General features: G+C 36.6%; 1 long non-coding RNA gene and 1 other non-coding gene across 2 annotated transcripts; one reads left to right on the forward strand and one right to left on the reverse strand.

Annotated features, from left to right (window-relative positions):
- Positions 1–3,660: 3,660 nt before the first annotated feature.
- On the reverse strand, positions 3,661–18,821 carry LOC120095568 (uncharacterized). Its single transcript, XR_005491113.2, has 2 exons — positions 18,676–18,821; positions 3,661–4,162 (listed from the first exon to the last, which is right to left on the reverse strand). It is a non-coding gene; the product is annotated as an uncharacterized LOC120095568 (long non-coding RNA).
- A 16,726-nt stretch (positions 18,822–35,547) lies between these two features.
- On the forward strand, positions 35,548–35,650 carry LOC120095820 (U6 spliceosomal RNA). Its single transcript, XR_005491584.1, has one exon. It is a non-coding gene; the product is annotated as a U6 spliceosomal RNA (small nuclear RNA).
- Positions 35,651–72,089: the final 36,439 nt, after the last annotated feature.

Below are 72,089 nucleotides of genomic sequence, written 5' to 3' on the forward strand. Positions count from 1 at the left end.
TTGGTTTATTTTTTTATATGCTGGTGGGACCAGAGTGAGTTCATATGAGCAGCTGCCCTGCTGTCTCCACAAGATGTTTCTTTGTAGTCCCCATTGCCTCAGGCTCTTAGACTTTCTTCTTTTGAAATCATCTCTGAGCCACAGGGGTGGATGGATGGGTAAAATGTATATATGTTCCCTTTAGGACTAAGTATCCTGCATTATGATATTTGTTGGGCCTTGACCAGTTGGGCTTACTGTGTTAATCACCATCTGGGGCAAATAAAAGCTTCTCAATGAAGGTCAAGAGATGCACTGATCTATTGGTATAGCTGTAAACACTAGGAGTTGGTTTATGACACTGCCCACAGCATATTTACTCATTCCAGATATTCTGAAAAAAGTTGAAATAGATCATGTATATAAACAGCCTACGTACAATTAATAAACTGCATACAGTTTATTATAACCATTAATGAGTACTATATTAGTTGCAACTATATTTTGAATAATAATCAGTTATCATCCAAGAGGTTGAAATAATAAGCTGGGGTTGCCACTCACACCTGCAACACATGTGGTCAAGCCATGCTACAAACTCTACTAAATGTAGGTCTATTAGTTTGAAATTATGTTTTATATTAAGAAACACATTTAAAGCAAACAAGTTTGCACATATTACCCAGAAGATATAAAATAAAATAATTAGTAAATATTGATGATGGTATATCTTTCTTGCAAAAGAGTTTTAAAATTACTGTCTTTGATAAGAATGAAGCATTTTCTCACACATTTTAGAATAGGAACTGAATAAATGCTCATCTCTCCCTTTGTTTTTCCAATCTTTATATGGCCTCTCTGTTGAACCTCAAAACCTTCCAGTGTATGCAATTTACTTCAGAAATTTCTTTCCTTCATTTTTCCTCCTTCCCTTCCCCTTCCCCTCTGTCTTTTCTCTCTTTCTTTCTCTCTTTCTTTCTCTTTCTTTCTTCCTCTCTTTCTCTCTCTTTCTTTCTTTCTTTCCTTCTTTCTTTCTTTCTTTTTCATTTTGAGAGAGTATCTCTACATAATACTGTCTATCCTAGAACTCACTATGTAGACCAGGGTGGTCTCAAATTCACAGAGATCCACCTGCCTTGGGCTCCTGAGATGAAAGTGTGCTACTTCACAAATTTCTGTCATCTTTCTTCCCAGTGATTTCAACCTTCTCTAATGTTTACAAGGAACTGATATAATACTTAAAGATGGAAAACCCAATGAAATCTGCATGCTCCTCAGTCTACTTGGTACTGCTCTCATTTTTATGTGTAGCTTTGTGGTTATACTTTACAACTCTTACACTGGAGCCATCTTTTCATATCTACATGTGTAAAAAATGGGGAAGTCATAATTTTACTCTCTTTCATACTGTAGCTCATCTTGTATACTTGGCAAATCGACCTTTGAGTATCAAATAGAAGAATTATTTGTCTCTAATCTTTTCTCCCTGTTACTCCCCCTTCCTTTAGGATAAGTATAAGGAGAATGTGAAAGGAATTAGACATATGTAGTGGTCTTAAATAAGGTATGAACCCCAATAGCCTCATGTGTTTGAATGCTTGTCCATAGGGAGTGGGACTTTGTAGGAGGTGTGGCCTTCCTGGAGTAGGTGTGGCCTTGTTGGAGGAAGTATATCACTGTGGAGCTATGCTTCCAAGTCTTAAATGCTCAAACTGAGCTCCGTGTGGTACACAGTCTCCTTCTATGGTTTTGGATCAAGATGAATTCTTAGCATCTTTATAGCATTGTGTCTGCCTGCATGTTACCATGTTTCCCACCATGATCATAATGAACTAAACCTCTGAAATTGTAAGCCACCTCCAATTAAAAGTTTTCCTTTATAAAGTTCCCATAGTCATGATTTCTCTTCACAGCAATGAAACCCTAAGAATATGCATATATAAGAGTTTCATCAAGTGAAGTAATGTCCGTATATCTCTGATATAGACAGAGGAACTTTTTTGGAGGTGGGGGAAAGTTTCAATAATCCTAAACATAATAGTTCTAAAGCACAAATGATTTAAGTTGATTTCCCCTCTTAATTTTCTTTTTGAATCATTCACTATAAATGTGTAGAAATACAAGTAATTTTGTATATTTATCTTATATTAATTCATCAAGTTTGCATGATATAAGATGAGTTGTATGATCAAGTATAAGAGCATTATGCACATTGACTCATAACCCAGGTATTTAAAAAATGTATTTTAGTGAAAAAAGGGATTGTGATCACTGTTAAATCATTACTCAGAAATAAAACCTCATTTAGAAAGTATTTCAATCAAATGTCATTTTTATTTGTTAAATAAAACCATAACACTCAAGCAGTTTTCAAGTCAAAACGAGTAAATAGATTTCATAGTTGAAAGTAATGCTTTATTTTGATAGTGTAGCTTTTTAAAATTTTTTCTTAAAAATGAAGTTGGAAATGTTGTATTTAAAAATGGGGCAAAGTGCTTATCTAGCATTCACAAGATCATGAGTTAAATATTCAGTAATGAAAAAATCCAGTAATGAAAAATAAAAACAAACAAACACCAATATTAAGCCAATAAAAGTAAGGAGATTATTAGTAAAATCAAATACTTGGAAAATATAGATTATTTTCTTAAACACTATTTGATACTACTGAATAATGATCAAGCAAGTTTATGTTTCTATTATTGTGAAGCTAACTTTTAATGCTATACTATCTTAAATTTTCAAACATTCCATGCCTAAGTTTTAAATATAGACTTTGAAAATCTTAGTCATTATTATTAAAATCAAGTTATGAAAAACCAAGTCGTTAAGACTGTCCATAGAACAATCTATATCGACAAATAAGAACAAAGTATTAATAAAAAACAGTAAAATTCATCAGATTTTATGATAATTTAAACAATATACCAGGATTGTGAATTGGAATTCTGAATATTTGCTTATTTATTGGTTTCTTACACTTACCCACATAATCTATTTGTTTGAGTTTAAAATTCCAGAGGGATATGCCAGGGACCTGGCTAAGGGAACACCCCCAGGAAGGAAGGTTCAGCTTAATATGACAGTGTAAGATTCTTTCTCAGAATTCTTTTGGCTTGGTGCCATCCTATACGCTATGAACAATGTAAGATTTGTTTAACCTACATTTTGGGGTCCTGACTCAGAATGACATGCACATTCTATTCCTTTTCCTTCTCTTGTTTTGTTGAGATGCTGAATAACGGCTAGGTATGCTTTGAAACATCACAATTAATGTTGGACTTCCTTGCTTTTATCTACAGCACCCCTCTCCCACACTATGGCTTCCTGCTACCATGTAGATGACTTCTGAGTGTGCTTTCTGTCTCCATTCTCTTCCTCTGGGCATCTGTGAGATTTACACTGTGCCTGCTTTGGGGTTTCCTCCTTTAAACTCTGATAAATTAACCTCATATTTTAGTGTAACTCGTTCTTTTTCTTAAGGAGACTGAGAAAGGGAAGACCCTGGTTTCATCAGCAGCCTATGATGGCTCTCCCATGTCTTTCCCAGATCTGAAAGTACCTCCTCTTGCCTTTTAATTCTTTAACAAAGAAAACAAACCCATTCCTGCACCTACCCTTAGACAGAATCAATATTTTTCCTACTTGAGTACTCATGAGAAGGGATAATAAGACAATAAATTAAAATTTAATATGATGTTTAATTAGTATTAATTGCATGTCAGAGTCTGGGAAACAGTTTCAGTAGAGCAAAGATTTTTGTACTCTCAGGCATAAAGGATTAAGCAGTGAGCTAACTGCTTAAAAAATCAATACAAACACTATACACCTGCTGTTAAGCACCTGTGGCAACCAGGCTCCTCAAACATCCTAGTGAATGAGTGGGAAGTTGAGATGACGAACATTCTCGTATTGAACAGGATTGCTGTATGTCAAAGAAGCACACACAGTAACAGAGCTTGGCCACACTGGGCAGTGGTCTGTGATTTTCTTTTCTTTTCTTTCCTTTCTTTTCTTTCTCTTTTAATTTTTCTTTTTGTCACCGATAATGCTGAACTATTCGCAGTGATGTGAGTCTTGCAGATATCTGGGAAGGCCCCATCCTGCTCAATATGTTTGCTCTGAAAGAATCCTCTTTATTCTTCAACTACTTCATTTCTTCCCTCAGGTTCTTCTCAGTTCTCTGCTTAGGATAAATAAAACACAGGGTATTAGTAAAGTTGCAAAGAACACTCAATGGCTAGGGGCTCCCATAGAATCCTGACCACTATGAAACTATAGTATAAAAGGACCACCAACAATAGGTAGCACCTCTTCAGAGCTGAGAATGCTGCCAGGGTCTTACTGGTTTGGAATCTGCTTTTTAATAGATTCTTGATACATCCTGATGTAATCGTTTCTGTGCCTTTTGAAAGCATGCTGCTTCTAGTCATTCCCTAGGTTAAAAAAATCTAATCAAACCAAAAGTACAGATACGTTTCTAATTTATAATATTAAAATGAGAGCAGACTCTCAACCCTGTTGTGTTATGACCTCTCATTTTGAACAGTGACTATGGAAACTCCAACACAAGGTACTCTAACAAATAGAAAGATATAGATACAAATCTTGATTTTAAAATTAACTCAGAGACGAAGGTCTCAAACTATTTTGATTAGTTTATATGAATTTGACTTATTGATGCTCACAATGGCATGAACAATGGCTTAAGAAGATATATCACATAGTACTCAGAGGTCCTAAGGCAGGAATTTGGGAAACTTCCCATGTCTCAAGAAACAGACTGGTTCTGAGATAAGGATGAAGCTAGTGGTCACAGACTTTCATCACAATGCTGCTGGGGAGGTGCATTTTTCCAGCACAGACAGACATTTCCCTCGGGCTGCTAAACATTGCATATCAACTAGGCTTCTGCAAATGATACCAACAAGACAAGGAAAGTGTCATCTTTCATACCTCCATAAGAATGCATGACTGCAAATAAATTTTCAGAATACATGCCATTTCTAGCCTTTGATATAGAAGAATTTAGTGACATAATGTGCTTGCCACAAAGCTGATATGAGATATATGAAGAATCTGTAGACTCTGTAGAAGTATGTATTTTACATGCTTAAAATAGTATAATTATTATACAATATGTTATAATTATTATACAATACAATATAATTATTGTATTATTTCTTATGATGTATGTCTACCCCTACTATTCATTAGACAAGCCAAAAGAATGATTTGCTAAAAGAGCATAAGTCTTAAAGTAGCCATCATATTTTCTAGTTATAAAACTTAGAAGAAATAGTTTGATCTGTCCACACTTCATTTTCCATTACAACAAAGAAATTAATATTATCTGCAATTTAAGTCATATTTTCTTTAATTTCTGAATGAATAAAAGTTGATTCCAGTGTAAGTAGTTAGTTTTGTAATGATATTTAAAGAGCAGCGGAAGAGAAATACAACCAGGTAAGGAAAGAGAGACTGGTAAAAAAAAATGACGTTATAAAACCACTTATTTACAGGTAACTAGAACTTAAATCTTGATGGCAAATTCTTGAAAATATGATTGGTGGAACCAGAGAGAAGACTGATGTAGTCAAAAGAGAAAATGCAGCCACCCTCTAGAACGGACCTATAACGGACAAGAAAAGAGGTTTCGTCTAGATTTTCCAGGAAGAATATAGCCCTAATTTTGTATTTTGTATATATATATGGTCCTAATTATATATAAGTATATTTTTATAAATATATATATATAATAATGATATATATATATACACACATATGTATATACATATAATATTAGCCTGTAAAATTGACTATGAGCTACTGAATTCAAAAACTATTAAACCAGTTCATGACAAACAGATGCTAAAAGCCTAGTCAAGGAATGAGGAAATGGGTGTTCTAACTGGCATTGTCCATCCAGTACCAGGATAAATGAGATTCCTAAACTGTTGTGTTATATGTCAATTATAATACTGTATTGTTAATGTTACCTCTCCTTCTTTTTTGTTATCTATCAAACTCATACTGTTCACTCAGATCCAGATGAATTAGCATCTTTGTTGAAGTGTTTTTCTCTAAAACAAGCAGAACTGACTTTGTGGACTCCACATACATTTCATTGAAATACTGCTTTTTCATTAAGCTTTTGAATGTTTAGTATTATGACTAGTCTTTTGAATCTTTGGGTTGTCTTTAATACATTCTACATTTTCATGTGTTTTGTCTACCATGGTCTCATGTGCAGCATGTCTGAGATTTAAGCCATAGAAAAATTTAATAAGTAAATGAGCTCTCATATTTAACATGGTGTCCACTCAATTGGAGACTATTTTATAATTATTTGAAACATATTACAGCATTATATAGGTTCTTATTACCATATTTCACAGAATTCTAGATCTTTGTCTTATTTTCACATCAGCAACTTTTCTAAAAATCTGAACAGAGGCTTTCATTATTCAATGCCATCCAAATTAAGAATCTAATTACTGGCCAGGCTGGTCTACATAGGAGTTCTATGCCAGGCAGGACTACTTAGTGATTCTTGTCTCAAAAATAAGCAAACAATATCAACAAGAAATTCTGTTCTCATTAGTCTCAAGATACACTCTACCCCTTCAAGGAAACACAGATGCAGAAACCCAACAAGTACCTGTAAAAAGTAAGAAACTCCTCATGGATTACATATTTATTTGTCTATTAAAAGAAATACTATGCTGCTACCAGCAGACAGGCTAGCACAAGGCAACAAGGTATATACTTTAGTCTTTTTTTTCCACAACATTTATAAACTCTACAAAGCAGAGAACAGCTGTTACACTGGCAGTCTGCAGTTTATTTTGGGCAAGTAGGGCAGAAGGGTGACTAATGTGCACTGTAATGGCATTATAAGTGACTCACTGGAGTGCAATTATCAGTGGAGTTGCCACATGCCTGGTTTATGATTAGGTTAATCTGTTCTTTAGTTGATTTCATTCTGTGTCTTCTTCTGGCAAACTTGAACATTTTGTTAGCTTGCCTGGGGACTCCAGTTATTGACTTTATTTCCAGATGTCCCTTGGCTAAATTTCATGTCACTTTTATTTCAAGTTGCTAATTTCTTTGGTTTGTGTTTGACCGCATAGAACAATTTGCCAATCGAATCACTGTGCAAAGTTCAAGCCATATAAAATTCCCAAGCCATCACATGATGTAGCAGGAAGGACCTATCTAGACAGTCTCTTCTCTCAGTGCTTTTCTTACTTAACTCAGTTTTCTGTTGTCCTTGGGATACTGTGGCATTAGATAACACTACATTGTGTATATCAGAGAGCACATTCCAAAGACAGCTCATAGATGCCTCTCAACTCAAAAATGACTACTTGGTGCATCCAATTGATAGGAACTATCTTAAAAAGGCAACCAATACACTCAAATCTGTTTGTTTGTTTTTGAATATCCCTATTTCTTTTTGAAACAAAATAACAGCAGCAAACACACACTCACACAAACACAAAGAAAAAAATCCTAAATTTTCTCCATCTTGCAATATAATCATATGCAGAATGATTTTAGATTTTAATTAATTACTAATCATCTAGATAGAATTTTGGTTTATCTTTGTTTTGGTTTACATGATGATTATCACTTGGTCTCTTTCACTAGTTCATGTTTTGCATGACTTCCTTCTTTGAAACATGGGCAGAGTCAATAAGCTGGTCCTAAAAACAGAATAGAGTGGTTGAATAGCAGTTACCATCTCTTCTGAATGCCTCAATAAAGTTAAGTGATCCTAATGAGGAAGATTCCATATAGCAGTGACTGTGAGGGTTTGTTCCATCCAGAAAGCAATTCCACCAGCAATGAGCAAAGTCAAGTTGTACCCAGGCTTATCATTGACTGAATACTACCAATGCGTTTGTGAACAGGGAAGTGTGTTTCCCCAACTGAGACCCCAGATGAGACTGTAGCTGGTCAATCTTTACTTTGTTGGTGAGAATATAATTATAAAATTCAGTTAACCTAGGCCAAGGATCATGAACAAAAGCACTTAGGATTAAAAGGTTCCTTTATAAGAAGTTCTGGCTTTATGGCAATTCTTGAGGATCAATATAGCAATAATCAAAGGTTTCTATAACTCAGATACATTAGCTTTTCATTACAATGATTCATATGTAAGATATATACACATAAGTACATATTTTAAATTATTGTTTCACAGCCCATTCTTTAAATTAATAATAATCATGCTTCTTATGTGCAAATTTGAATATTGAGTAACTCTCTTCTGTACCGTTATCTTCATTATAATAGAGAATAATTATATCTTGAAAATGTTATGATTATGAAATCATATAATACATGGGAAACAGAGGCTTATAGTAAATATTAATTTACCTTTTTATATTTCTTTCTTTTCTAAACCATCATTTTGTTTTTCTCCTAGTATCTGATTGTGCTTCCTTTCTTTCTTCCCATTCTGTTCTCCCCAGGTGTGCCCAGCACTTTTTGTCCCCTCCTGCCCTCCTTCCTTTCCTTTATTCCTCCCTGTTTCCATACACATTTCTCTTTCTATAGTGTACTTTATACTCATCTCCATATATCCTTTCCCCTTATTTTATTCCAGCTTGTGAATCACTCCCCTTAGAAAGATTTCTTCCCACCAATCATGCTTTCAGTCTTTTTCCTATATACTTATAACAAAATGCTTAAATATAAATAGAAACTAATTTAGAATTTTCTTATCATCTTCAAGGAAAGAACACATTTATATAAATATGTATATATCTACACAATTATATTTATACTTCCTTGTGAAATGTGGCTTTATGCTTTGATGTTCCCTGTTTTCTAGTGTCACTGTCACTGTACATTTTAGGTAAGATGCGGGATAAAAGCTTTGAATAGGTGACATTTCTTGTACGTGCTATTTCTGGACTTCAGATGCAGCACTGCTGCCATTGTTGATCCCTGAACTCTGTAAGTAACTCACTTTTCCTCACAATTTTAGCACCATGTAGATGAAGTCTGAACTATTAGTATTGGAAATTTTTAAAGCAATGTGAATATAGTACAAAATACCAGGTAGATTTGTTCCCTGTCAATGGAAAATATGAAAAATGTTTTCCTTGTAACCATTATCCACTTACAATGTTCTTATTTACACATTGAAAGAAACCTATGTTAGTACAGAAAACTCTATGGTTTATTTCTTGTGACGTAAATGTATTTCTCAAGTATAATATAGGTTAAATCAAGCTTGTTTATTATATTGCATCTAGGTGAAAAGAGGTCAAAGATATAAATTGTACATTCCACTGAACAAATATAAAATGCCAGTGTCGTGACTATTCACAATTCAATTATGTACTTGGTAGTTGTGACCATTAAGACTTAATGCAGCATTGACACCTATGATAATCATATTAGAAATTTTCTTCTCTCTCTCTCTCAAATGCATCCTATTAGATTTTCGTGAGATTCTTCCAATGCAGCATGTAAAATCATAATTACATGGAGAGATTAACTTTGGAGGGAAAACAGATGTATCTTTAAACATTTTTTTGGACTCACTGAATTTTTTAGAAACGTATTTTATATTCTTGAGTACCTTCCCTCTTGTGACAATCTGTTGCACCCTGCCTGAGTGCAGTTTGTTTCATAGATTCTGAACCTGTGCATATGCTAAATTGAAAGGCTATAGAGAAGAGACCAGGGAAAAGAAGCTCTACTTTATGTTCAGTTGTTCCTAAGAGGCTTTTCAGGACTGTGAATCTATGGCCTGGAATCTGGTTATTTATCTCTTCTTCTTTTGTAAATGGACACATAACTCAGTCACATTTTAAAATAAATATTACCTTTACCTTTGACTGCTGCAGCTATTGTCTATTTGATTCAAAGAATATGAATGCACTTGACATCCTAAACAAGAATCAAAAATAAGGTTCATTCTTGACCAAACAGAATAATGTAAGAAAAAGGCTAGTTTTATCCAAATACAAATAATATATATTTTCTACCATTAATAGAACCTTTCTTCAAAATTGGCCACATACTTGGGCATCAAGCAAGTCTGAACAGATTAAGAAAACAAAAACAACAAAACAAAACCAACCAACCAACAAACCAACCTGAAAACAATTGAGTCACTAGAGACTAAAGATGGATATCAACAACAAACTCATGGACATTGAACAGCTATCTCCCTACTGAACAAAAATGGGCCAAGGAAGAAATTAATAAAGAAAAACCTTTTTTGAAAATTAATTTTATTTATTTACATTTCAGTCATTGCTCCCCCTCCTGGTCCTCCCCACACCATTCCTCACACGATTACCCCTACCCCTTGCCTCTGAGAGGGTGCTCCTCTTCTATCTCATTAACCTGGGTATTTCTCTTCCCTGGGCCTTCAAGAAACAGATAAACCATCTAAACAACCCCATAATTCCTAAAGAAATAGAAGCAGTCATTAAAAGTCTCCCAACCAAAAAGAGCCCAGGTCCAGATGGGTTCAGTGCAGAATTCTATCAGACATTCATAGAAGACCTCATACCAATATTATCCAAACTATTCCACAAAATTGAAACAGATGGAGCACTACCGAATTCCTTCTACGAAGCCACAATTATTCTTATACCTAAACCACACAAAGACCCAACAAAGAAAGAGAACTTCAGACCAATTTCCCTTATGAATATTAATGCAAAAATATTAATAAAATTATTGCAAACTGAATCCAAGAACACATCAAAATGATCATCCATCATCATCAAGTAGGCTTCATCCCAGGAATGCAGGGATTGTTTAATATACGAAAATCCATCAATGTAATCCACTATATAAACAAACTAAAAAATAAGAACCCCATGGTTATTTCATTAGATGCTGAGAAAGCATTTGACAAAATTCAACACACGTGCATGATAAAAGTCCTGGAAAGAACAGGAATTCAAGGCCCATATCTAAACATAGTAAAAGCAATATACAACAAACCAGTAGCTAACATCAAACTAAATGGGGAGAAACTCGAAGCAATCCCACTAAAATCAGGGACTAGAGAAGGCTGCCCACTCTCTCCCTACTTATTCAATATAATACTCGAAGTCCTAGCCAGAGCAATCAGTCAGTGAAAGGAGGTCAAAGGGACACAAGTTGGAAGGAAAGAAATCAAAATATCACTATTTGCAGATGATATGATAGAATACTTAAGCGACCCCAAGACTTCCACCAGAGAACTACTTAACCTGATAAACGACATCAGCATAGTGTCGGGGTACAAAATTAACTCAAACAAATCAGTAGCCTTTCTCTACTCAAAGGATAAACAGGCTGAGAAAGAAATTAAGGAAATGGCACCCTTCACAATAGTCCCAAATAACATAAAATATCTTGGTGTGACTTTTAACCAAGCAAGTGAAAGATCTGTGTGACAAGAACTTCAAGTCTCTGAAGAAAAAAAATTGAGGAAGATCTCAGAAGATGGAAAGATCTTCTATGCTCATGGATTGGCAGGATTAATATAGTAAAGATGGCCATTTTGCCAAAAGCAATCTACAGATTCAATGCAATCCCCATCAAAATTCCTACTCAATTCTTTATAGAGATAGAAAGAGCAATTTGCAAATTCATTTGGAATAACAAAAAACCCAGGATAGCAAAAACTATATTCAACAAGAAAAGATCTTCTGGGGGAATCACCATCCCTGATTTCAAGCAGTATTACAGAGCAATAATCATAAAAACTGTATTGTATTGGTACAGAGACAGGCAGGTAGATCACTGGAACAGAATTGAAGACCCAGAAATGAACCCACACACCTATAGCTACTTGATCTTTAACAAAGGAGATAAAACCATTCAATGGAAGGACAGCATTTTCAACAAGTGGTGCTGGTTCAACTGGAGGTCAGCATGTAGAAAAATGCAAAATGATCCATTCTTATCACCATGTACAAAGCTTAATTCCAAATAGATCTAGGACCTCCACAAAAAACCAGATGCACTCAAACTAATAGAAGAAAAATGGGGAAGAGTCTTGAACACATGGGCACTAGGGAAATTTTCCTGAACTAAACACCAATGGCTTATACTCTAAGATCAAGAATCGACAAATGGGACCTCATAAAACTGGAAAGCTTTTGTAAAGCAAAAGACACTGTCATCAGGACAAAACAGCAACCAACAGATTGGGAAAAGATCTTTAGCAATCCTGCTTCTGATAGAGGGCTAATACCCAAAATATACAAAGAACTCAAGAAGTTAGATTCCAGAGAGCCAAATCACCCTATTAGAAATGGGGTTCAGAGCTAAACAAAACATTCTGAGGATTATCGAATGGCCAAAAAGCACCTAAAGAAATGTTCAGCATCCTTAGTCATCAGGGAAATGCATATCAAAACAACCCTTACACCAGTCAGAATGGCTAAGATAAAAAAACTCAGGTGACAGCAGATGCTGGTGAGGATGTGGAGAAAGAAGGATACTCCTCCATTCTTGGTGAGATTGCAAACTGGTACAACCACTCTGGAAGTCAGTCTGGAGATTCCTCTGAAAATTGGACATTACACTACCTAAGGACCCAGCTATACCTCTCTTGGGCATATACCCAAAAGATGCTCCAACATTCAACAGAGACACATGTCATGTTCATAGCAGCCTTATTTATAATAGCCAGAAGCTGGAAAGAACCAAATGCTCTTCAACAGAGGAATCAATTCAAAAAATATGGTACATCTATACAATGGAGTACTACACAGCTATCAAAAACAATGACCTCATGAAATTCATTGGCAAATGGAATGAACTGGAAAATATCATCCTGAGTGTGGTTACTCAATCACAGAAAAACACACTTGATATGCACTCATTGATAAGTGGATATTAGCCAAAAAGGTCAAATTACCCAAGATGCAATCTACAGACCACAAGAAGAAAGATGACCAAAATGCAGATGCTCACACTCCTTCTTAAAAGGAGGAAAATATTCATAGGAGGGGCTATGGAAGGAAAGCTTAGAGCAGTGACTCAAGGAATGGCCATTCAGAGCCTGACACACATGTGGCCCATATATATACAGCCACCCAAACTAGATAAGATTGATGAAGTTAAAAAATGCATGCGGAAAGGTACTGGATATAGATCTCTCCTCAGAGCTTGTCCAATACAGAGGTCAATGCTAGCAGCAAACCACTGTACTGAGAATAGGATCTTCTTTGGGGGAATTAGAGGAAGTATTGAAAGAGTTGAAGGAGCTTGAGACCCCATAAAACAACAATGCAACTAAACCAGAGCTTCCAGGGACTAAACCACTACTATACATGGACTGACCCAGGGCATCAACTGCATATGTAGCAGAGAATAGCCTTGTTAGGAAGCCAGTGGAAGGGAAAGCCCTTGGTCTTACCAATATTGGACCCCCAGTCCAGGGAAATATGGGGGAGGGCAATAAAGGAAATGTATAGGGGAGGGGGAGATGACGGAATGGGGGCTTATGGACAGGAAACCAGGAAAAGGAATAACGTTTGATATGTACGTAAAGAAATATATAATAAAAAATTTACAAAAACAAACTAGACATGAAGAAAACAAATTACCCAATTAAAAAATCCACTGAAACATAATTCTTAGAATCAGATCTAAGAATGATTTGAGAAACACTTAAAGATATATTCAATGAGGGTATTGTAAATAAAACCTACTTTGAGATTTCACCAATCAAAATGGTCAATATTAACTAAAACAAATGATAGCCCATGCTAATTAGTATTTAAAGGAAACACTTTGGCATTGCTGGTGAAACTGCAACACTATGAAAATCAGTATGGCAGTTTCTCAGGAATTTGGAAATAGATCTACCTCAAGATCCACAGGATCTTGGTATCCAGAGGTGTATCACCCAAAGGCTCGTTCATCCTACAACAGAGCCATTTGTTCAACAATGTTCATTGTTGCTCTATTCTTAGTAGTCTGAAATTGTAAACTGCCTAGATGTCCATCCACAGCCAAATGGATAGTGATACTTTTACAAAATAGAATTGTCCTCCACTGTGAAAAAATTAAATGTTGAAATTCAGACATAAATAGGTGGAATTAGAAAAGACACCCAGTAATTAGGTAAACAAATGCAGAAAGACAAATACAATGTATAGTCTCTTATGTGTGGACACTAAATGTGTACTGTTCAAGAAAAAGCAACAATCAATCTGATCCCAGAGTTTTGTATAGATTAAGAGATCAGGGCTTGGGAATAGATTTCCCTAGGAAGGGAAAATAGAATAGACAGTTGTGGATGGTTGACGGGATGGTTAGAATTGGGAAAAGGATGGCAGATGAAGTGTGAAAAAGTGAATACAAGAAGCTAAAACTAAGGGCCATTTTAGGGGGCATATGGAAACAATATCATAGAATCTTCTTAAATATGTAGATATAGAAATGCTGTGTAAATTAACTTACCAGTAACTGAGGAGACAGGACTTCATCTCAACATTTCTCCTTACCAAAGTATACTTCCAGTACTGGGAATGGGTTACATATCATTGAATTGTTGACCACAGGGATCCCACAGGATCCCCTAATCAATGCAGGATAAGACCAAAGCTATTTGTTAGTCTCTGCAAACTGACGGTAAGATATTATTCCTGAAGAAAAACCCTACACAACTCATTGACCAAGGACAATTCAAGTTGGTGCCTACCTACAGCTTTTATTCTCATGTTTCCCGGTGCTGGAAGGTACTTTGCATGTTATCATAGGAGAAAGATAAATACCAATGGAACTACAAAACCTGCAACCTAAAATACTGATCTCCAGTAGGATGTGCTTGTGCCATAGTGACACAAAGCTTATGGGAATAACCAATTTGTATCTGACTAGATTTAAGGCCCACTCTATTGCATGGAAACCAACCATAACACTGTTAGATGGCCAAGGCCGTGAGACTGGTTAGACCATGGACTAGAAGAAAACCATATACTACTGTACTGCTATTGTATCCATAAATGACCGTTAATGACACTCTGCTGTACTTTTAGATCAGTGCCTTGCTTAGCCAATATCAGAGAAGCATCCTCCTTCAATATATGGAAACAACGCAGAGACCACAACAAGATAATAGGTAGGGAGTGAGAGAGCCTTCATTCAGCAGCAGACGAGGGCAGATGTGGAAACTCACAGCCAAACATAAGCTGGTGCCAAGGAACCCTGTTGAGGAGTTGGGGAGAGCACAAGTGGGTAAGTCTGAGGGATCAAGGATACCACAAGACACAGAGAAACAACCTGAGCCTGGGCCACAATCCTGGGAGCATGGAGGAAGCTGAACCCTAGATCCCATACACAATTGCAGCAAATGTGCAGCTTAGTCTTCATGTGGGTCTTCTAACAGTCGGAGCAGGTTATGAGACTGGGATGTCTGGGTCTCTGTTCACTGCCATTGAATCCTCTCCCTCCTCCTTGATGGTTTGTTTGGCCCTTAGCTGTAGAATATGTTCCTAGTTCTGCTGGGACTAGATGCCTCCGGATGGGATGGTCCCCAAAGGAGCTCCTGTTCTCTGAGAAGAATGGGAGTAGGCAATGGAGGGAGGAAATTTTAAGGATAGGACTTGGAAGAGAGGACAGAAGGGGCCTATGATCAGGATGTAAAGTGAAAAAAAATAGAACTAGGTGTCTCTAGTACGTCCTAATTAATGTTTGCTTTAAATAACTATTGGCACCATTGTATACATTCTTCTATCATTTACTAGTCGATCTATTCAAAAGTGATTATTTCCATACTCGACGAAAAATTTTGTAGCAGCCATCACTCTGCTCTGGAACATTTTTGTTTCTGTCATTTTTGTAACATAAAAATATTTTTTCGCAAATGTGGGCAACTTACTCATTTAATGCTAACTTACATTTGGAATGTGTTTGTCAAGCACTTTTGCATAAATGGGAGTCAGCTTTGCCCTCCTCTGCATAAGCATAATGCATGCAAAAACCATTTACTTTCAATCTGCTGCAGTTTAGATTCATCTGGGAAGTTTAAAAAATAATATAGATCTCTAGATTCCACCTAGAGGCTCTCATTTGTTTTCCGCGTTGGGTTATAGGTGTCATTAATATTAATTTCTAGTTGATTCTAATGTGCAAATCAGAATGTGAACTGCAGCCTGTATGCTTACCAATTATAAAAAGTTCACAGGCTCTGTTCATAAGGCAAGAAATAATTGAATACATATTCTGCAATCATGCTATACAAACAGTACTTTATACATTTTTACTGCTATTTTCTTAATACTCTATTTTACTAATGCTAATGTATTTCTTTTAGTGTTTAATACATTCTCCACTATACAATGAAAACTAAGTTTTACCTTTATACTTATGTTTATATTTATGGATTAAAATGTCACTGTACCGGATTTGTTAGGCTTGAAACATTTACAAATCAAGAAACAGGTTGAACTATTAGGAGGATTTAAATGCCTCTAAAATTAAATCAAGACGCAAGTAACTATCATAGCTTGTCATGAAACCTAGTTACATCAAAATAGACTACAGGCTCCAGGCAAATGGTTTGGATTTCATATGATCATTGTCAGTGGGAGCACAGTAGTCCCAATTTATTAATTGTTTTTATTTTCTATCTGTCTTTCCTTCATTTCTTACCACAGTTCCATCTATCTTCCCATTCCCCCATGGTCCTTCCATCCTCATTGCTCCCTCCTTTGTTATATTCCACTCATAAAAACCTTTCTGAGATATATGTGTTTCTTCTACTCCCTACCTCTATATGTATCTTCTATGCGTCTGCAGATTGTAGCTTTGTTATCATTCATTTAATGGCTAATATCTGGATATAAATAAATATGTACCATATTTGTTTTTCTGTATCTGGGTAACTTCATTTTAATAACTGAGCAATACTCAATTGTACAAACAAATGACATTTTCTTTATCCAGTCTCCAGTTGAAGGACATATAGTTTGTTTCAAATTACTAGATGTTATGGATAAAGCACAATGAACATGATTAAGAAAGTGTCCTTGTGGTGGGATGAAGCATCTTCTTAGTGTATTCCACAAAGTTGTATAGCTGGGTCTTGAGGTAGATCAATTTCCATCTTTCTGTGGAACCACCACACTGATTTCTGTAGTGGGTGTACATATTTGCAATCCCACAAGTAAAGGCAGTGTTCCCCTTGCTCCATATTCTCACCAGCATAAGCTGTCAAGTGTATTATTAACCTTAGCCATTTCGACATAGGATAAAATCCCAAATTAGTTGAGATTTGTATTTCCCTGAGAGCTAAGAATGCTGAACATTCCTTTAACTGTTTTGCAACCAGGTGAGTTTCATCTATTAAGATATGTACCCACTTTTTTCATTGGGTTATTCAGTTTTGTGATATCTGGTTTCTGAAATTTTTATATAATTTGCATATTAGTATTATATTAGATATAGAGTTGGTAAAAATCTTTTCCCCATTCTGTAGGCTGTTGCTTTCCCTAAATGACAGCCTTTTGACCTGTAAAGGCTGATTAGAAAGTTATCTCCCATGCCTATGAATTCAAGAATATTCTCCACTTTACATTCTATCAGATTCAATGTATCTGATTTCTACATAGGTTTTTGATCCATCTGAACCAGAGATTTATGTAGGGTGATAGGCATGGATCTATTTGCATTCTTCTACATATAGATATAGATAGGTGTATGTATATCTATTTACCTATATATACCCTGTTTGAACAGCACAATTTGGCCATTCTTCTATTGTGTATTTCTTGATTGTTTATCAGAAGATCACATGTCTATAGGTGTTTGGATTTATATCTACCAAAATTGCATTTCAATTCTTAACACCTATGCTCCAAATACTAGAGCACCTGCATTTGTAAAAACAAACAAAACAATAACAAAATAAAACAAGTGAAAACTACTACTACAGGTTAAATTACATATTGACCGGTACATATTTATAGTAGGAGATGTCAATACTGCACTCTCACCAACAGACAGATGATCTAGATAAAATCTAAACAGAGAAAGGCTAGAACTAATAGGCATTATAAACTATATGGACTTAACAGATATTTACAAAACATTTCACCCAAATGCAAAAGAATATACCTTTACCACAAAGTTGGCCATAAACTTGTACATAGAGCAAATTTCAACAAATTCAAGAAAATTGAAATAACTTCTTGCATCATATCAGACCACCACAGATTAAAGCTGGACAACAATAACAACAGAAACAACAGAAAGCTTACAAACTCATGGAATTAAACAAATCTCTACTGAATGAGGAAAATGGGTCAGGATAGAAAAAAGGAAGGAGATTAAAACTTTCAACAATTGAATAAAAATGATATACAATATACCAAAGCATGTGGGACACAATAAAAATGATCCTAAGAGGCAATTTCATAGTACTGAGTACCTACAAAATTGGAGAGATCTCATATCAGCCACTTAATACCACTCCAACCTCTAGAACAAAAAGAAGGAATCATGCTCAAAAGAAGTATATGTTAAGAAATAAACTATGGATTGAAATTAGATACAAAGAAAACAATACAAAGAGTTAATGAAAAAACAGTGGGTTCACTGAGAAAATCAATAATAATGCCAAACCTTATCCACCGTCTTAGAGTATTATTGCTGTGAACAGAGACCATGACTAATGTAAGTTTTATAAAGGACAACAATTAATTGGGGCTGACTTACAGATTCAGAGTTTCAGTCCATTATCATCAAGGTGCGAGCAGGGCACCCTCCAGGCAGGCATGGTGCAGGAGGAGCTGAGTTCTACATCTTCACCCTAAGGAAGCGAGGAACAGACTGAGCATCCTCAGGCAGCTAGAAGGCGGGTCTCCAAGTCCACCCCACAGTGACACACTTCCTCCAACAAGGCCACACCTTCTAATAGTGCCAATCCCAGGGCCAAGTATACGCAAACCATCACATCCACATTAACTAAAAAGGCAGAGAGAATATTCAAAATTTACAAAACCACAAATAAAAAGTGGGACATAACAACATACATCAAGAGAATCCAGAGAATCATAAGCACATACTTTAAGAAACTATATATCTGATTTTTAAATCTAAAAGTAATAGTTTGCTTGATAGGTACCACCTAACCTTAAATTAAGGTTAGATAAGCGATTTAAACAGACCTCTAACCCCTAGTGAAAAATAGTCATTAAAGTCTCTGCTTCATCTCCCCTCCCCCAGCCCCCTATTCCCACACACATACACACAAAGCCCAGGACAAGATAGTTTTAACAGAGAATTTTAGCACTTTCAAAAAAAGAGTTAACACAAACACCCTTCAAATTATTCCACAAAAAAGAAACAGAAGGGACATTGTAAATTCATTTTATGAGGTAACAGGTCTTTCTTTCTAATTAAGAACATTTCACATGACTCCTCAATTTTTCTGTAAGAAGGATGGACAGGGTGGGCAGGAGCAGAGTGTGCAGGCTGATGGTCTGAGTTTAATACCTGAAGGTTCACATGGTACAAGACAAGACCTGATACCCAAAGTAGGTTGTCCTTTGACCTAAACCTGTGGGCCACTTCAGATGCCCACCTGTACTCACTCATACACACACATTACAGGCACAAGTACACACACACACACACACACACACACACACACACACACATACATATATACAACAATAAACAGATCCATAACTTTAAACTGTATCAACTTATCTGATCCATAATTTTAAAAAGATACATTAGTACAGTAAATATATAAAGAAAAACAGAACTGTAGAACAAACACTTATGAGTTTAGTCTTATTGCTTTATATCTTTTTCAAAATCCATCCAAAAAAAGAACCATGGACCAGGTCATCTCTTATGTCAGTGGTACTAGCTAAATCCAACAGTATGCTTAGTTGTGTCTACTAGATAATATGAAAACTTCCTGAAAATAATAAAACAATTTATCCAATATTTATAAAATGTCTATTATTTCAAAGAAAATACTGTCTAAGGTGTTTTTAAATAAGTTTTTTAAGAGTGGTCAACACCAGTAAGAAAAGCCTTTGCATTCCTCCAGGTTAGCAAGAGGTTTAACATGTGGTTATGATAAGTTGTTGGTATGTTCACACCTTAGTATGAGGTCAGGAGTGAGTAACTGTGTTGCCATCAAGAGGTAACATCAGTCCAGGAATAATAAATTCCATACTGTCTAGCAGCAGAGTATTTCTGGATTTATCAGTTCTATAGGTTCTTGCAGCTTTTTGTTATATAACAGGACTGGTGTGTTCCTGTTCCCAGTGGACAAACCCAGGTTAAAGTAGATCAAGCTGATATAGCCAACCAAATAATTTTTTTCTGGCTATTGAGGGCTTTCATAATGATTCCTTTCCTAGTCACTGACATAAGGCACAGAGGATAATATTGCCAATTTCCCTAGATTCATTTACATGCTTCTAGATATTCTTGCCTCAAGTTTACTATTAATCTCAATCTAACTCCTCAAATCTACAGATTCAGATACAGATGGATGAGTGAGTGAATAAGTAGATGGAAAGGGTTTTACTTCAAGTCTACTTCTTGGCTTCTATAAAAGTGATGAACACATGTACTGCTCCACTGCTCGCAAGGAGTTTTCATCATTGCTGTTATTAACGTATCAATTTCAAAAGTGAAGCTGAGAGAAACTGCGATATATTTTTACTTACACCAACAAACAAGGATGATACATTCTGGAAGGAGGACAGGATTTGCTTTTTCTGTCCTTTGATTAAAGATGCTGCTCTTCCCAGCCCTTTAAATCTTAAGTATGGGCATTGAGAGAGGTTCAGATACTACAGAGACAGATGATTGGTGTCTGCACTGACTATTTATACGTTTTGCTTTTGGTTTCCAAAGCTGCACAGGCCTGGAGACAAATGAATCATTTGTTGTATGTGATAGATTGATTCTACTTCAGCCCTCCAGATTGATTTCAAAGAGGTGATGATCTCAGCTTGTGTTGGACATCACTTGATGTCTCAGTCTAGGGCTCTGGTCCTCTCCTGGGCCTAAGGAGCACTAAGTGAATGGCAAGTTCATGGTTTGCTTTTAAATCATTAATCCAAGAATGTAAGTGACAACAAACATGGAATCTATATTACACGTCTGTTGTAATTTGCAGACACTCCAGTAGGCATCTCTAACCATAATCACCTCCATATCAACAGGGACTACTGGGTTCTTTTTGGCAGAACACTAAGGCAGTCCATACTGAAAACTGGATTCCACCTCAACCCTTAAATTTCTATATCATATAGTAAAGGGGTGACACCTAGTCATAACTGGGTATCTGTCTTTTAAAATTCACTGATGGAGTGGAGACATAGCTCAGTTGGCAAAGTGCTCGCCATGCAGTCCTGAGACTACTCCAGTCAATAGGATGCATTGATAAAAGGCAGCGTGGTGGGTCATATTTATAATCTTGGTGCTGGTGAGATGGAGACAAAAGGTGGATTCCTGGACTCACTGGATTATCAATTCATCCAGTTTGGTTATTTCTAGACCAGAGTGGGACCTTGTTAAAAATCATAAAGAAAATCGAAACAAGTTAAATGGTACCTGAGGAATGACAATCAAGACTGGTCCTTGCTATTAGTATACACACACACACACACACACACACACACACACACACACCATTTAAACAGGTAAATCAAGCAATGTGCTATTAGCTATTGTAATGATAAGGTGTAATAAGACCCTCTTCATGGAGAATATGTCCTTCAGATAATTAGATCTTTAAAATTTTATTGATAATTCTAGACAATGAATATGTTTATGGCTTATTTTCAACCGCCTGACAGGCAATTCCTTTCTAGGACATTCAAAGTCCTTGCCACTCATTCCTGCTCAAGTAAAATTGATGTGCCATCAGTGTAATGGACCAATGTCATGTTCAACAGAATGTCAGACAACTAAGGTCTTTGCAGATTATGTTACAGAAAGTAAAAACTTGAGTCATGTAAGGGAATTTTAAATTACTCCTTTTCTTATGGACATGAAGTATTCTTCTTTCATTACTAATAAGGAAAGGTACACTTGCTTTAAGTGGAGCTATGTAAAGAATTCCTGACCTACAATGACATGCTTCAGTAAATAAAACAGTTTTCGTAGTGACTATAATTGGTGTTATCTTATTGTAAGTTTTTAACATACCTTTATGTGGTCTGATAAAATACCTTTATTTTATTTTGTTCTGGATTTCAAAGAAACAAACAAACAAATAACAAACAAGCAATCAAACAAAAACCAAAAATTTATGGTGGATGTTTGGAACTGGGAAACCTAATCCTATTTTCTTTAAAGGTTATTAGTCTGTATTCAAGATACAATATTTATTGTTATTTAATATTTCCTGTGGGGCTATAATTTCAAAAAGAACTTCCTATAATAATCATTTTTACTTCTAAAGTCAGTGAAGACTAAGAAAATTGTGTCAGTATGCTCAAAACCTATTGTCTTAAATACATTTCTGTTGCTGTGAAAATATACCATGACCAAAGCAACTTAATAAGAAGAACATTTAATTTTGGCTTATTTACTATTCCAGAGGGTGAGTCCAGGAACAACATGGTAGGGAACAAAGTAGCAAGTAGGCAGATGCTGCTAGAACAGTAGATTATTGCTTACATATTATTCAAAAGCAAGAGTCAGCTAAAGAGAGACTGAGCCTAGCATGGTCTTTGAAACCTCAAATCCTACTCTAATGCCACACCTCCTTCAAAAAAGCCACATTCTTCCCTCTACTTGACCAACTAGGAACAAAGCATCTAAATAGAGAAAAATAGATCTGTGGGGTCTATTTTTATTAGAACCAACGCACCCATGAAAAGGACTTGAACCTCCTTCATAATGCATTTCATAAGCCCAGAAGTCATTGGAGATCTTGACTAGTTCAAGTCTAGAATTTTCTTTTACTCTATATATCTAGTTGTCCTATTTTTTCAAGAAATTTCAAGTATAATGTGGAAAATATTTGTGAGGTATCAGTTATATAAAATATGGAGGCACTACCAAGTCCTTAGAAAACACATAGACAACATAGAGATACACACACACACACACACACACACACACACACATACCCTCACTCACTCACTCACTCACTCACAAAATACAACCTACTGAGCCTCTTTAGTGTCACTTGTATGTACTGGTCTTTAGGGCTGACCTCATGGTACTTTATTATAATTTAGAGGCCGCATCCATGGAGAAGAGTAATTTTCCCTCTCTCAAGTAGTTGCCAATTGCTTAGAGTCATCATCATAGTACTGGGCTTGATAAGATCCATCCTTCATCCATGTTGACAGGTCAACTGATATTGCAATATTTGTATCTTATTTAAGCAGCCATGTTGTTGAGATTTGATGGGTATACTTTGTGTATTTCTAGAATCACAGTCTTGCACCAGATTTCCTGGAACACTGGCTCACTCAATCTTCTACCTTCAAGTTTGAACTGTCATTTGTGCTCCCTGAGCCTTAGGTTGAGAAAAAGATGGGCTAGACAAACCACAGGCAGCTGTTGTCTGTATTGTGATATCTCAAATTATTTTTCGCTGGCTTTGGTTTAGTGCCTTTCAGTAACTGGGCAGCATTCTATCATTAATATACAACTATAAAGACAGTCTACTGTTGACTTTGATGTTTATGTGATGTTACTGATTCGCTAACTTTAAGGGCATGGTACTCACCCACAACCTTCACTGGTAACTAGAATGCATTTTAAATGGCTGGTAGAATTTGTTCATGAATAGGGCAAAGAATCAATATTTTTCTTTTATAAACTTGTATATGGGAACATTTAATCTCAGTAGACAACGTTTAGCATTCAGTTCCTTATTCACCATTTTCCTTATTATAGAAGGTAAAGATATACACGGATTGATTTCCATATGTGTCATTCTTAAAAATACAGTAGCTAAGGAACCATTGCCACATAGCCAGGCAGGTAAGACATCCTCATTAACCTTTTGCCTGACAAAGGTTCATTTTATGCATGCTTCTAGCATGCTGAAACCTGATCATCCTATTGACACTATTGACACTACAGAATTCAGTTTAAGGCAGGTTACCCTATCAAATTTATACTCTGGAGATCAGGCACCATTAAGAGTCACCGAAACACCAGTGAATTCCTTGGCCATCAATTCCTCACAGCCTTAATAATAGTAGTTTCCCTTGGGCAATCTCAAGTGTTCAGCTTACAGTGGCTGTTAGTTTTCTATATCTGTCCACACACAGGAGGATAATGGTTTTGTCTTACCAAACTTTAAGGGACTCGTTTCCGTAGTAACTGTGACAAGTTTCTAGCATCCATGCTACATTGATAAATCTCATTTCTAGAAACTGTTGAAATATAACTAAAAATTGCATCTATATAAAATTAAGTAACACAATATAATAAAAAATTACATATTTGTCTCTAGGCTTTGTACAACCTCCACAATATTTTCTCCATCTTCCTTTTTTTCCCTTGGGGAAACCTTCTCTTTGCTTGTGATTACAATATTTCTACCATACTTAAAATATTCAAAGTAGTTTAATTCAAAATCCATGATTATTCCATGTAAAGGAAGCAAAGAGATGGATGCATCGTGTCCTTTGTGTTTTGTCATAGCATACGCTATAATGCAGCAAATGTAGAATGTCTTTACACTTTTCTTAAGTGAGATGTAGAGCAGTGCTGTGACTTAGCGTCCGACTTTGACAGGGACACTTCACAGATGATGTGATGTACGTCCATCAGGGGACACATGCTACCCCGGAACTGCTCATGTTCACTGACTACATCCACTCCTTCCTTCCTTCCTTCCTTCCTTCCTTCCTTCCTTCCTTCCTTCCTTCCTTCCTGTAGAGAACTGTAAAATGTATAAAATGACTCTGTGCTAAATCTAAGATCGAATCCTTATCTTGGCAGCAAAGCTATTTTCCAAAAAAAGAACAGCTTTCTTCTTTTTCAGTTGCGCATTACACACAGGAAGGCAAGAAGAGAGGAAGGCTTCCATTGATCTAAATAATGTTTACCTCACTGTTTTAAAAACACAAACCAGGTCAGTTATTCTACATTAACCCATATACTTAATCACATGCAATTTGCTGTATGTAGGTAATTTTTGCTAGTAATCACATCACTATGATCCCATTCAACAGCTAGGGAAGGATTAAGGAATGGTTTCATCCTGCATCATACGTAACAATCTCCATAGTCACCTTCCATTCCCCTATCTTAATAATGTGATTTATACTATCACTCCTAGAACCCGGTAGCTAAACTACGATTGTCTGTTAATTGATTTGGAACAGAGATTTTCTATGGCGAATAATACCTCCAAATTCAGATGTAGTTAAAAAGGTTTCTTTTTTTAAAGTAAGAAACACTATTTCATGAGCAAAAATATATTAGAACTTCTATGATCAGAGACGTGAACAGCACATATTCATGAAGTCCCATGGTTGCCCTTGTATTGTGCCCTCTCTTATACAAATAGCCATCATTATATTTTTATGTAGCCCACATTTCTTGCTCTGTGTATTGCCCAAGTGGCAGCATGACATAATATTTCCTGCAATCATTTTTCAATTAAGTAATAAGTCTGTGATATTATATTGCATACAAAATCTGTGAATTTACGTTACATAATTACTAAGATATTTCTCATTAATTTTTTCAACCAATGTATCTTTTATTTAATCAATATTTTGAAAGTAGAAGAATGTTTAAAATTTACATTGTTGACATATTTAGTAGGACACTATTAGTAGTACTTTTATTTCATGCTTTTGAACGACTTTCTCTTCTCTTCATGATTGTTGTTGCTGTTGGTGGTGGTGGTGGTGGTGGTGGTGAGTGGGGGAGCACATATGCAAATGTGCTCACATGAGTGAGGATTTCAAAGGACAACATTGGTTGTTTTTCCTCAAGAATTATATATTTTATTGATTGTAATGGTGTCTCTCTTTGTCTTGAGGCTCCTACACTCAGCTAGACTGATCTGGAAGCAACAGCAACCTGCCTATCCCTTCACATCAACACTAGGCTTGGAAGTGCAGGCTGGAACAATCTATTTCTTTGTGGGTTTAGGGATAGAACTCAGCTTCTCAGTGAGGGCTTTACCTACTTAATCCTTTGTTTACGCCTGAATGCTGAAAATTTATTGATGTAGCTTATGATCAAAATGACTAAGTACAAAATCAACATTGGAGTATATATCATGATATAGTGTATACTTTTATTTACTTAACTTTTCACTACTTGGAGCACATAAACGTACATGCATCATTGGCATATTGTAGTTTTTCAGGGCTAAATTCATTATTTCAGAATGGGAAGAATTTCTATGTTTTTATTGGTTTCATGTAAATTATAAATTTGATAAACATATTTCTTGTTATTTACCTAACCTAGTTGATGAAAATTGTAATGCATTTCTTAAAACAAGTGAATGACCTGAGAAACTTCAAAAGTTCTCCTACCAGAGATAGTGACAATATCAGTCCTATTGACAAGCAGCACAGCATGTTTTTAGCTATCCCAAATATCTTCATTTAAATCTTCCTCAGCATGAGCAGTTTATACAAGTTTTAATTTAATTTTTTTAACCTAAAGTGTACCTATTAGCATGCCACAATGTTATAAACAGATTAGAATCTAGAAATCATAAATAATTTGAATAGTAATAGACCATTAACCCATTAGATGAAAAATTTGTAGTTATCTATACAATTGGATACACTAATGATGATTTCTTAAATTTTTCTAATACTTATTAATTTTCCCACCATTTTGTCTATTTGATCCTTACAATGACCCTCCACAAAGAAGACAAGGTAAATCAAGGATCTCGGTGTGGAAACTGCCCTAGAGAGAAAAACCTTCTCTAATGGGTAGACATCTCCCTAGCTTGAGTACATTCACTGTCTCATTCTATTTGCAAGCAAGTAACCAAGCAAGCAAGCAAGCAAGCAAGCAAGCAAGCAAGCAAGCAAGCAAGCAAGCAAGCAGGCAAGCAAGCAAACAGGAGCTCCAGTATTATTTTGTGAGAGAACTTAGAATTTACATTAAGCAAATATTATTTAGATTTTTTTAAATTTATTTAATACTTAATAATAATTCTTTGGTTTCCGGGCAAACATCCCCCTCCCCTCTCCCCTTCCTTATGGGTGTTCCCCTCCCAACCCTCCCCCCATTGCCGCCCTCCACCCAACAGTCTAGTTCACTGGGGGTTCAGTCTTAGCAGGACCCAGGGCTTCCCCTTCCACTGGTGCTCTTACTAGGATATTCATTGCTACCTATGAGGTCAGAGTCCAGGGTCAGTCCATGTATAGTCTTTAGGTAGTGGCTTAGTCCCTGGAAGCTCTGGTTGCTTGGCATTGTTGTACATATGGGGTCTCGAGCCCCTTCAAGCTCTTCCAGTTCTTTCTCTGATTCCTTCAACGGGGGTCCTATTCTCAGTTCAGTGGTTTGCTGCTGGCATTCGCCTCTGTGTTTGCTGTATTCTGGCTGTGTCTCTTAGGAGCGATCTACATCCGGCTCCTGTCGGTCTGCACTTCTTTGCTTCATCCATCTTGTCTAATTGGGTGGCTGTATATGTATGGGCCACATGTGGGGCAGGCTCTGAATGGGTGTTCCTTCAGTCTCTGTTTTAATCTTTGCCTCTCTATTCCCTGCCAAGGGTATTCTTGTTCCCCTTTTAGAGAAGAAGTGAAGCATTCACATTTTGATCATCTGTCTTGAGTTTCATTTGTTCTAGGCATCTAGGGTAATTCAAGCATTTGGGCTAATAGCCACTTATCAGTGAGTGCATACCATGTATGTCTTTCTGTGATTGGGTTAGCTCACTCAGGATGATAGGGCTCATCTTTACTGGTGTATATTTTTGTGTTGGACTCTATCTATAACATCTGTGGACAGGTAACCACGAGGACAGAACAGAACATCAGATCCCATAGAACTAGAGTCACAGGTATCATGAGTACCCCATTGTCAGTACTCGAAACTACCTTGCATCTTTGATAACAAAAGCAGGTACTTTACACTGCTGAGCCAAATATCTTTCCAGCCCCCAAGCCAGTATTTCATTCATGAAATCTTCATGAATGAGATAAGAGAAATCTGAGAACTCAAGCGCTGAACGCTGACACTGAATTTACTCCAACAGCAGACAACAATGTCTTTGGAGCAAAACCAGTAAATAAGCAGAAGTAAATTGCACAGATGCACAGACACTCAGAAGCTGACACAGATATACATTCTACATCAGAAAGGAGAATACTAAACCACATCATTTCCAGTTGAGACTGAAAACCACTGCACATAGCAACAATTCTGGACTGCAAGGCCACCATAGTTTCCTGTGGTCATGGAGCAAGTGGAACTTCTGAAGATGTTCCGATGCTATGGCATTTTAAATTGATGTGTAGAGACAGATTGTGCCTCGCTTACTTTCCTGAGGGAACATGGAAGTAAAGGCACCTCAAGAAAAGCAGCAGATGCAGCAAATGGTGGCTTTATGAGGTCATAAATCGGGGTAGATTCATGTGAATGCTGTGATGAATCTCGTGCCTCATGGCAGATGTAAGCAAAAGGTTTCTATACAGTTTTACTTAGGTTTTATACTTCCCTGTCATAGCCCTTTCTACCCTATAGCAAAAGGCTCACTACTGACAGGGGTGGTTATTTCTTGTCATCCTCTCATTTTCATGGCCTATGGGACACACACACACACACACACACACACACACACACACACACACGCGTGCACATGCACAGTACAAAGCACATATGTTTCTCCTAAACACTCCTTAGTTTTAGCCTAAGTTAGATTTGTAAACCCCATTCTTCCCAGTATAGAACCTCAATAAGAAATAAAATCCTTAGAGACACAGATGTACTGTGGTAACTACAAAGAAATCTAAATCTACACATAAACAACAAGGAAAAAAGAAGTATAAAATATTAGAATAGCATAAAGGCTATAAAGAAGGGAAAGGCATAATAGTTATGAAGAAATCATTTAGAGAAGTTAATATATGTAACAAAGCCTGACAAGCAACAACATAAAAGACTTTCTGAATTTATTCCTAAACGGTAAAATCATTAAATTCCAAACAAATTCCATTTAAGAGATTGATGTTTTTAATGCACTGTAACAGAAGACATCTCTTTTACCGTGGGGAGAGGGATCTTGTTGAGTCTATGTCCAGCAGAAAGACAGGCCATCAAATGAGGGATGAGTTGCTATCAACAGTCAAACTCTGACCCAAAATTCTTCCTGTCTGAAAGAAATGCAGGGATGGAAATGTAGAAGAGCCTGAGGAAAAAAATGGTCCAGCAACAGGCCCAAAGTGGAATCCAGCTCACGGGGAGGCCCTAAGACCTGACACTACTACTGTTGCTATGGGGTGCTCACAAAAAGGGACCTATCATGACTGCCCTCCAAAAGACCCACCGATCAGCTAAAAGAGTCAGATGCAGATATGTACACCCAACCAATGAACAGAAGCTACTGACCCTTCAGGTTGAATTAGGGGAAAGCTGGAGGAAGCTGAGGTGGAGGGCAACCCTGTAGGAGGACCAACAGACTCAATTAACCTGGACCCCTGAGATCTCTCAGACAATGATGGATTACCAACCAGGCAGCATACACCAGCTGAGATGAGGGCTCCAACATGTATACATTCCAGGGTCTGGGTTCACTTAAAGAAGATGCACCTAACCATCAAGAGACTGGAGGGTACAGGAAATTTAATAGGTCTTGTGGGGTGAGTAGGGTGGGGACATCCTCATGGAGATGGGATTGGGGGTGGGAGTGCGGAGGTATCAGATGTGGAACACTCTGAGGGTAGAACAGGAGGGGAATAAAGTCTGGAGTGTAAAATAAAAAAATCCTGATAAACATATTCACTACATATAAACTAATGTGTGAAGAGTAAACATAGAAATAAGCAAAGTGAAAATTATAGGGTGTGTAGAACCTTTCCAATGACGAGGTTAATATTTCTCTTCTGAGGTAAATTATCCTGTTTTTTGTACTAATTGGATGGGTAATTCACAGCCACTATGGCATAATGTATAATTTATGATATTTTATGTTACTTATTTTAACTCTGTTTATCCTATATTATAATAATGATAAGATCAAAGAGAACTATTTTTGTCACTGTGTGTGTGTTTGTGTATGTGTGTGTGTGTTGAATATTTCTTCACCCATCACATTTTATTATTATTTGGACAGTTGTTTGATATTTGACATCACTTTCAACTGATAGTTAGACATGATCATTGAACACATCTGTAATTTCAGAACTCAAGATGCTAAAGCAGAAGGAACATAAATTTAATGTTAATACAGGCTACATGCGAGCTGGTATGAGTAGCAGAGTAAGGCCCTGAATGATGGCTAATCTTGGTTATCAACTTGACTACACTGGACTTAGCTAAATTTCAAGCATTTGGACACAGCTGTGAGGTTTTTTCTTTGTTGGATTATGTGAGATCAGATGCTTAACCCTAAACCTGGACCTCAACCTCTGGTGGCAGCCCACATAAAAAGATGAGGAAGGAGAAACTTTTGCTTTTTGTCTGCTTGGTCTCATTCTCATGGGCAAGTTCACTTGTTCAGTTTCTGAGGCATTCACTCATTCACTGGTGTTAAGAACCTACATCCTTGAAAATACAATGTACACTGAAAAATCAGAAGTTTTCCAGAACTTACCTCAGATGCCCAGAACAGACTGAAACTGCTGAGGCATCAAGTCTCATGGATTGGACAATACAGAATCCTTGGCCTTTCCAACAGGAGGAAGTTATAATTGGACCACAGTCTGTAAGTCACCCTACTAAACCTCAAATGTATATGAGTTTAAGTTAAAACATATTTTTCACAAAATCTTTCCTCTATAACTTATTATCATATTATTATTATCATATTAATCAAATATAAAGCAAACGCCTCAGCTATTGCCAAAAAATTGGTAAGCATGATGTATTAGTGAGAATACCTTAAGAATTATAATTTATATAATTTATAAGAGCATAGGCAAAAGGTTATCTATAAGAACATGGGTTTCTTACTAGTGGATACACCAATAAAGAATGTCTCTCTTACTCATAGCAGACATTAACTACCTAGAGGCCTAGTGAACCTCTTTGCCTAGCTACCATAACTGTGTCTAGGTCCCAAGATGGAGCTCATGACTACTTCTCTGCCTTCCATGACAGGATGTTGACAAGTCCAAACTTGCAAAGCTTTTGTGCCTATAATAACAACTTCTATGAGTTCAGTGCTATAATGGTGATGTCATCTCTGAAAGATGTCCAACACCATTCCACTGTCTATTTGGCACTTATTATTTCTGCTTACTATCTCCTTCATGATGCCTCTAAGTCTTGGAGGAGTGATATGAAATTCCCATGTTTGTCTGAGCTCTCAACTGTCCCAATGCTCAGCCTTTTGACTAGTTATGGGCCTATGCAGTTACCGCTGATCAATGTGTAAAAAATCCCAGAAAATCTGACAGTAGCATCAGTTGCCAATAACTATATTTATAAACAAAATAATAATGAAAAAGAACAAAAGAGAGCAAGGTAGAGAGATAAAAGAAAGAATGGAAATAAAGGGTGGGAGAGAAGGTAGGAGAAGGGAAGGAAGGGATGAGAGAGGGAAGGAGGAAAGAGAAGAAGAAAAGAACTATGTGGATAGAAGAAAAGGATCAAAAGGAACATAATGAATATTAAAGAGAATAATAGGGATGAATAAGATAAAATAAATTGTATAGGAAAATGACACTATGAAATCCATTGTGGTGTATAATTAACATATTCTAATAAAATTTTGACTTTTAAAAATAATAATGCTTTTAATTTTAGTGCAACTTTCCCATCAGTTTACTTACTTATGAGTACTATGCTAATGACCTACTCTTCAACCTTTCTTAAGAAATTTCACTTACCTTTAAGATCAAGAAAATAGAGGTTCTTCTGAAAAGTACAAATAATTCATTTGTTCTTAAAATTACCATTTAAATATATTCCCCCAAGCAAGGACTTCTGAAAATTAGAGGATATTCAGTTACACAAAAGAAAATACTTCATAATGAGACTAAATACCTTCTTTTAATTCACCTATTATTTTAAAAAAACACTCTTTATAAAAGCATAAAACAAAATGATTGTGGAAGTTTCCCTTACAAAGAATTTTCATACTGTCAATGGTTATAGTACCTCTATTTTTCATAACACAATCCAAGAATCCTTCATGTATATCCAAATATATGAATTAAAAAGAGTCTAGCTAGCTCCAGAAAAAGAAGTGAATATTTGACTGGATGTACATCTGACTGCAGAATCAGCATGAGTTAGTTAAAGATAGTAAGCTTTTCTAAGTTTCTTTCTGCGATTATATCGGCAGTTTTTCTTTATCTCATGATAAAACACAAAGGATCAGAAGACATTCAAGCATCCCTCTTTGAGCTCTTCTTGTTCTTTGGCGTCTTTGGGTCTGTAGATTGTAATATGTTTATCTTGTACTTTGTGATTAATATCCACTTATAAGTATGTAATGTGAGAGCTCTTTCTGCGTCTGGGTTACCTCACTCATATTTCCTAGCTCCATCCATTTATTCATTCATTCATTTTATATCCTGATCACTGGCCACCCCTTGGACCCCTTCTCATAGAATTCCTCCCCCACCCCTTTTACCCTTCTCTCCTAAGAGGGTGGGGGTCCCAAGTATCTGAAGAGCTAGGTGCCTCCTCTCCCACTGAGGCCACATAAGTCAGCCCAGTTGGGAAAATGGAATTCATAAGCAGGCACTAGCTTTAGGGACAGCCCATACTCCAGTTGTTGGGGAAACACATGAAGACTGATCTGTACATCTGCTACATATATGCTGGGGCCCTCATACCAGCAGGGTTTGCTCTTTCGTTTATGGTTCAGTTTCTGGGAGCCCTCAATAGTCCAGGGTGGTTGACTCTATTGGTCTTCCTATGAAGTTCCCACCCTCTTCAGGAACCTCAATTCTTCTCCCAAGTCTTCCATAAGAGTCCCCGAGCTCTGTTCAATGTTAGGCTGTGGGCCTCTGCATCTCTTTCAGTCAGTTGCTGAGTAGAGCCTCTCAGAGGACAGCTTTTCTAGGCTACTGGATGCAAGCATAGCAGATTATGTTTAATAGTGCTTGCCCATGGGATTGGTCTCAAGTTAGGCTGATTAATGAGTGGTCATTTCCACAGCCACTGTTGCATCTTTGTCCCTACATTTCTCGTAGACAGGACAAATGTTTGGTTAAAAGTTTTGTGGATGTTTTAGTATCGTTATAAATTCACTGGGCATCCTGCCTGGCTGCAGGATGTGGCGTCCTCAGATTCCATAGCGCCATTGCATTGATTCCTGGGAATAGCTCCCATCTCAAGTCTTTAGCACATCCTAAATATAATCACACGACCCCCTAACCCCATTTGATGAGTTGCAAATTTCCATTCAGTACCATGGCCATCTGGTCTTATCATCTGTCTGTCCACACACCTGATTCTGACCACCTCCCATTCTCCTCCCATCCCCATCCACTCTCCAACCCAGTTGCCTCCCTTTATCTGCCTCTTATGACTATTTTATTATTGCTTCTACATGAAATTCAAGCATCCTCATTTGGGCCTTTCTTTCTGTTTAGCTTCTTTGGTCTGTGGACTATATAATGGGTATCCTGTACTTTATGGCTAATATCCACTTATCAGGGAATACAAACCATGTCCTTTGGGTTTGGGTTACTTCACTCAGGATGATATTTTGTATTTTCATCCATTTGCCTGCAAAATTCATGTTGCCCTTGTTTTTAATAGATGAATAGTATTCCATTATGTAAATGAAATACATTTTCTCTATCCATTATTTGATTGAAGGACAACTGGGTTGTTTTCAGTTTCTGACTACTACAAATAAAACTGCTATGAACATAGTAGAAAATGTGTCCTTGTGGTATGGTGAAGCATCTTTTAGGTATGTACCGAGGAGAAGTATAACTGGATCTTCAGGTAGAACTATTTGCAATTTTCTGAGAAAGTTACAGAACAGTTTCCATAGTGGCTGTACAAAGTTGCACTCTCGCAGTAATGGAGGACTGTTCCACTTACTCTGCATCCTCACCAGGTCTTAATGTCCCTCAAGGTTTTTTGTTCTTAATCATGCTGATAGATGTAAGATAGTATGTTTGGGTCATTTTTATTTGCATTTCCATGATGACTAAGGACATCGAACATTCCTTTATGTGATTCTCGGTTGTTTGAGATTCTGTTGAGAATTCTCTGTTTAACTCTGTACCCCACTTTCCTTTTTTCTTTCTTTTATTGGATATTTCTTTTATTTACATTTGAAATATTATCCCCTTTCTCGGTTTCCCCTCCAGAAACCCCCATCACATCCCCCACCACCTGCCTCCATGAGGGTGCTCCCACACCAAACCACACACTCCCTCTGCTTCCCCACCCTGGCATTCCCCTATACTGGGGCATCGAGCCTTTCCAGGACAAAGGGCCTCTCCTTCCATTGATGCCCGATGTTACATATGCAGCTGGAGCCATGGGTCGCTCCATGTGTACTCTTTGGTTGGTGGTTTATTCCCTGGGATCTTTGGAGTGTCTGGTTGGTTGATATTGTTGTTCTTCCTATGGGGTTGCAAACTTTCTCGGTTACCTCAGTCCTTTCTCTAACTCCTCCATTGGAGACTGTTCTCAGTCCAATGGTTGACTGAGAGAATCTACTTCATTTGTCAGGCTCTGGCAGAGCCTCTTAGGAGATAGCTATATGAGGCTCCTGTCAGCATGCACCTCTTGGCATCCCCAATAGTGACTGGTTTTGGTGACTGGATGTGGGATGGATCTCCACGTGTGGCAGTCTCTGGATGGCCTTTCCTCCAGTCTCTGCTCCACACTGTGTCTCTGTACTTCCTACTGTGAGCATTTTTTCCACGAGGAGAGGTTTAATGAGAGGAGAAGAGTAGAAAAGTGGAGAAAAGCCAGACATGAGCATGTGGATGGAAGGGATAGGGGATGGGGAGAGAAGGAACAGGAACGAAAAGGGCAGAAGGGCAGAGAAGAGTAAGATATAAGCAAAAGAGCTCCTGTGAGTATTTTGTTACCCCTTCTAAGAAGTACTGATGTATCTGTACTCTTGTCTTTTTTCTTCTTGAACTTCATTTTGCACCCCATTTTTAATTGGGTTATTTTGTTTGTTGGTATTTAAATTTTTGAGTTGATTATAAATTTTGGATATTATCCATTTATCAGATGTAGGGTTGGTAAAGATCATTTCCCAATCTGAAAGCTGATGTTTTGTCCTATTGACAGTGTACTTTGCTTTACAGAAACTTTCAGTTTCAAGAGGGTCACATTTATTAATTGCCTGTTGTCTGTCTGTGGAATTCATTTCCCTAACTGGGCTTCCTTGTCTGGCTGAAATGGAAGAGGGAAAAAATTCAAATAAAATAAAGTTTAGTTACAAAATAGAAAAGAGAAAAAATGAACAAAAGGATAAAGAATAGTTATTCCCATGCCTTCCTGTGCACATGCTCAATTTGGCATTACATATGCTAAAATTGGAAGGATACGGCAGATATTAGCATGGTCCTTGTGCAAGGCTGATTTGCAAATTCAGGAAGCATTCCATTTTTTTCAAATGAAGTAATTCTTCTGCAAGACATAAACCACCTTCTGTCAACATTATCCTGGCTTGCCCTTACAGCAAAACCGGTGAGGATCTGTCATAGAAATGTCAACTTGTCTTGAGCTTTCCTGCTAAGACAAATTAAGACTCTTCAGAAAAATAATCAAATAAGAAGGATGAAATTACTATAGAATTTTAGTGATAAAAGAGTATCAAGGGCACTGTTGGTAAGAGGTATGAGAACACTGAGTATCCATGCCAAATAATAAAACTGAATTCTGTGTGATGCCCATATGCACATTAAGGTGAATTAGAGTAAAGGCTTATCTGGTAAATCCTAGAAGGAAACAATGGACAAAAGCTCCATGATACTGGTTTTATCAATGATTCTTTTAGCGAGATACCACAGTAAAAATGAAATAATAGCTATCCCAATCAAACTAGTAGACCATAACAACTAAAACACATTTGCCCAAGAATGAAAGCAACCTGCAATTGTAAATGAATCTTAACATACTATTGGACAAACTGTACAAAATTAGCTGATATAAACTTAATATCAAGATAGATAAAAGTTCACCTAACTAAACAAGAAGCAAATTGCATGATTTAAAAAAATGGTCAAAGAATTTGGGTGAAGAAATAGCTAAAGAAGACATGTAAAATAGCCAATGTTGTACAGCATTATTAATCATCAGAGAAATAAAAAATTAGATAAATTGAGATACTAACTCCCATATATTAGCAAAGCTACTGAATAGGAGATAATTGATAACAATTATATCATTAATACATTATGGAGGAAGCAGAACCCTTACAGCTTTTGCTGGGAATGTAGTGCTGTTTGGAGGTTACTTTGGTTTCATTTCATTGCTATCATGAAATATTTTAACCAAATGGAGCTCAGGGAAGAAAAGGGCTCATTTGGGTTATCCTTACAGGTCACATTACATCACTGAGAGAGAAGCCAGGGCAGGGCAGGACTCCAGAAGGAATTCAGAGGCAGAAACCATAGAGGAATATTCCTTGTTGGCTTGTTTCTTCACAGGCTCTTTCTTAGAACCTTTTCATACAGCGCCTGACCACCTGTTGAAGGGATAGGGGTCACTTTGATCTTGACAATTCCTCATTGAGGTGTTCTTCTCAGAGGACTCCAATAGATGTGATAGCAACAACTGTGGTTTGTGTGCAAAAAACTTGGTCTATAATGCATTAGAAAAAGAGATGCCTAGATCATGGGAACACAGCATCAAAAGGTATTAATGCATTTTGCACATTACAGGATTACTTATTTGAAAAAAGTGGCATCCTATACAATATATAAGTTTTTGTGACTTGGATATTAGTTACATAAAATTAATTAAGTAGTATTACTATAGACTAAATGGTAAGACTGCTGTTCTTTGAACACACAGATGGGATTGAAAGACATAGGAGGTAAGAGGTAAGTGAAACCTAGGAAGACAAATAGTGTATGTTCTTGGATATGAAATCTAAAACAGTTTAAGTCATCAAAAGCAAGGAATACAGTGGTGCTTGTGAAGGCTTAGGTAGTGATAAAACGAGAACTGTTATCCAAAGGGAATATGTTTGCATTTATAAGATGAGCAAACCTTGAGAATATGACATACATTATGGATTTTAAAAGGTATTCATTGAGAAATTTGATTGTGAAACCAGCATATATATATGCATATATATATGAATTGAATATATTTAATGCGTATTTATACAATGTGTATATTCAATTTCTACTTTACAACTAGATATTTTGAAGTTAAGATAATAAGTCCTCTTAGGGTTCAAATGTCTAGGCTGTGTTGTCTCTGTGGCACAATCTTGAATGAACAGAAGTCACCGGGGTTCTTATTTGTGTTCAGTGAATGATTCATTATTGATGTGCTTGGATGAGCAAAAGCCACCTTTTTACATTTGACAAAGAGCATTTGGCTCAATACCTGGCACAGAAAATGATGTCCTAAATATAAGTGTTTATCCAGAAGATATACCAATGAAATAGCAAGACAGAGAGAAAACAAATGTAATACCATGGCACAGCATGTTCATGGAGGTTAGAGGACAATTTTCAGGTGTTAGTTCTTCCTTTCTGCCATGTGGGACAATCTTGGGAACAGGTGTTTTTCCCAACTGAGTCTTTGTGCTTGCCCTTAAACAATTTTTTCACCAAATCCACTCTGTGCTGTAAAATATTCTGAGATGAAACATGCATGTAGACACCTGTATGTTGTGCAGTTCCATGACTGTTGAACTATAATTTTTTTTACTAATTCGAGCAAAGGTTTTTAATAATAAGTGTTTGTTAAAAATAAATATTATGATAACAATAGTGAGATGCTCTTCTGTAGCACATATTATGAAATAAAACATTGGGATATTAGGTATCTGGGTAGAGGTAGCTGTGTGTGTGTGTATATGTGTGTGTATACTTACATATACATAAATATACGGGTAATAAATGGAAAATGAACATGGAAAGAATTTGTGATCAATATAACAAGTCTCATTAGAACTGAGCTTTAAAATTTTGAAGAATTTGCAGAAGGATTTCATTATATTTTGAGTCTGGTTTTGCAGTTGTTCTAGCTAATTCACTGTCCTAATTTCTTGTGAGTGCTGGGATTACAGACATTTGCTACCACACTAGGCAGGTTTTATTTCTTAATACAATATCACATTTTGTCACAGAGAAACTTTATAATTCTCAGAGATGATCAAAACAGTTGGTTCTATGGGAACTCACTTTGAATTTTCTGTCTCTGCCTTTAATTTGATCTCCTTTAGATACGTTTCCTTTTTTCTTTTTCTTTTTCTTTTTTTTTTTTTTTTTTTTTCGGAGCTGGGGACCGAACCCAGGGCCTTGCACTTGCTAGGCAAGCCCTCTACCACTGAGCTAAATCCCCAACCCTAGATACGTTTCCTAATGGTGTTGTTCTCAGAGACTCCTAGAGCATAGGAGATTGTGGATTAAGTAGAGATAAGTTTTGTCACCTGAAAATATATAATATTTGAAATATTTGGGGTTCAAATGATTTTTTTTTCTGAGAAGCCATTGGAATTGTCACAGGAGATAGCAAGAATGAATTCTAATTGTGAGACTATGTGATTTTCCAAGTTGATTTAGTGATATGAATTATCTCCTTTTGTGGTCCATGTGACTCTGCAAACAACACAGATTATGGATCTTGCCTTTGGTTGCTCATTAGAGGTTAAGCCATTATTGCTGAAGACACCATACACTTAGGTCAAAGAATCTGAAGTCTATTCTGAAAGCTTCCACCATTAAGTCTAGCTTTCATGATACTAGAAAATCCTATGCAGCCTGCCAACGGAGGGAAGAAAATTATAATCCTACCCAGCTGTGAAATAATTACCAGCATTGTAAGATGTCTGCAAGGGTGTGGTAAGTGGCTCATATGTTAGTGGTAATGACCAGCTATCTAATTGGACCCAAGGCTTAGTCAATGGGCGGGGAGCCATAATTAATAGAAAACTGGCCAACATCCCCTGGCTAGTGGGGGTCATGGTCAAATAGAATCTATTGTCATTTCAATGCAATAGCAAATTATATATATATATATATATATATATATATATATATATATATATATATATATATATATATATATATATATAGTATACCCAGGTGGGGAATGTCCTGAATGGCCATTTCTTCAGTCTCTGCTCCAAACTTTGTATTTCCTCCTATGAATATTTTTGCTCCCCCTTTTAAGAAGGGCTGAAGCATCCTCATTTTGATCATCCTTCTTGAGCTTCCTGTGGTCTGTGGATTGTATCTTGGGTAATTCAAGCTTTTGGGCTAATATCCATTTATCAGTAAGTACATACCATGTGTGTTTAATTGTCATTCGGTTACTTCACTGAGGATGATATTTTCTAGTTCCATCCATTTGCCTACGGATTTCATGAATTCATTGTTTTTGTTAGATGAGTAGTACTCCATTGTATAGATGTACCACATTTTCTGTATCCATTCCTGTGTTGAAGTATATCTGAGTTATTTCCAGCTTCTGGCTATTATAAATAAGGCTGCTAAAATCATAGTAGAGCACGTATCCTTGTTGTATGTTAGAGCATAATGTAGGAATATGCTCAGGGGAGGTAAAGCTGGGTCCTAAGGTAGTGCGATGTCCAATTTTCTGAGGAACCTCCAGAATGATTTCCAGAGTGGTTGTACCAGTTTGCAAAACCACCAATAATGGAGGAGTGTTCTTCTTTCTCCACATCCTTGCCAGCATCTGTTGTCACCTGAGTTTTTAATCTTAGCCATTCTGACTGGTGTGAGGTGGAATCTCAGGGTTGTTCTGATTTGCATTTCCCTGGTGACTAAGGATGTTGAGAATTTCTTTAGGTATTTCTCAGCCATTCGATATTCCTCGGCTGAGGATTCTTTATATCTGTAAACCCCTGTTTAAATAGGGTTATTTGACACTCTAGAGTCTAACTTTTTGAGTTCTTTGTATATTTTGGACATATTATATTACCACTCTATCAGATGTAGGATTGGTAAAGATCTTTTCCCAATCTGTTGGTTGCCATTTTGTCCTAATGACCATGTCCTTAGCTTTACAGAAGCTTTGCAATTTTATGAGGTCCCATTTGTTGATTCTTGATCTTAGAACATAAGCCTTTGGTGTTTGTTCAAGAAATTTTCCCCAGTGCCCATGTGTTTGGGACGCTTCCCCACTTTTTCTTCTATTAGTTTGAGTGTATCTGGTTTGATGTGGAGGTCCTTGATTCACTTGGACTTGAGCACTGTACAGAGCAATAAGAATGGATCAATTTGTATTCTTCTACATGTTGACCTCTAGTAGAACCAGCACCATTCGTTGAAAATGCTACCTTTTTTCAACTGGCTGGTTTTAGCTGCTTTGTCAAAAAATCAACCAAGTAGAAAGAAAGGGGGCTATACAAAATATCAAGTGAGCATAGGTGTCCGGGTTCATTTCTGGGTCTTGAATTATATTGCATTGATCTATCTGCCTATCTCTATACCAATATTATAGAGATTTTATCCCTATTTCTCTGTTATATTGCTTGAGGTCAGTGTTGGTGATTTCCCCCTGAAGTGCTTTTATTGTTGAGGATAGTTTTCACTATCTTGAGTTTTTTATTATTCCAAATGAATTTGCAAATTGCTCTTCCTAACTCTATGAAGAATTAAGTTGGAATTTTGATGGGGATTGCATTGAATCTATAGATTGCTTTTGGCAAAATGGCCATTTTTACTATTAATCCAGCCAATCCATGAGCATAGGAGGTCTTTCCATCTTCTAAGATCTTCTTCAATTTCTTTCTTCAGAGACTTGAAGTTCTTGTAATACAGATCTTTCACTTGCTTGGTTAAAGTCACTCTGAGGTATCTTTTATTATTTGGGGCTATTGTGAATGGTGTCATTTCCCTGATTTCTTTCTCAACCTGTTCAGCATTTTAGTAGAGGAAGGCTACTGATTTGTTTGGGTTAATTTTATACCAAGCCACTTTGCTGAAGTTGTTTATGAGGCTTAGTAGTTCTCTGGTAGAACTCTTGGGGTCACTTAAGTATACTATCATATCATCTTCAAGTAATGATATTTTGACTTCATTCTTTCCAATATTTATCCCTTTGACCTCCTTTTGTTGTCTGATTGCTGTGGTTAGAACTTCAAGTACTATATTGAATAAGCAGGGAGTGAGTGGGCAGCCTCGTCTAGTCACTAATTTTAATGGGATTGATTCAAGTTTCTCTCCATTTAGTTTAATGTTGGCTACTGGTTTGCCGTATATTGCCTTTACTATATTTAGGTATGGACTTTGAATTCATGATCTTTCCTTTTTATCACAAAGGGGTCTTGAATTTTGTCAAATGCTTTTTCAGTATCTAATGAAATGATCATGAGTTTTCCCCCTTTGAGTTTGTTTACATAGTAGATTACGTCGATGGATTTCCGTATATTGAACCATCCCTGCATCCTTGGGATGAAGCCTACATACTCACGATAGATGGCTATTTGGATTTGTTCTTGGATTTGGTTTGCAAGAAATCAACCGAGTAGATAGAAATAGGACTATACAAAGAATCAACAAAACTGAGAGCTGGTTATTTGAGAAAATCCACAAGATAGATAAATCCTTAACCAGACTAATCAGAGGCCACAGAGAGTGTATCCACATTAACAAAATCAAAATTGAAAAGGGAAACAACTACAGAATCTGAGGAAATTTAAAAAATCATCAGATCCTATTACAAAGCCTATATTCAACAAAACTGTAAAATCTGGATGAAAAGAACAATTTTCTAGACAGATATCACATCACAAAGCTAAATCACGGTCAGATAAACCATCTAAGCAACCCCATATCTCCTAAAGAAATAGAAGCAGTTATTAAAACTATCCCAGCCAATAAGAGCCCAGGACCAGATAGGTTTAGTGCAGAATTCTCTCAGACCTTTATAGATGACCTCATAACAATACTGTTCAAATATCCACAAAATAGAAGCAAAAGGATCACTACCAAATTTCTTCTATGAAGCCACAATTTTGCTTATTCCTAAACCACACAAAGACCCAGCAAGGAAAGAAAAATTCAAATCAATTTCCCTCATGAATATCGACAGAAAAAAGTTTTTAATTGTATATTTGTACATGTACATATGTATGTATATAAATACAGCTACACATATGTGTTACAATAATAAGCAGAGATAAGACACACACAAACACACATACACATAGCAACATAACATGACAAAAATTTGAGGGAATGGACTTCTGAGTGGCTGGAGAGTGGAAATGAAAGACAGAAAATGATATAAACTATCTTTTTATGAACATTTATTAAAACAAAAAAATTAAACAAAATAAAGGCACTATTGAGTGTGCGATGATGTCATTTCTTGGGTGAAGGCAGCTACAAGATAGAACAAGGTCTGTCATTGGACAATGAGGAAGGATGGGCAGGAGAAATGCTTTTAGAGGGGAGACTGTATCGGGAGAAGGAGAGAAGCAGCTGAGAGAACATTGAGGTGGATGTTAAGATTCCTCTCTGCACATTTACAGGTTGTTATGAATATTCTTAAGGGATGGATTGGTACAGGACTTTGTATGTCTAGATGAGCAACTTATACATTATCAAGTGGATCAGAGGTTATTGTGTTGTGTGTTCTCTCATGTGGCGATTTAAGTTCAAGAGAGTATGTGGTGTCTGGAGACATGTGTATGTCTGGCGTGGTGGCAACCTGCCTTGGGAACTAGATGGGTAGAGAGATTGTTGCCATGCTCAGAGAAAAGCCATTGGCAGCGTGATCTGGGATAGAGAAAATCGAGTGAGAGGCTTTGCAGACTGAGATGAAGATATCTACCGGATATCTTGGGGCACTATGGTTCCAGATCTAGTGTGGGATAAAAGACATTATATTTTATGTAATTTTATAGCAACAACTGAGAGTTTACAGCACTTTAAACCTCATGGATTACCTCTTGTCAGGAGTAATGTAATACTGAAACATGTTCAGTTCTTGGTCCACAAGTAGTGGATACTGTCTTAATTATGCTTTCTGTTACTATATTAAGTACTTCGACAAGAACAACTTAAGGGAAAAGGGTTAATTTACTTTGTACCTGAGGTTACAATTCATATCTGCACAGACTTTAAAGAGCTTGTTATATCCATAGTCAAAAGTAGAGAGATTACATGGACTCTTTGGCTTACACCTATTTTTCCACTTTTACAAGTTCAGGATCTCCAAGCTGGCAGTGATACCAACCACAGTCAGTGTGGTCCTGCCTCAATTAGTATAATCAGCGTTATCTCTCACAGACATGCTCACATAACATCCAGATCTAGACAATTCTTCATTGTGACTCCATGTCCAAGTGATTTTAGATTGTATTGATTGGTATTTAAAAGAAACCTTCACTGATATCAAATCTCACATACATGAAAATTAAATATTGACATATCAACACATCCACTTTTCATAAATTATTTTACTACCCATGCCTAAAGTTTTCCATGCTTGAAAACAAAGATCTTTGCTGTAGATTCTCCTTTGCAGGACTACCACTAGATAAATATTAAACTCTCCATCAAGCATCATGAAGAGTATTAAAAAATAGGTCTTTGCTTATCAAAGAGTAGAAATGAACTGAAAGAATTGTTTTAAAATAAGTCTGTCTATATAATAAGAAACCTTAACTGAGTATTTGGGAAATATATACTAATGGCATCTATAACATGGGACTTTCTTCTTCTGAAACTTTGTAAGTAAATAAATGCGAAGTCATTATCCTGGAAAAATTGAATCTGAATATACCCAGCTTGGGTTGAAGATGGAGACAGCCTTCTTATTTTTTTTTAAGGATTCCCTGGGCAATTGCTATGACCACTCTCATTTTTGAAACAGAATTTTGACAAATATCCTCCAGGGCAATGTTCTTAGCCCAGAGCTCATAGTGAGCATTGTAGGTCATTATATACTAAAAAAGAATGGAGTAGTTTATCTTAGCACCTGTTTTCCAGAAAGCATAGTAATTGAAATAACCATACTAACAATTATTTAATGCATTCTCTTTGCCAAGGTCTGAACTGGGAGCTTGGATATGTCTTACATTGTTTCCATGATTTTTCTTTTGTTATATGAGAATGCTCAGATGAGAGATTAAGAAACATCATTAAGGGGATGGCACATGTAGGAGGCATGAGAGACTGTGAGGCCTGGAGTGTGAACATCAGAGGCATGCGTGTCATGTCTGCACACAGGCAAACATACGCTACAAATGCAATGGCTCTCCCCATTGTCATTTACAGATTAATTCCCTCTGATGTGATTCTAGAATTATCTGGAAGAATAAAAGTATTAGATTGTCAAGAATTTTTTTAAATAAAAAAATCATGAAAGAATAAAAAAAAAGAAACATCATTAAGGGAATGTAGGGTGATATCATGAATCACATACATAAATCTGTAAATTTCATTTTTTATTTCTGTTATCCAAGATTTCAATGCTTTATCTCCAAAATTTTTAATATAAATTATCAGTTATTTAGTAGTCTAATGAGGTTATATAATGAGTAATGAGGTCTTATAGTGTTTACTATTTATTAGCGTAAGCCAGTTATCATCTCTTTGATTTACATCAATTACACATATTTACTATACTCTCCATAGCAAATAGGTAAACAGACACCCCATGGTCTCTGTTCTACATTAGGACACTGAGGCCAGAGGGGTGAAGAGACCTGTTCAGGTCTAGCTAGTGTCCTCTCTTTAAAGCAACAAAGAACTATGCTTCTTCTTTCATTTATTACCTAACTATCTCAGTTTGTCGCTTCTGTTTCACTTTCATTGATAATGTCTATGTGACATTTTTGTGAACTCAACACTCTCTGTAAACATGTATTAAGAGAATTTTAGTGAAGGATTGTCTGATTCAGGTTGACAAGTAAGCGTATTTGTGTGTGTGTGTGTGTGTGTAGGTAGGGGTAACCTAATTATGTTATTTGTGATGGAAAGCCCCTCCCAATGTGGATGACACCATTCCCTGGATAGGCTTTTCTGAACTATATAGAAGTGGATGAAACAAGCTTCACACCAGCATAGTGATTTTATTAAGAATGTCCCCCATAGGCTCATATATTTGGATGCTTAGTTGCCAGGGAGTAGCGCTATTTGAGAAGTATTAGTGTGCCCTTGATGGACAAACAGCATGAATGCATTGGTTCTTTGCCTCCTGCTCTTGACTATAGTTGTGATTTGACCAATTTGACTAATTGTCTTAAGTTTTTGCCACAGTGACTTCTCCAGTATGATTATACAGTAACCTGCAACTTGGAGACAGTTTGTTTAAAACAGATATTTAGAAGTTTGTATATGGCTAAATCATGAAATTATTTACTGATTTTCCCCTTTACTTACAACATTTAAAAAGCAATTTCTAGAGGCTAGACATATTGCTTGGTAAGTAAAATACTTGTTGTTCAAGCATCAGAACCTGAGTTTGGATTCCTAGCACCTATAGACATCTGGACACCAAGCACTAGAACTCAGAGATAAGCAGATATTTGGAACTCAATTTCAGGGAGAAAATCAATGAAGATTTTCAGGTTCGATCTTAAGTTCTATCTCAAAAACTAAGGTAAGCAATTGAGAAGACACTGGTATTATTTCATACACATGTGCATAAGCAACTACATACATATGCACACACCAACACAAACATATACAAATACACACCACACAAATATGCAAACATGTACATGTGTACAAAGGAAAGTCCACATTTTATAGATAAATGTTCATAATTTTAGTTCCTAAAGCTTTTTTTATTTATCTACTGCTTGAAATACATCATTCAGAAAATGTGAGATGGGATCTTGCTTGTACAAAATTATACATATTTTATCATTAATTTATTAAACAGGATTTTTCTTCCTGGTTTGTGATGGGTTCTTTATTAAATACTGAAGTCTTTTATTATATTCCTTCATTTCATCTTAAAGTCTCTATTTATATGATTATAGGTACTGTAAGGATTTCAAGTATTGTAGAATATGTAGGTGTCTTGCTAATGTTCAGCCGGGGCCAATAGTCTCTTCTAAGAAAAGGAAAGAGTAAAAGGTAGTTATAAAAAATATTTATCTGTGTATTGTGGCAAGGACTTTAATCCCAGCATTCAGTTCAGTATGGTAAAGTGAGATCCAAGAAAATCAGGACTACATAGTGAAAGCCTGTCTTAACAAAACAAAATGCATCAATCAACAACAACAGCAAAAATGACAACAAAAACAACAAAGCAGCACCAGAAGACATGGATTAACATTGTTTAAAATGTGGGCTACATATCTCTGAATACTCCTTCAGGCATGGATTCAAATGAGCACATAGTGTCTGTACAGAAAGAAATGTTCAGAGGTCTATAATGATGTAGACTCCTAATAATGCACAGAATTGATTTTGTTTCTCAGGACCAATTCATCTGTGAAAGCTAATTTAAGAAATATTAAAAAAATGTTGGTTTTTCAAACATTAATGTGTACAAAGTCATAATAAATTCTCAATACAGTCTTGTCATTAAACTGAGGTACAATAGTCATGTAATTAACCATGATTAACTTGATTCACACTTTGAGTTAGGTTATAAATATTTTTGTTATGCCTAGAAAAATCATGTTATCTTTTCAAATATTGATTGAGCACATATTATGGTAAGTGCTGGGAATTAAAAGATGAATGGATCATGGCTCCTGCTTTCTGCAAATTCAGATTCTGAAGCTGTTAAAATATGTCAATAATAATCATAGCACACTCTGTTTAAATAGTAATAATGGATCACCCTATCTTGAGTTAAGAGAAAGTTAGAGGTGTTAGAGAGCTCTCAGCAGTAATGTTGGCATGAAATGTAATAAAATTCTACAGAAAACAGAGGCATGTGACAGTGTATTACACACTTGAAAACAAGCTTCAAAACTATAATATTTTCCAAGCTTAATATCATATACTATGCTTTTAATATTCAGTAAAAATATACTCTTCAGCAAAATTTATATCAGAAACCAACACAATTGTCAATCCTTATTTTCTCTATTTTAAACCTTACTCAGATTTTAGTAGCATTTCAATTTTTTTTGTCATTTTATAATACTTGAATCTTTTAGATGACAATTCATAACACAGAAATAATATTGTACTAATTGCTCTCCTATTTGTTATAGAGACCTGTAAGTCACACATTAGAGACCATCAATATTTGGAATATTGTTTTTCTCCATCAATTTTATTCTCTCTACTTAATCATAAAGGGACTGGAAATATGTCTGTGTACTTTGAACCTGAACAATTAAAACTTTTTAACCAAAAAACTAAATTCCACAAGCTAGAACCTAATGGGCCTCTACCTGTCTAACATTGTAGTCTAGGCTGAAGGTAAAAATAATTACTGAAAATGAGAACAAAAAGACTGAATAAGAACTCTTTCCCTTCTGGCCTTAATTAGACCACAGGAGTGTGCTGATGAAACATACACAAATGTCCTCTATGCAATTTGCCTCCAATGGATAAATCAATATTCTATTAAGACTGTAACATTTTAAGTCAAAATTTCTTGTTAAAAATGTTCTTTCCTTTTTTCGTGTGTATGTGTATTCTATGTGTGTATGCCCCTTTGTATATATATCGAAGCACCTGTGTGTACATGTGCATAAGTGCATATGTGTGTGTGCATGTGTGTGTGTGTGTATGTGTGTATGCATATGAAGGCTTGGATTTGACCAAATCCATCATCTCCTTGATGGATTGTTTTTCCTTCCTATTCTTTGTAAACTCAGTCTCAAGCAAACCCAGAATTTGATGATGTAGTTAGTCTCAATAGGGAGACATTACTAGTTAGTCTCTGGGGCTCCAAACTCTGGTCCCCTTGTTTATGAGGCAAGAACTTAAACTGCTGAGCCAGTGCCCATTAAAAAAGTATTAATGACTCCATTGATGCCTCTAATTATCACAATGCAAAACTTCCAAATAGAACAGAACATTCAAAAGTCAAGAAAAAAGACCATTCACTGTTGCTAAGTAACAAGGGTTAGCTTATAGTTTTAGTTCCACAAACTGACCTTTGAATACACTCATTGATAGAATCAACAGTGAAGGTGGACTTATGTGATGGTATAAATACAAGTGAGTATCCTCAAGCAATATTCTGTCCTAAACATCTACAGGGTGATTGGTTGTGATAAGTACATGCAGTGCACAGTACAAATGTTGACACAAGAAATTCATAGCGTACCGTGGGGGGGGGGTTGTTTGTTTGGACTTTTGGGTTTTGTTTGTTTGTTTAATTTTGAGTAAGAGTTCCATTAAGTAACTCATGCCAATTTGAACTTGTGATTTTCCTTCTTCAGTTTCCCATGTGTTTGGTCTTCATAACGATCACTTTTATTAGTAAGTCTGCTTATTATCAGATGATAAGGGTTTCCTTTCTGGACACACGTGTTTTATTCTCTTCCCAACCAAGTTCTATAAATGACAGATTTCTCAGGTTGGCCTGACCTACTCTAGTCTGCTTGAATTCTCTATTGCCTTTTGGTGATTATAATACACTGACTGTGGTATTTGATACTTCCACAGTAAAATGTTATTTTGCTTTTGATTTGTTTTCCCGTTCATGTAAGAATTTAAACACAGGTGCCTCTGATGCAGTAAGCAAGATATTTCTAAAAGCAGACAGCATGGGTAACATTTGAAAGGTCATGTCATACTCTAAGTGAAGAAGCAGGGGGATATCAATCTCCAACTCCCAACTGACTTCCTAAAAATGAACTACTTTTGAGAAACATTCTCCTGTATCCCATACTGACCAGCAACTTGACTTCCTAAAACTTGTTGTTGTTGCTGCTGTTGTTATTATTATTATTATTATTATTATTATTATTATTATTATGAAACATCGGCCTTATATCCCAGGCTGGTGTGCAACTTATTGTGTAGTTGTATAGTTAAAAATGATCATTAATGCCTGACTCTGCCTCCTGAGTACTGGGACTACAACAACATGTGATACCACACCTGGTTTTATGTGATACTGAGGATTGAACTGGAGACCTAGTATATGATAAACAAGTTCTCTGAAAATTAAGAAGTTATACATATATGTATTTGTCTATGTGCATGTATATGTTTGTATGTGTATATGTATAGAATGTGTATATATGTATTATATATGATTATATATTAATGTATATAGGATTACACTTATAGGAATATACATTCTCAATACATATACACACATAGATTGACAAATCTATATATAGAGATTTTATATAGAGAGATTATATATGTTTATACACACACACACACACACACACACACACACACACACACCAGATCACTTTCTTCCTTTTATTCCCTTTAAAAAAGTAGGGTCTTACAATATTGTGAAGCCGCAAATTCAGCTATAAATGAGGTCAGTTTTCTACTCCTAGTCCTCATGCTTTCAATTCCCACCATGTTATACCTCTTCAAAAGTAACTTAAATATACTAAATCCTTGTAAACATAAGATCATAAGGTGCTTTGGGGATATGGAGCTAGGCTAGGAGAGTAAGTATCAGGCTTCTAAGGTGGGATTTGAGTAAAGAAGAAACACAAACTCATAGTAAACCCATTCTCCTTTTTGCTGAATCTTTTCTGTAGGAATGAATAGAGTTAGTCATCATAAAGTCCAGACAACGATGTGCCAAAATACCCCTACAATGATTTACACACAATACAATACCCCTAGTGATCTCAATGGAATATTAAATGATTATTGAAAATCAAAGTTTTAATACTTTTTCCATTGCTAAAATCAGGCGGGCAGGTCATATATCAATCATGTGCTTTCTTAGAAACTCTGTTTTAAAGTAGGAACATGTCAACATCTCAGTGTAGGAGTACCATGGTACTTTCTCTAGGATTGTGTACTAACACAATCCTAGATTGTGATACATGGACAGTGCTCTCAATATATTCATAATATCATTAGGAAAGCACACTCCAAAATTAAGAGAATACCTTTGGAAAAAAAAGTACCTGAAAAAGTGAAAGTAATGAGTTTTGGTCCCTAGAGGGTCATTTGCATAACATCTCTTGATAAATTGTCTCCGTTTTACTTGGAATAAGAGAACCCCAAGAACAGGCTGTTATGAACATCCCCTAGCTTCATGTTACTTCTAATTGTTTTCTCTTCCTGGAAAGTCCTCTGAGAGATTATTTTAGAAGCTGACTGCTAAATATGCTTAAGCCTCATGAAGACTGAAAGCAAAAACTATTACTTGTCTACATAGCTGTTCCTCCATCCTCACTCCCTCTCATTTTCTATGCTTTCTGCTTCTGCATGTAGATTCCTCCTCATGCAAGACTCCCTGGAATCATTCTAGGTAAAGCAGCCAATTGAGTCTTTTCCAGTGGCTTATCAATAAATGAAAGCAAAGAATCAGAAATCAACATCACCCTCTCCACAAGGAAAACTAAAGAGGATTCTAGACACTAGGAAAAAATATAATTAACACTCTAAGTTTATTATCACCAGGTTTTGCTATTCTATTTTCTTTGAATTAAAATATCCCCATCTTGAAGGAGGTGTCAGTTCATAAGATTCATCAAGTGAAAGAGACTTATCAGGCTTACTAAATTACAAGAGGCAAGAAGGAGTAAATTCAGGTTAGAACTGTGCTGTGGAGCCCCTCCTGGGATGCAATAATGTAAAGCTTTGGGAAGACTCAAATAGTGAACATGGAGGAAGACTAAGGCAGACATTATAGAAGATACTCCTAAGGCCTAATCTTTAATACAGAGGGAAGAAAATAGCATAATTTGTCACACAGACAGGGACAGTGGTTTTGCTGAGCCAAATCACTGGGCGTGGCCTTAATCTGGTAGGAGAAATTTCTGACAGATTTGTATGACATAGATCAACATGTACGTCAGGTTTATAAAGGGCTAAAACAACCAAAGGTGCATAAGAGAAAGCCAAATCACTTAGAAAGACTTGTTCAGTCAGTTGAGAGCAATGGTGGCAAGGTTTTGATTGAGATTGTGTTCCTAGACAACATATTAATGAAGAGACAATTGCTATGTTAGTTAATATCTGGAACATATTATTAAAGCTTGAGCAACTGTACATGAAGACAATGATAAAATTGTGCGGATGGAAAGGAATTCGTTTGTTTTAGGGATTAGTAATCACTCCAGAGTACATGCCTATTTCTTCCCTGAAATGGAGTATGCATACTTGTGGCAGATATTTTTTTCCTAGTCCATATTCCTTTTAGCATCTAAGAATGATTGATGGACAGGTAATCACCACACATTAGCTACATTCCATCAAATCCTAGGAGGCAGTTCTAGAAGCAGACCTGGCAGGCAGAACATAACCTTAGTCCTCCTTGTCCTTTAATCAGGTGGAACAGTATAGGCCCACTTTAATAGAGTACTATAGAGAGTGAAGAAATGCAGGGCAGTGCCACAGCAACCGTAGTGACATATCAAAGGGGAGCAGATGACTCATGGACAGTAGCTGTTGATTATGGAAACTAGATGGGGTAGTGCCTATGAGCCATTAATGGCATATTTCACTACAATATTAAACTTGATAATGTTTTCCCCTCTTCACTTTTTTTTTCTTGTTACAGACACTTGATCCCATGACAAAGTGATACTTATTTAGAGTGGACACAAGTAGGCCTCGAGAGACACTGTCCACCTTTTATAAAATGCTTCGTTATACTGTTCAAGGACCTTTCTATCCAAAGTTTGAAAACAGTCTCATAGGGTGGTAAAAATAAATGCTAAAGTTTTTGAGTGAAAATACTTTCTTGGGTGGAAAAAGATATGTTTAGAAGACATAAGATTATTGGAGAAAATACCAGCAGCATGGGTGTGATATAGTTTGTTTTAGTTAAGGTTTCCATTGCTGTGATAAAACTCCATGACTGAAAGCAACTGGGGAGAAGTTTACTTCATTATACAGCTTGTACTACCTCATTCAGGGAAATCAGAGTAGGAACTTAAGGCAGAAACTGGGTGAAGAAGCCTTGGAGATGTGGTACTGGATTGCTCTGCATGCCTTACTCATCCTGGTTTCTTATAACACACAGGATATCACCTCAGGGTAACAATGTCCACAGTGAGGTCAGTTCTCCCACATCAACCATCAACCAAGGAAATGCACTGTAGGAATACCCACAGGCCAATCTAGTGTAGAAAATTTCTCAATTTAGGTTCCCTTTTCTAACTCTGTCAAATCAACATAAAATTAGCCAGTCCACATCCTTGTGAATTCTAAACTAGAGTAGCCCCTAAAGTTTCAAAACCTACAAGGCTAGTATAATTGCATTGGGAAGCATTCCAGAAATAAAAATTAAGATGCTATTGGTAACGATATCACATATTGTAGACTGTATGACTTGCAGAAATCAGATTTGGACTGATGACTCCTTCAATGATGGCTAGCTTTCCTAATAATTTAGGTCCCACATAGGATGCTTAAGGAAAATTGGCAACAGACTTATTCTGTTATGGATCTTGCATACTATGCTCTTAACATGTCAAGCAAGATGTGGCTGCTTAAGCAATAGTGACACACCTATTATAGCTAAACAATTTTTTATTTGGATTCAAAATCCACTCTTCAGGAAATATTATGAAAATATTAGAAATTTAATGAGATGATAAATTACACAATCAACCTATATTTTCTATATAAATATATTGTATTATATATCATACCTTATATAGTTAATTAGTCTGCCATAGGCATACTCCCACATTATATATACTATATTTAATTTAAAAAGTCCATAATATTACATAATACCACTACATATATTGCCATATAATATTTGTGACTATTTTGTGAGAAATTATCTTTAATAAGTAAAATAGATGCATTATTATATATTATAATATATTTTAAGTTAATTATATTATTAGTTAATTATATATTTTAAGTTAGCAAGTTATGTTTTTGTACACATATACATGGTGAAATTACTATAGCCATACCATTGAAGCGTAATGAAGTATTAATCTCTTCACACAGTTACTTACTTTTTGAAGTAAAAGTACCAAGAAGATACTTCTTCAAAAAATTCTTAGTATGTGTCTTAGTCAGCATTTCTATTCCTGTAGAAACATGGCCAAGAAGCAAACATGACCCAAGGAAGGGTTGATTCAGCTTATTTCCACGTTGTTGTTCATCACCAAAGGAAGCCAGGACTGGAACGCAAGCAGGTCAGGAACCAGGAGCTGATGCAGAGGCCATGGAGGGATATTACTTACTGGCTTGCTTCCCCTGGCTTGCTCAGCTTGCTTCCTAATAGAACCCAAGACCACCAGCCCAGGGACGGCACCACCCACAATGGGCTGGGTCCTCCCCCTTGATCACTAATTGAGAAAATGACTTACAGCTGGATCTCATGAAGGTATTTCGACAACTGAGGCTCCTTTTTCTGTGATAACCCCAGCTTGTGTCAAGTTGACACACAAAACTAGCCAGTACAGTACGCAATCAAATCTTGTAATATTAGTACTTCAACTGTTTGCTGGATTTCTAGATCTATTCTTCTACACAAATAAAAGTTTGAACAAATTGCTTCATGTCTACCCATTTTATTCCTTCTCTGCTTGGGTAGCCACAAGTCCACTTTGTTGCTTCCATCTGCTTGACTGGCTTTGTTGTTGTTGTTTTAAAAACCTATTTATTTGTTTTATGTAATGACTCTACTTTAGCTGTCTTCGGACACACCAGAAGGGGGCATTGGATCCCATTACAGATGGCTGTGAGCCATCATGTGGTTGCTGGGAATTGAACTCAGGACCTCTGGAAGAGCAATTAGTGCCCTTAACCATTGAACCATCTCTTCAGCACTGACTGTTTTAAGATTCAACATACAGCTGAAATTGTGCAGTATCTGTCTTTCTATCTCCCACTTAGTCCCCTCAGAAAATGCCCTTCAAGTTACTCTACACAGTTCCAACACCAGTGTACATTCATTGTTCAGTCTTTGTGATTAAATGGGACAGCAAGTATAGAGGTCAGTTAAATCCTAAATATTGGATGATTCTGTCTACTTCATATTAATGTAAGGAAAATTCTTCATTAAAAGGGCATGAGAGTAGATAATGGGGGTGGAAGATTACAGTGGAGACTGAGGTAGATGTTAAAGGTACAGATGGAGAAGAAATCAGATGAGGAAAATAGATAAATTGAATTCTAAAAAATACTTTTAGAAGTTTAAAATCTGTGGCATAGCTTAACAGAAAGTTTACATCATTAAATTTGATTATCGGAGGAGTCTTTGAGTTCAGATGCTTGGCACTGCCAAGTATAGCATTTTTTATGGGCGTGAGATAATTATAAAGTGAAGCAATATAATTAGCCATAGGTCAAAAATGGGGCCTCAAATAAAACTATCTAGCCATAAATTCTTTCATTTAAAATTTAGAATGTGTTTTGCTATGACTTTCCCTGTAAAAATCTTAGAAAAATAAATAATCGTTTCCATGAATAACTCTCATTAAAATGAAATAATAATTTCCTAAGCATTTTTCTTAGCAAAGCTAATGATTTAAAACAGATTTCCCCACAAAAGAATAGAAGTAAAATCTGAAAGACTTTGTAATGGAGAAGTATATAAAAAAACATATTTGAATCACTCAAAAACAACTTGCCGATGATAGTGTAGTTAGGTATAAAATAAGAAGTGTCCTCCATCTTTCTGTCTTCATCCCTCTAACTCACTCTCTGAAGGTAAATTTATGTTATTAGAGTTCCAAGGTCAAGGGAGGAGTGGCCTCACTTATGAATAGTTAGCACTCTCACATTTTGAACTTATATTTATTATTTTAACTGTTTGTGTTCTATGTGGTCAACTTTTCATCACTTGACAAAAAAACCTTTATGGAATTTGTCTTTGAAATTTGTTTTACAAACATCATTCAAAGCAGCTGGCTGCCTGTTTACCACCAATGTCAAATGAATGTTATCTCTGGGAAGCCTTATGGTGAGAAAGAGTGATATTTAGAAGATTTGCCTTGTTTCAAGGTATCTTGAGGTTATATTTGAGACACTGAGCTCCAAAGTACATTTGACTTCAATACACAGCATCTTTTGTTTCTGTAGAATATTAACAAATTTTATTTTAAAACATTAAGTATGAAACATTAATGAAATATAATTCTTAGAGCTAAGCAAACATTTAGTTATTTTTCTTTGTTTACTTAAAATTTATGTATATAATATATGTATATCTACATAAAGTAGGAATAAGAAAGCACCAAAATCAGAAATAGCTTTAAGATCACTTAACATTTAAAGAATTTTACCCTAGTTACTGCTCTGGCACATAGGTATATAAATTATTATTTTTTATTATGATTATTTCCCTGAAGACATCATTCAAAGCTTTCAAAAAGAGGCAGCTTGTCATTTCTTTTTCTATATGCAAATGTGATTGTATTTCCCAATCAACAATTCTGTATGATAATGGCATCATTGCTAGCTGGGAACCAGAGGACTCCCAGGGTGGTTATTGTCTCTGAAAATTCCTCTGGTACTCTCAGAAATAATATGGCATACTGTTATTTTTGTATGTGAAGATTTTGTCGTTCAAGCAAATGCTAAGATCCGTGATGAGATAGCTGTCCCTCATGTCTCTCTAAAGGTCTTTGTGGAAACTTATCCATGGTCATAGTTGCGTACTATGTGGCCATAAATGGAAATTTAAAATATCAGCAGCTATTTTTTAATACTAGCTCTCACATAGCAAAGCCATGTGAGGAAACAGGTTTAAGCTGAAGTGAGTGCAAGAGATGTTGAATGGAACTGTTTCTGATATTCTGCAGTCATAGTAAAAGCTAGCTGTAAACTAAGTTGACAAGAAGCTCTAAACACTTCCTGTGTTGAAATAGAAATTTTTTGTCTCGGAGGTGCACTGAAGATCTCTCTACCATTTCCTCCTTTAGAAGAAAGAGAGATGAGGGTGATCAAAAGTGTCAAAGGACGCTGGGACACTGGTACAGAATTGGAAGTGATTTTTTGGTTTGCTTCCCATGATGCTTTTCTCTTTCAATCACGGAAGAGTAAAGCCTCCTTCTTCCAAGGAAGCTATGTGTAGGGCCAGCTAACTAGAACCAGTTAAGACATCCTTTGATTGGTTGTTTGCTGAGCTGCAGTTTTTATGAGCCCAATATGTGCTGTGCGATGTTTCAACAGAGAAACAATGAATCCGTTCTTTCTGACCTTATCTCCTCTGACTTTGGGTGCTCTCCATTTACTGTGTACAAATATTAAGGGGTTAAAAGAAATCTGCAAGATCCATATCATGAGGGCTAGGAGGCCAGGATGAAGCATGATTGGACAAAAGACAGAAGCAGCTTCAATTCTACCCTTTGTCTCTTTGAGCCTCTGTTGGTATGAAAGAATTTCCACAGTCACTTGGTATTTGATATAAAGAGAAAAAGAATTAATGAAGCAGGAGAAAATGTAGAGCTGTCCAAACAGTGATCCTATAAAGCAATGGAATGCCTAACATTGACAAAGGGAAACCAAAGGGATTCCTAGCAGGACCATGAGATCAGAACCGCCTCAGCTGAAGGGATCAACAATGGTAGTCTGGAATATAGATAGTACTCCTGGAAAACAACATAACATTATCTCCTTAGGACCACCTAATCCCATATAAAATAAAAGTGACCACATTTCAAAGTTCAGGGTCACAGTACCAGAGATAATTAAGATAATTAAGAGATAGATTTCATCATTTTTTTTTGTCTTTCCTATTCACCACTGACTAATGAAGAAAAAGGATTAAAAGGGATAGTTTAGAGAAGGTAAATATTTTGATTCAGGTATGGGGCTGTTGTAGAGTGAACTAAACTTTAAAATCTGGCAGTCAGCATAAAGATTTATAATCTTTTCAAGGCAAAGAAGAATGCTTTATCACAGAAAATTTGAAAGAATGATTAAACGATAAAACCACACGGTGTTAATAAAATCTAGCCTAATAAAGTCAATATCTTCTTCTCACAAGAGTTGCCATTAGCCTCTTTCAGCATTAAGGGTGACACAGGTGTCCTTTGACTTCTTTGTTTCTCTCCTGAACTAATATGACTTATCCCTTACCTGCTGTAGACTATCATATCCTTAGTTTTCAAGACATATTTTCTTTTTCTTTAGAGCTGAGAACCGAACCCAGGGCCTTGCGCTTAGTAGGCAAGTGCTTTTGCTACTCCTTCAGTACACTGATTCTCCTCAGATCAGTCATTGGTCCAATTAACTATTCCTAGGGTAGAAAGTCATAAGGCAAACCAAAAATAAAACCAGGGGTTGGTAATGTTTTCAGAGAGGGAAATGGCGGATTGGTACACTGGCTCTTACTCAGAGTTCCATTTACTGTATTATAGATTTTGATACCCTTTGCTGGATGGAGTCCATTTCTAAAATGTAGAACTTTCTTAAACTGCAAAGTTACTTCAATCATATCAAGGTGAAGCATAATACATCTTTAAACTGCTTATTACCTGTTAGTGGAGAGGAAGTCTTGTTCAGGAGGTCAGATGTGACATCCATTCTTGGTTGGGAAGAAGAAATGAAACAGGTACAGTAATCATTCTTCAAATTACTTACGGTTAAGTAGAGTTTCAGGTAAATGAAAAGTGCAATTGCATTAGTGATGTACTTGTTTCTCCAGGTGGTGCATGAAAACTTATATCTAAAGCTGAATGTCACTAATAGAAAAACACTGCACCACATGACCTCTGACTGGAGATTGCAGTGTTATGAATGATAGCTCACTCACACCATGTCCTTGAGAACGGCTGAGGGCTTTGCATTTGATATGCAACTGAGGAGACACAGATCCGTGCTGGGCACTGTTTTCCTGTTACTTGGCAACAGTTTCTTTTCCCTCTTAGCAACAGTGGAGAGAAAAGCTTTTGAAAACTGAAAAGACCACAGAACAGAAAAGTCAAAGCCTTTCATATATCCTGCAGCTGGAGGGCATATCACAAGATGCTGGATTCCTCTGTGGAGAAAATGAAGTACTCTTGTTATCTAGTCATGATTATATTTCTATTGAAATGTAACCACAGCTTCAGTATACTAATTATCTAACAGTTCCACCTTTTACCCCACAGTGAGTTAGGTATTTTGGAAACAGTTCTCTCAGTCAATTTGCATTCACATCATTTCTTCCAACATAGGACTGAAAATAAAATGAGGTATATCAGGAAAGGCACTGAATGCCAGGTGACCTCTCATGACTTGCTTAACCAAACACATCCTGGGTTTCACATAAAAGGAAGCCAATAGAAAAACCGAAGCTCTAACAAGGAAGAGAAAGGCAAAATGAATTAAGTGGATGATGTCTACCATAGTTGTTGGCTTCTAGACAAATATTTACTCTTCTCCATCTTTGCAGAAATGACAATAATTTTTTCAAAGTGATGCTTAAGTCCACAGCAGTCCCAGCATTTGAAAATATCAGTTTTTCCTTGACAAGTGATGCCGTGTGACTGTACATATATGCATGAAGACACACATGTGTATACCAAGTAACATGTGGTTTTCAGTCTTTTAAATTTTCCATTCTCCCTTTACTAGAAAACCCATCCCACAGGAGGCGGCAGTGAGCCAGATGCAAAGTTAACAAGCAAAAGAAAAGAAAAGAAAAGAAAAGAAAAGAAAAGAAAAGAAAAGAAAAGAAAAGAAAATTTATCCCATGTATTGTAAGAGTCACTGTCACTTCTGAGATGATAGCACAGTCTATTATAGTATACAATATTGCTGTATGCTGTGTTACAAAATGATGGCCTCTGAGGGCAAAGTACTGAGTCCACAGAACTCAGTTCTGTATTAGGACTCTGTCAAAATCTACAGTGATAAATAGAGATGTTAATAGCACTGTAAAGTTTGCTATAGAGAATGAAGTAAAACATGAAATAAAGGAAAATTGTAGCATGTTGATGAGACTATGATGTTGGCACTCATGGGACCATTATATGTCCATGTTTTCATCAGTTGATCTTTCATTGAGAAGTAGTGTTGATGCTGCCTGCTGTTTTAAAACAAAATCCCAAATGTTCGATTTACTAGATGAACTCAGGAGTTAGACACTTTGCTGAATGTCTGTTAACTTAGAGGCAGAGAAAGCACCCAGATGACCTTCCCAGAATGAACATCCCAGAATGAAAATGTTTCTTCTCTATCCAGTTTTAAATACCCTTCCACTCAACGTCCCTCCTTTCTACTTCCTTACATTCACTCCCTGTAAACTGGTGGCTTGCTTGACCTCTTGACATGTCATTAACTTTATTTAACTTGTGTTTAGAGAAAGCTCTTGAGTTAAAGGTATGTGCTAGGGCTGAGCTACACCACAACAAGGTTTCACCAGTTCACAATCTTGGAGTTTGCAATGTGATCAAATATCCTGCCACAGCTGCCAATCTGGGTAAATGTTCTCATGGTGTGCCAACCTCACTTCTAGTCTACTATTATGCCAGAGTGTATCTGTCCTCTGTATCTGCCATTAGCTCCTTGTAATAGCTTGGCAAACCAACTGGGCTCAGTGGGGTGACTTATGAGATTGCAAATGACTTGTAGGTAGACTAATAATGAAAGGAGACCACTAATGTATGTTTTGATTAGTAACTTGCAGGGAGCTCCATGGAGGAGTCATTTTTCTGTCCTACAAACTGTTTCCGGCTTATACAATCATCAGGAGGGTCCTCATGACTCATAACTCCCTGACTTTCCTGAATCTTGCAATTTTTGTTAGCTTCTTCAGTATTACAAATTTTATTTCTCTCCATGAGGGTTTCAATACAGAGGAAATCTCTCCTCCCTCTCCCAGCCTGACACTGGGTTTTTATAACCTCTGCCCCCTTCCCTACTTCCCACTTCAGTACTTGTCATTCTTTTATTCTCTTGTCGCACAAACAAGAGGACAGAGACAGAACGTTGATACCAGCAGCGCCCTAGTGGGCATGCTCAGTTGTATAAAAGGTCCGTGCCTCTGCACCACAGTCAGTTGTCTCTTACTTCCAATGATAAACCAGTTCCCCCAGGAGTCACTGATATCGCTCAACATTCTTTTGTCAGTTGTTTTAAGCACAAAATCTGTTGATCTTCTCTACCATGACTCCAGTTCAAAAAGAGTTGCTAATGATGAGTATAGTTCTGTATATGTTTTCTCAGGCATTTGTACCTGGCCATGCTTTCTAACTCTTTTTTACCAGGACCCCACTTTGAGAATCTGTGAGATAAATTTCTTTACAGTGAAATAGCTCCAAGATGAGACTTATAAAATCCAAACTGATATTTTCTCCATTCATGTATAGGATATAGAAGTTCACTGATATGTATAGACTTTGAGTCTGGGTAATTTCGATATGTAATTTCTTTCACTTGAAACGTCTTCATGATAAAAGTTAAATTGTATTTTTTTTAAAAAAAATACTAAAATACTTTCTTCATAACACAATTTAGATGGTCAACAATTCAAAATATTTGTTTTAGGGCCAAATTAACTTTAAAGTTATTGAGAACCATGAAACAGCAGATGTCTTTACTGGTACAAATAGCATGGATAGGTTTGCTCCTTATTTGTTGACCTTAGACTAACTTTGCACAAAATTGAGTAATTTATAATTTAATTCCATTAAAATATTAGTGTTCATTACAGGCTATGCTCATTTCTTTAGCCAATTTTAACTAGAATGACCAATGTTCTCTAAGCATCATTTTCCTTACTGTTTAAACTTATATTTCCCCCCCCCCCAACAGCCTTTTCTAGTTGAGTAATAGATGTTTTATCAAAAGTGTAATAGATGTAACCAGATGAGACTAAATAAAGAACATCTCATTCACCAAAGTGAAAGTTGAGAAAGGGTGTAATATCTGTCTTCTCTTGATTGGTTTTCACACACACACACACACACACACACACACACACACAAACACACACACACACACATGCACCATCATACATATGTCTATGGATTCACTGCTTTTTTGGTATGTTTGATTGAAAATACGATGAAACTATGAAAATGTGAACTATATCAGCACCGTCAATCACAAGTCTCACAAACTAAGTTACTACTTCTGTATTTTGATTTCTGGGTTCTTTGGGTCTGGTTCATTTTAATGTGTATTGTTTTTTCACTTGCAACTTCTTCATAATAACAATTTAGTAGACATATTTAAAATACAAAATTGCATGCCTTCCATAACACAGCTTGACATTTCTTTTGATGATACCAGGATCTTAGGATACTCTTTTCCACACAGAATCTCATTCTCAGATTCTCAGCATTTGACTTGGAGTCACACTGTTTCTCCCTCATTCTTCAGACCTCCAGATACAGAATGAATTGCACCACTGCCCTTTTGCTTCACTAATTTTCAAAGGACACATCATGGGAGGTATTAGGGACCTTTTTAAATTTTGAAAAAAATTATTTGTTTTTATACTCCAGATTTTATTCCCCTTCTGGTCCACCCCTCCTTCAACAGTTCCACATTCCATATCCCGCCCCCAGTGTCTCCAGAAGAATGTCCCCACCCCACCCACCCCACCAGACCTCTAGACTTCCTGGGGCCTCCAGGCTCTTGAGGGTTAGGTACTTCTTCTCTGACTGAACTCACACCCAGGAGTCCTGATATACATACATATATATATATATACATATATATACATATATATATATATATACATATATATGTGTGTGTGTGTGTGTGTGTGTGTGTGTGTGTGTGTGTGTGTGTGTGTGTGTATGTATATGTTGGAGGCCTCATCTCAGCTGGTATATGCTGCCTGGTTGGTGACTCAATGTCTAAGAGATCTAGGGGATCCAAGTTAAGTGATACTGCTGATCCTCCTGCACGGTTGCCCTCCTCCTCAGCTTCCTCCAGCTTTTCCCTAATTCAAACAGACAGCTCAGCAGCTTCCCTTTATTGGTTGGGTACACATCTCTGCATCTGACTCTTTCAGCTGCTTGTTGGATTTTTGGAAGGCAGTCATGATAGGTCCTTTTTTGTGAATGCCCCAATAGTGTCAGGTCTTGGGGCCTCCCCTTAAGCTGGATCCCACTTTGGGCCTGTCACTGGACCTTCTTTTACTCAGGCTCTGCTCCATTTCCATCCCTGTCTTTCTTTCAGACAGTAATAATTATGGGTCAGAGTTTTGACTGTGTGATAGCAACCCCATCCCTCACTTTATGCTCTGTCTTTCTGCTGGAGGTGGGTTCAAAAAGTTCCCTTTCCCCACAGTAGGGCATTTAATTTAGCCCTGCCCACTTTGAGTCCTGAGGTCTTTCACTTTCCTAGTCTCCGGTACATTTCTAGAGTATCCTCCCAACCTCCCTCCTCCTGAGGTCCCCTGTTTCCATTCTTTCTGCTGGCCCTCGGGGCTTCAGTCCTTCTTCTCCACCTAATATTAGATCATGTTCCCCTCTCTCCCTACACCATTCCCTTTTTTTCTCCCCTGTTCCTCCTTCCCTCCTTCCCTCCTCCCCTCCCTCCCTCCTTGTGGTTGCTTTCTTCCCGCCCCCCACAAGTGGGACTGAGGCATCTTCACTTGGGCCCTTCAGCTTGTTAACCTTTTTGAGTTCTGTGGACTCTATTTTGGATATTCTGTAAAAATTTTTTGGCTAATATCCATTTATTAGTGAGAACATACTGTGCATGTCTTTTTGGGTCTGAGTTACCTAATTCAGGATGATATTTTCTAGTTCCATCCATTTGCCTGCAAAACCCAGGATATCCTTGTTCTTAATAGCTGAGCAGTATTCCATTTTGCAAATAAATAAATCATATTTTCTGTATCCTTTCTTCTGTTCTGGGACGTTTGGGTTGTTTCAAGCTTCTGGCTATCACAAATAACGCCGCTATGAACACAGTAGAACATGTGCTCCACATGTGTGGCATCTTTGGGGTATATTCCCAAGAGTGGTATTGCTGGGTCTTTAGGTAGGTCTGTTTCCAATTATCTGAGGAACTTCCAAATTGATTTCCAGAGTGGTTGTACCTGTTTGCAATCCCACCAGCAATGGAGAGGTGTTCCTCCTTCTCCACATGTGTTGTCACCTGAGGTTTTGATCTTAGCCATTCTGACTGGGGTGAGGTTGAATCTCAGGGTCATATTGATTTGAATTTCTCTGATCACTAAGGACTTTGAACATTTGTTTAAGTGATTCTCAGCCATTTGAGATTAAACACATCTCCACTCTTGTCTATTTTCATTTCTTTTGTGGGATGTGGTGTGTACGTGTGTGTGTGTGTCTGTGTGTGTGTGTGTGTGTGTGTGTGTTTTCCTGTATGTATATTGTCTCCACACATATGCCTGTCCTTGTGTTTGTGTGTATTCCACAGCCTCAGATTCTTTAAAGAGCTCTAACCATTATAGTCATCAGGTTGTATTTATTCCTGTTTTAATGTTGAGACAACTCTATATCAACATGTAGAATATTTAATTAGATCTTACCTCACAGCAAGTACTAAAATTAACTAGATTAAGTACATAGAAATACTTGAAAAAGTAATCCATAATTATGAATTTTTATAGAAAAGATAACATTGTTGTGAATCAAAGAGAATCTCCAAAAGAGAAAATAGTCTATTAACATTCAGGGTATAGATACAACTAGAGCACATACAGTAAAACTATCTGATTGAAAATGGGCGAATGATTTCAAAAGAAATTTCTCAAAAAAAGGTACATGTGGACAATGTGTATATAAAGAGGGATAACCATACATATGTAAAAACAAAAAGAATGAGATATCACCTCATTTTGTGGTTGCTGCTGTTGTTGTTAAGATAAATGCTAGAGAGGTTATAGAGCAAAGAGAATCCTAGCATAATCCTAGTGGGCATGTAAATTATGAGAAATTATAGAAAACAATATAGAGATTACTCCAAAGAAAAGAAAAAGAATGATGAGGCCTACTTGAGGGGTAGGGGACACATGGGGCTAAGGATGGGGAAGATGTGAGGAATGAATACTTATGAGTGATTAGAATGACAAAAATGCATATATGAACATATATGAACATCTCATAATTAAATCCATATCGTGTGAGCTAATTCAAAAACTAATAAATAACCAAAATTATAATTGATTGAAAGGCTGCAGGACTTTTCAAAGAGAGGGTATCCAGTCAGTTGAAACCTGGTCATCAAATTTTGGTCTATAAAATAAATTGTCCATATTGGCATCACTCACTATGTTAGAAATAGTTTCCTTGTACTCTGTATTACTTTGTTTCTTTATTGCTGTGGTAAATACTGAATAAAATCATCTTATGGGAAGAACATGGTTATGTCACCTACTCATCCAAATCCGAATTGATTATTGAAGGAACTCAAAGCAGGAATTAAAGCAGAGACCATGGAAGAATGCTGCTTACTGGCTTGCTCTCCATGGCTTGCTCAATTTATTTTCCTATACAACTCAGGACCACCTGCCTGTGCCCATAGGGGATTGTGCCTACCCATGTAAATATTTAAATAAGATGCTTCATAGATGTCCCTGGGATCCAGTCTGATGGAAGCGATTCCTGAATTGAGAGATTTATTCTTCTGGATAGCTTTAGTTTGTTATAAGATGACAAAAAGCTAAATAGCACACCCTCTAATAATATATTAGACTGAGCAGAACTTTTACAAGTAGAATCAATTTACTATTTTCCCACATCATGTTCATTTGCCTAGAATGGCATCCGGTGACTGTCTGGCTAAGTCAGAGTCCAAGCTTTCCAGCAGTCAGAAGTATATACAGAGCTCTTGGCCCTTATCTCTCCTAGATATTGTCTTCCAGATGACATCAAAGGTGCAACTTGGAATCCAGGGAACTTTTGTTTTCAAGAACTGCTCTACATCCCTTTATTAAAAAACAAACTCAAGTAGAATTCTTTCTTTTTGTATTCACTTATACATTATATTGTTAATAATACCATCCTCAGTAGAGGTTGGACGAACCTGAGCTCAAATTTGCTGTGTCACAATTGACCTACAATATTAGGTGAGTGGTTTATAAAGTATTTCACTATATGATGATTCTGAGATTGGCATCTGCAGTATGTTTTGATACCTACAACAGTGTGTCTTGAGGACGTTAGGATAACAGATTAAAAAAAACAGCTTCTCTGCTCAGGTTCATGTTTTTCTTTCTAGACAAGGCAGGGATCTATTTTCTATTTAATAGGTGTCAATAAGAAACAGATATTTAAAAAGCTCAGAAAACTAGCACTTTGTTTCCCAGTTTCTTATGACCAGAAATGCTTTACAGCACCATTGTAAATTAGGAGTGACTTAAATACAAGGCAGAAACTTATTTAGCAAGGTAAGAATGAAATTTTCCAAATATTTGTTGTTTAGTTTTTAATTGTTTGAGAATTTCATATTCGAACACTGTATCAGTATCACTTCCACACGTCTCTGTCCCCCTCCAACACTTCTCATGCTTCCCAATCTGAAGATCTCTTCTTATTTTCCATTTATGTATAGATTGCATATGTGTGTGTATATTTGTGTTTATCACATATACATATACAACTCTTTACTCCATTTAGCATTGCTCATATGCACATGTGGACTTATTTATTGAAGTATCTAGTTGTTTTTGCTATCTGCTCACATTCCCCTTCAACAATATGCATCTTTGAACTTATCAGTAAAATAAAGAGCTAATTATGAATATAGAATTATGTACCTCTATGATTGCAAAAACTCTCATTGCCTGAAGAATATTATGTGTAAAATACTTACATTGATTTATGTTAATGTTTGACCTTTTTATGATTAACTAAGCCTGTGTGCAATTATAGTTACAGACATACATTTTGTTACCTGACATAAAACATGTATAGTTTAGATAAGAAAGTATGTGTCTTATACAGGTGACAAAAATCCAAACGAAAACAGACAATAAACGGAGAAATTTTTATTCATAAGCAGTTTTTATGCAATAATAATAGTGTTTGAATAACAATTTAGCAGATTGCAAAACTGAGAAGTTAAAGAAAACATGACACTGATCAAATAATTGAACTAAGCTTATGCAAAGAATTAATATATAATACTGCTTGGCATCTAGTACAAAGAGATTTTGATGCCAAATTTTGCAACATAGAATTGTTACCATTTTGGAGAATAGATAAATATCTATATTAATAAAAACATTGCTTTCCACTTTGAAATGTCATTCTTTTAGTTCATTGTATGCTAAAATTTAAAAGCAAAGAGGTTTTGGTGTCATACTTAGTGAATGTCACATTAATTGTGGCGTAGATACTCAGCCTATGACATACCCATTAGTAAACAGAGGAAAGCACACACACGAGAGAGAGAGAGAGAGAGAGAGAGAGAGAAAGAGAGAGAGAGAGAGAGAGAGATGTAAATATGGAGATTGTAGAACAAATTGTGGGAATTGCTGATTTCTTTCCTTCATGTGAGTTCTAGGAATCCAATTTATGTCATCTGGATTTGTGGCAACTACATTTAACCCACAGAGTCATCTTATTGATCCTAAATTAAAATATTTAAAGGATTACTGCTTAATAAATAACTAGGCTTTTATTTCAAGACCTTCAGCTCCTAAGAGGTGAAAACTGTAAGGATATACTTTATAATTTCATAAAGAAAACTGTTGTTTAGAACCACTTCTTAAAATTTTAAATAGCTTGCCTTTTAAGAAATGGGTGTTTATTACTTAGCAGACAACCAGACGACAGCAAGCTCATCGCTGATTGGTGAGGCTGCAGAGCAGAAAGTACAGCAGATACTCAGAACTCTCTGATAATGTGTTTTTGCAAGTTTGATTATTTCTATGAAATAAAGTAATCCTTAAAGATAATTTTAAAAGTTAGAACATCCAAAAGCATACAATATTGATGAATAAATATACCAAAAATAAGTAGTTGCTCTATACACTGAAAAGTATACCATAGTGCTGAGACACAGAATTGCCAAATAAATTGTAATTTAGACCTAGTTAGTACATGTAATATGAGACTCATTGAGTCATTCACCCGCTCCACCCCTATGAACACCCATAAATTCAGTAAACAAGAAAGAAGTATGTCAATAGGAGGCTTTGATAGACATGGATGAGATGACTCTGAAATGTTATTGAGATGCAAACCGTCTAATATGCACTGGCTAACATGAGAGCAAAGCTGGAAGGGTTGCTCTCCCATGACTTCAGAATTTGCCATGACGAAGCACGTGGCAGTAACACAGTGAAGAACACAGAGCTTCATACAGTCTGATAATGAGTTCAGAAGTACATTTGCACACATGTGGCCAACTGAACTTAGACAAAAGTGTCCTAGTGTCTGAGTCAAAGGACATGATCATTACAGCAACAAATAAATGATCAGTCACATATAAAAGAAAATCAGCCAAGACTTCCTTTACCCATTTAATTTAATGAAAATTGTCAACCCAAACATTAAAGGTAGGATAATCAAGGTTCTGAAAGAAAGCATAGCTAAGCAAAAATGTTCTTCAAAGACACTGAAAAAAATCACAGCAAATGAAAGATACTGTTGCAATTGTCTTTACAAAAGTGACCCAATTTTGTCCATCAAAGTCAATCACAATGAAAATGAACTGCACTCTCATCTGATTCCCATGCTCTCTACTAAGCTTTAGCAGATGGAGTAAGGCAGCTAGGGCAGATCTTTCATGGATGGAGTTAGTTTTCTTATGAATAAGATACTGTGTTTAGTCCCTTTCCATGAGGATGTATCTAGAATGCAGTATTTATGGGCAAAAAAACATACCCTACCCAGAATCACTGTATACTGGCCTGATCTTAAACTCCTAAACCTCTGGAAATGTGATGAGTAACTTTTTGTTATCATGAACTTCTCAGTTTATCATGCTTTGTTGTAGCAGCCTAAATTGAGTAAGACAAAGTGAAAATACAGATATTGGAAAAATGTTTATAATGTGTATATCTGACAAATTTTATCATGTAAACCTTTCAAAAAGGGGCATATATAAATGACAGCATTAGACAAATGCATAAAACCTTCATTGTTAAATAATTCTGAATTCAAATTATAATAAAAAATAACTTTCCACCCAAAAGATCTGATAAAAATTTTCTTGTAATAAAGGTTGATTATGAAGCCACAATTATTCTTATACCTAAACCACACAAAGACACAACAAAGAAAGAGAACTTCAGACCAATTTCCCTTATGAATATCGACGCAAAAATACTCAACAAAATTCTGGCAAACCGAATCCAAGAGCACATCAAAACAATCATCCACCATGACCAGGTAGGCTTCATCCCAGGCATGCAGGGATGGTTTAATATACGGAAAACCATCAACGTGATCCATTATATAAACAAACTGAAAGAACAAAACCACATGATCATTTCATTAGACGCTGAGAAAGCATTTGACAAAATTCAACACCCCTTCATGATAAAAGTCCTGGAAAGAATAGGAATTCAAGGCCCATACCTGAACATAGTAAAAGCCATATACAGCAAACCAGTTGCTAACATTAAACTAAATGGAGAGAAACTTGAAGCAATCCCACTAAAATCAGGGACTATACAAGGCTGCGCACTCTCTCCCTACTTATTCAATATAGTTCTTGAAGTTCTAGCCAGAGCAATCAGACAACAAAAGGAGGTCAAGGGGATACAGATCGGAAAAGAAGAAGTCAAAATATCACTATTTGCAGATGATATGATAGTATATTTAAGTGATCCCAAAAGTTCCACCAGAGAACTACTAAAGCTGATAAACAACTTCAGCAAAGTGACTGGGTATAAAATTAACGCAAATAAATCAGTTGCCTTCCTCTATACAAAAGAGAAACAAGCCGAGAAAGAAATTAGGGAAACGACACCCTTCGTAATAGACCCAAATAATATAAAGTACCTTGGGGTGACTTTAAACAAGCAAGTAAAAGATCTGTACAATAAGAACTTCAAGACACTGAAGAAGGAAATTGAAGAAGACCTCAGAAGATGGAAAGATCTCCCATGCTCATGGATTGGCAGGATTAATATAGTAAAAATGGCCATTTTACCAAAAGCGATCTACAGATTCAATGCAATCCCCATCAAAATACCAATCCAATTCTTCAAAGAGTTAGACAGAACAATTTGCAAATTCATCTGGAATAACAAAAAACCCAGGATAGCTAAAGCTATCCCCAACAATAAAAGGACTTCAGGGGGAATCACTATCCCTGAACTCAAGCAGTATTACAGAGCAATAGTGATAAAAACTGCATGGTATTGGTACAGAGACAGACAGATAGACCAATGGAATAGAATTGAAGACCCAGAAATGAACCCACATACCTATGGTCACTTGATTTTTGACAAAGGAGCCAAAACCATCCAATGGAAAAAAGATAGCATTTTCAGCAAATGGTGCTGGTTCAACTGGAGGGCAACATGTAGAAGAATGCAGATCGATCCATGCTTATCACCCTGTACAAAGCTTAAGTCCAAGTGGATCAAGGACCTCCACATCAAACCAGACACACTCAAACTAATAGAAGAAAAACTAGGGAAGCATCTGGAACACATGGGCACTGGAAAAAATTTCCTGAACAAAACACCAATGGCTTATGCTCTAAGATCAAGAATCGACAAATGGGATCTCATAAAACTGCAAAGCTTCTGTAAGGCAAAGAACACTGTGGTTAGGACAAAATGGCAACCAACAGATTGGGAAAAGATCTTTACCAATCCTACAACAGATAGAGGCCTTATATCCAAAATATACAAAGAACTCAAGAAGTTAGACCGCAGGGAAACAAATAACCCTATTAAAATATGGGGTTCAGAGCTAAACAAAGAATTCACAGCTGAGGAATGCCGAATGGCTGAGAAACACCTAAAGAAATGTTCAACATCTTTAGTCATAAGGGAAATGCAAATCAAAACAACCCTGAGATTTCACCTCACACCAGTGAGAATGGCTAAGATCAAAAACTCAGGTGACAGCAGATGCTGGCGAGGATGCGGAGAAAGAGGAACACTTCTCCATTGTTGGTGGGATTGCAGACTGGTAAAACCATTCTGGAAATCAGTCTGGAGGTTCCTCAGAAAATTGGTCATTGAACTGCCTGAGGATCCAGCTATACCTCTCTTGGGCATATACCCAAAAGATGCCCCAACATATAAAAAAGACACGTGCTCCACTATGTTCATTGCAGCCTTATTTATAATAGCCAGAAGCTGGAAAGAACCCAGATGCCCTTCAACAGAGGAATGGATACAGAAAATGTGGTACATCTACACAATGGAATATTACTCAGCTATCAAAAACAACGGCTTTATGAAATTCGTAGACAAATGGTTGGAACTGGAAAACATCATCCTGAGTGAGCTAACCCAATCACAGAAAGACATACATGGTATGCACTCATTGATAAGTGGCTATTAGCCCAAATGCTTGAATTACCCTAGATGCCTAGAACAAATGAAACTCAAGACGGATGATCAAAACGTGAATGCTTCACTCCTTCTTTAAAAGGGGAACAAGAATACCCTTGGCAGGGAAGAGAGAGGCAAAGATTAAAACAGAGACTGAAGGAACACCCATTCAGAGCCTGCCCCACATGTGGCCCATACATATACAGCCACCCAATTAGACAAGATGGATGAAGCAAAGAAGTGCAGACCGACAGGAGCCGGATGTAGATCGCTCCTGAGAGACACAGCCAGAATACAGCAAATACAGAGGCAAATACCAGCAGCATACCACTGAACTGAGAATAGAACCCCCGTTGAAGGAATCAGAGAAAGAACTGGAAGAGCTTGAAGGGGCTCGAGACCCCATATGTACAACAATGCCAAGCAACCAGAGCTTCCAGGGACTAAGCCACTAACTAAAGACTATACATGGACTGACCCTGGACTCTGACCTCATAGGTAGCAATGAATATCCTAGTAAGAGCACCAGTGGAAGGGGAAGCCCTGGGTCCTGCTAAGACTGAACCCCCAGTGAACTAGACTGGTGGGGGGAGGGCGGCAATGGGGGGAGGGTTGGGAGGGGAACACCCATAAGGAAGGGGAGGGGGGAGGGGGATGTTTGCCCGGATACCTGGAAAGGGAATAACACTCGCAATGTATATAAGAAATACTCAAGTTAATAAAAAAAAGTAAATAAAGGTTGATCATTACACATAACAACATTAAACACTGAAACAACATTTTAAGGGGAAATTAAAATCAAAGTTGGAAGTTTCCTTTAGACATTTACTAATGTCTTGCCAAATAATGTATTAACAACATGAAAATATTTGCCCATTAAGACTTGTAGGTATTATCACCTGAGGTTTTGATCTTAGCCACTCTGACTGGTGTGAGGTGGAATCTCAGGGTAGTTTTGATATGCATTTCTCTGATCACTAAGGACTTTGAACATTTCTTTAGGTGCGTCTCAGTCATTTGAGATTCCTCTATTGTGAATTCTTAGTTTAGTTCTATGACCCATTTTTTGATTGGGTTGTTTGCTTTTTTGCTTTTTGGTGAAAAGCTTCTAGAGTTCTTTACATATTTTGGATATTAGCCCTCTATCAGATGTAGGGTTATTCTTCCCAATCTGTAAGATGTTGATTTATCTTATTGACTATGTCCTTTGCCTTACAGAAGCTTTCCAATTTCATGAAGTCCCATATATCAATTCTTGATCTTAGGGCATGAGCCACTGGAGTTCTGTCTAGGAAATTTACCCCTGTGCCAATGAGTTCAAGGTTCTTTTCTGCTTTCTCTTTTATTAGATTCAGTATATCTGGTTTTATGTTGAGGTCCTTGATCAACTTGGACTAGAGCTTTGTGCATGGTGACAAATATGGGTCTATTTTCATTTTTTAACATACAGACATCCATTAGACCAGCACCATTAA

Source organism: Rattus norvegicus, chromosome 11, assembly GCF_036323735.1.
Source record: "Rattus norvegicus strain BN/NHsdMcwi chromosome 11, GRCr8, whole genome shotgun sequence".
Classification (NCBI taxonomy): Eukaryota; Metazoa; Chordata; class Mammalia; order Rodentia; family Muridae; genus Rattus; species Rattus norvegicus.